This window comes from Populus nigra, chromosome 3 (genome assembly GCF_951802175.1).
Source record: "Populus nigra chromosome 3, ddPopNigr1.1, whole genome shotgun sequence".
Lineage (NCBI taxonomy): Eukaryota > Viridiplantae > Streptophyta > Magnoliopsida > Malpighiales > Salicaceae > Populus > Populus nigra.
Window position 1 is genome coordinate 3,184,128 of NC_084854.1, and position 72,089 is coordinate 3,256,216.

The 72,089-nt window shown below is 31.9% G+C and overlaps 4 protein-coding genes and 2 pseudogenes across 8 annotated transcripts; 4 read left to right on the forward strand and 2 right to left on the reverse strand.

Annotated features, from left to right (window-relative positions):
• Positions 1-3,060: 3,060 nt before the first annotated feature.
• On the reverse strand, positions 3,061-10,413 carry LOC133688342 (carotenoid 9,10(9',10')-cleavage dioxygenase 1-like). Its single transcript, XM_062107801.1, has 13 exons — positions 10,321-10,413; positions 9,973-10,110; positions 9,598-9,700; positions 7,722-7,984; positions 4,999-5,178; positions 4,802-4,880; positions 4,619-4,700; positions 4,445-4,507; positions 4,203-4,341; positions 3,778-4,102; positions 3,624-3,679; positions 3,377-3,529; positions 3,061-3,268 (listed from the first exon to the last, which is right to left on the reverse strand). Exons 1-13 carry the CDS (start codon positions 10,411-10,413, stop codon positions 3,065-3,067), a joined length of 1,878 nt encoding a protein of 625 aa, XP_061963785.1. The 3' UTR covers positions 3,061-3,064.
• A 4,803-nt stretch (positions 10,414-15,216) lies between these two features.
• LOC133688788 (exosome complex exonuclease RRP46 homolog) lies at positions 15,217-19,152 on the reverse strand (annotated as a pseudogene).
• A 1,804-nt stretch (positions 19,153-20,956) lies between these two features.
• On the forward strand, positions 20,957-25,067 carry LOC133687872 (probable glycosyltransferase At5g03795). Of its 2 annotated transcripts, none has more exons than XM_062107209.1 (5): positions 20,957-21,120; positions 21,894-22,954; positions 23,050-23,180; positions 23,374-23,722; positions 24,095-25,067. In XM_062107209.1, exons 2-5 carry the CDS (start codon positions 21,971-21,973, stop codon positions 24,764-24,766), a joined length of 2,136 nt encoding a protein of 711 aa, XP_061963193.1. In that variant the 5' UTR covers positions 20,957-21,120; positions 21,894-21,970; the 3' UTR covers positions 24,767-25,067. The 2 variants fall into 2 exon arrangements, with proteins under 2 accessions (XP_061963193.1, XP_061963192.1); XM_062107208.1 differs by having other exon boundaries at positions 20,958-21,120; positions 21,913-22,954.
• Positions 25,068-25,547: 480 nt separating this feature from the next.
• Positions 25,548-29,787, forward strand: LOC133689915 (probable glycosyltransferase At5g03795). Of its 4 annotated transcripts, none has more exons than XM_062110017.1 (5): positions 25,549-25,853; positions 26,722-27,719; positions 27,811-27,941; positions 28,398-28,746; positions 29,082-29,787. In XM_062110017.1, the coding sequence occupies exons 2-5, from the start codon at positions 26,844-26,846 to the stop codon at positions 29,745-29,747; spliced, it is 2,022 nt and encodes a 673-aa protein (XP_061966001.1). In that variant the 5' UTR covers positions 25,549-25,853; positions 26,722-26,843; the 3' UTR covers positions 29,748-29,787. The 4 variants fall into 4 exon arrangements, with proteins under 4 accessions (XP_061966000.1, XP_061966001.1, XP_061966003.1 ...); XM_062110019.1 differs by having other exon boundaries at positions 26,828-27,719; XM_062110020.1 differs by having other exon boundaries at positions 26,831-27,719.
• A 3,146-nt stretch (positions 29,788-32,933) lies between these two features.
• LOC133688688 (uncharacterized) lies at positions 32,934-35,649 on the forward strand. The gene is made up of 4 exons (XM_062108263.1): positions 32,934-33,313; positions 33,715-33,831; positions 33,934-34,004; positions 35,230-35,649. Exons 1-4 carry the CDS (start codon positions 33,131-33,133, stop codon positions 35,474-35,476), a joined length of 618 nt encoding a protein of 205 aa, XP_061964247.1. The 5' UTR covers positions 32,934-33,130; the 3' UTR covers positions 35,477-35,649.
• Positions 35,650-45,374: 9,725 nt separating this feature from the next.
• On the forward strand, positions 45,375-46,955 carry LOC133689084 (dehydration-responsive element-binding protein 3-like; annotated as a pseudogene).
• Positions 46,956-72,089: the final 25,134 nt, after the last annotated feature.

Consider the following 72,089-nt stretch of genomic DNA (forward strand, 5'->3'; position numbering starts at 1 on the left):
TTATAGTGCAGCGTATATACATACACGCACACTATGTATCCATGACTACAAATATCCATAAAATTCACATGATATGGTTTTTCCTTGTATGCTTTAGTTTCCACATTAGAGTGCAGTACGATACTACGTATCTATAATCACACACATCCATAATTATGTATAAGAATTGAATACTTGTCCTACAGACATAGGATAGTTATTAGTTTCATTATGTACAAGGATTGTATGAAAGACATTTTCTACGCATGTGCATAACTACATGTAAAATTATAATTTTTATGTTGAAATATTTGATTCAATAAAAAAAATCTATAAATTTTAAGAACTATCACATATATTAAAAAAATATATATATTAAATATATTATCTTATTTAAAAAATTAAAATGTCAAAATAAAAAAGATTTGGTATATATGTTCAACTTGTTAAAAGTATAGATTATAGGTGTGCTTTTATGCTATGGTTTTGACTTTAGAATGCAGGATATCACTACTTGTATTCTTTGGTTTTGACTTTAGAGTGCAAGAATCTTAAAATATTATATGATTTAGTTTTTTTATTTAAATCTAGAACTTGAGATTTCTAGTCAACTAGTATTATTATTTTATTTTTGAAGGTTTTAATTCAATTTTTCTCGATGAACTATACAAAATCTCTCTCAATAAATATCTGGTTAGCAGATCCACTATATTTTTTTTTGACTTTACATATATAGTTAATAAAAATAATTTCATTTTAGAGCAAGTGTATAATGATATTATGTTTACAATGTATATTTCTTAACTTACAATAAACTCTAAAGGACTCCATTTAATCATCATTAAATAGATAAATCTCATATTCACTTTCGGGTTGGTTGGTGAGCCTAGTGATAAGAGACTATCTAGCTTGGTTTGGAGAGCACTTGTTGGATCAAAGATGTTTTTGTCGCTAAGTGTTACCATTTTCATTCATCTCATTAGACCATCTATATCACTCATAGCTCCAGCTCGAACTTGATTATTTCCTAATAATTGTTGCACTGAAGTGACATTAATTTATTGATCGATAATATCTCGAGTCTTAGTCAGATATCATTTGAAAATGAGTAGTTTAGATAAAATTGAACTATTGGATTTCATTTGAAGCAGTCTGGGCTAATATAACATAAGGATCATATTAAAATTGGGACCCAAAAATAACTTGGGCATTTATTACTTGAACCATATTTGTGATTTATTTCCATAATCGAACAAATAAGAATTTGAAAGGTTTAAATCTATCATGAATTTTGCAATACATGTTTGTTTAGAGGATTTTCATGACACGGTTACTCTACCGAGTGGGAAGACATATCCATTAATGGATTTTGAATCTTTAGTATTGGATATCTAATTAACATCATTATACCCTTTCAAGTAGTGCCGAGTAACCCATATAATGTAGCTCATAACCCAAGGCGTGCGTTGAATATTTGAGTACTCTCTTTATTACTTTTCAATTATTCATACTCGTATTATAGGCAAATCTACCCAGTTTGTTAATCGAGTGTGAAATGCCAAGCCTTGTGTAGATCATAACACACATTAAACTCTTAATTATTCAAGAATATTTTAATTGTTATATTCTCTTGCCTTTATTTTTGGACAAATAAACACTTATGTTCATTGGTGTTTCACCATACTATTATCGCATTTAGAGAATTTATCAATAAGTTTCTCACTTTAATGATATTGGGACAATATAAATTCATTAGATGTCCTAAAAAAACTTTATTCAGGCTAACACCCAAATAATAGAAATCAGGTGTAGGGTCTATCTAATACTACGGTCAAGTTCTTGTGGAAAGCCCGCAGTGTTTCAATCGTTAGATGCTCGCAATCGGTTCTAAACATTCAAACTCTAGAGTTCGAGGCAATTTTAGACCAACGAGTTAAAGATCGGACGACTCATCTTGCTGCTAATTATGAACGACTTAATGGTGAGACGGTTGAACTCCGCCGATTGGTGTTGGAGATAAGATCACAAATGGGTGGTACGTGTGCTCTCCCTTCTATTCGCCACATGGTCCAGGCACAGACCCGCCTCCTTCTCCTCCTTCAACACTTTTATTTTAGATTAAGTGTATTTGAACTTGTAAGTGTTTAGATTTATAATAAATATTTGAATTTTATATTAATTTAGTTTTCTTAATTATTTTGCTGTTTCTGTTTAATAGATTTTATATATATATATATATATTAAAATTATTACTGATAGGGTTACTGACGGACTATATCCGTTGGTATATTCTAAAGAGTTAGAAAAGAATTAATGCAAATATCATTGTCATTGTTTATTCACTGACAGAATAACATAAGGTCTATTTGACGGTTATATGTTGAATTCACCAACACATATACCGATAGACAAAAAATTCACCAATGGAATGACATACGGTTTTTATATCGGTGATATATTATATTCAGCGATGGAAGTACCGACGGAATGAAGTAGGTAAAGTTTTTTTTTTGCATGCTTTATTCATCAGTAAATTCATTTGTAAAATTATCACCGATAGACCACAAATTACCAACGAGAGTTTTTCTGATGGATTATTTTCATCCATGATCACGTTAGCAAGTTTCTTGCCGACGAATTGTGAGTATAAATACCAATAGAAAATTTCTTCGGTAAATCTAAAAATTCTAGTATTGGATCCTTAGTTTGTTTATAAGAATTAACATTAAAAAAGATATCTTGAAGAATTTATGGATGGAGTGGGGTATGAAATAATTGATGGGAATATATTTCCATTTATAATTATCTCTGTTTTGTTATTTTAAATATAGAAATTACAGGTCATCATAAAAATATTAATAAATGGATATTCTGAAGAAATAGTTGATGTCTTTATTAAAAAAAAAGGAATTATTTAAACTTCAAAGTATATCTATATCTTCCACTAGACATATGAAGCCTTTGCCATTTAGCTTTCATTTTATTCTACAGTAGTCTAAAATAATTAATTAACCCTAACTAATTAATTAATAGTATTGACTCACTTCCGTAGTTTTCAGCTTGCTCGATTGCTTTCTGAACTACTCTAAAATCCTTTAAACTTAATTGCATCCAAGGTTCTGGTCAAGTCGGTTAATTTCTCCACAAAGTTAATGTGGCTTGTGTTGTACAGTTCATTGTGCGATGGAATTGGCATAAATGCTCCATGAAATCCATATGGGACTCTGTATGGCAATGTAATTTTGGCAACAGGCTCACTTGTGAAGTTCTTTGTGTCAATTATGTAAACCTGAATTAGGAGGAAGAAAAAAAAAGAATTTTTAATGATTAGGGACCAAGCTTTAGAATTGCAAAAACAGTTCTACGCTATTGCTTTCCAGCTATAAAATTAGCTTACTTTGGATGTATTCGTGTCTTCATCATGAACAAAAGTGATGATCCAGCCATCATCTTCTTCTAGACCACCTTCTTTAGGGACAAAGGCAGATCCAGTGCAGAAGGTGTTTCCCTCGAATTCATGGTATTCCACCTTTATATGCCCTTCCGATTGCTCCCCTTCCTAGATTAACATAAATTTATGAGTGAAAGTAAAGCAACAACAATGAGATAATAAAATCGGATCAGCTATCCAGCAATTTAATTACCTTACTCGAAGTTTCATCGAAGTACAACTTGGCTAGACCTCCAAATTTTGGCATGCCTGAAACAACCGATTGAAATCTTACTTGCTATGAAATGGTCAGGGTTTAATAAGACTTCAAGAGATGAGATTAATGAATTTCGGAATTTATAACTGACCTGATGAACTACTTGCCGGTTCATGGACTATCTGGGTGTAGCCAAATTTATTTTTTAAGCCATTGAGACTTGGATTGATCATAGGAAACTCCATACAAAGGTCAGTTCCAGTGAGGTTTCTCTCCTTAACCTCTCCGGTTTCCATGTTTAATCTCCATTCATAAGATCGACTGAACAATAATTCATCGTTCGACGAAGGTGTAGTATTCTGCTCAGCATGTTCTTTACTCCTTAGTCTTCCTGAAACCCACTCAGATTCTTCCAAATCCATACCGTAAGATTTTGATATAATTGATTCAAGGGACCTGCATCCCCTCACTACAACCTCCTTCAAGTCGAACAAAAAAAGATGAGCTAGTTTCATCAGAACGCGTTAAGATTATAACTTTAGTTAATAAACTATGTTCATATAATTAGTACTTTACCTCAACTCCTTCCTCAAAACAATTAAGAATGTGAAATGTGCAATTTGGTTCCACCTCAAACCAACGAACCGAGTCCACATCACCATACCGGGGCATAATCCCAATTCTTGCATAATCTTCGTTATCAAACTTTATTAATCTATGAATTAGAACCTTAAACCAGATTAGTAAGAGCTTCTCACTATATTTCAGAGCTAATTAATTGACACTTAAAAGCTCTCAATATATATATCTATACTCACGGGCCGCCTTTGATGAGTCTGTGTAAGTCTATTGTTAGTGGAAAATCCATGATTACATTATACCTACAAAAATAAATAAATAAATAAATATTAAGGGTTAAATTTTATTATATTCAATGGTTTTTTTTTCCAGTAAAGACAATTCGTTGATGGTGATGTATATCGATCACTGACCTCTCCGTAACCCCCATGTCATGACTAAGGGGGCACCTGTTCAGCTTGAGATCAACCTTGTGAACTAGTCTCTTTCCATCAGCTGAAAATCGGGTTTGCAAGCTCAATTGTCAAAGAAATAATGAAAAATTATTGGAAATACTTTTGTTGAAGGCGTCAAAAGCAGGGAAAATGAATAGATACCAGAAACGACTCCCACTTCCATGTAAGGTTTTATTGCATCCACCCCAAATACAACCAACTCTCCAGTACCTGGTGCTGTCTGGAACAAACAAGAGATTTTATAAAACGAAATCAAGTTAAGCTGTATTTTCTATTCCTGTTGAACATGCGTGCATAAATTGGACTTCTGTACAGGGTATTAAAAAAAAAAAAAAAACCTTTGGGTGGGAGTTGAAAGGTCGATGCCAGGCTCCATTGATATCCCAATCGCCTAGAGTCTGAAGGGAAAAGATGTCAATCTCTTGCGGAAGGTGATTTTCAGCAATTGAGTAGAACTTCCCCGAATGCTCAAAAACATTGGTGTTGCTAAGGTCTTTGTTGACCTTTCCAAATCGCAGCTGAAATTAATTAATTCTCAGATAACAAGTATATATGTATGAGTTAACCTTATTTAAAAATACCTAAAGATTTCATCACCAAGTTAGGGGAAAGGAAAATAATAATAACCATCATAATTAAATGTTCTCCACTCCACTGTTAATGATCACCACTTCCCCTTTTTTTATTATTTTAATAATTCTTTACTTCCTTTTTTATTGTTCTTCACCTCTCTTTTTTCCGAGCCTAAACACAAGGAATCATCTTGATCCAAAATATAACAAGCTATGATTTTATATAACCAAAACAACTATTTTAAAACCAACCCCATTTGGTGAGTTGATTTGTGTCACAGATAATCTAAGATTTAAATCAGATTAAGTTTTAATAAAAATAAAATTAAAATTAAAATTAATTTATTGTGACTTGTTTAAAAACCTGAATTGATTCATGACTTGGTCAACTAGAAAAAAAACCCAATTAATTTATTTTTTAGTAAAATTAAAAAAATAAATTAACTTCAATTAACCTACTTGACTTAACATCCTAAACTTACCTAAATACATCTTATATTATGTATGAGCAAAATAACCTATTATATATATATATATATATATATATATATATATATATATAAAAACTCAATATTTTTTAATTAGACTTACATTTTATACTCAGCTTAATTATTATCCTTGAAGAGTTCAAAAGGGCTGTTTACAGCAATCATTAAGGTAGTTTCCTTCATTTTGTTTTTCTATCTTTTATTTGCCTCTTTGTTTCTGTAAATTTCTTCTCTCAGTTTTTTTTTTAAATTATATTTTTTTTCTGAATAAATAATTCAGTCTTATTTAATATATGTTGCTCTTAGAGAATAATATAAATCATATTTTGAGACCTCACCTAACAGTTTAAGTTATTGGGTTGAAATAGTTTTTTGACATGGTATCAGAGCTTTGATGACTAAGCAGTCACGAGTTCGAATCTCACCATCCTCATATATTTTATAGAAATCAAGTACAAGGTAATATTAGTTTATGTAAGTTTCAAATCCAAAAGATTTTCACTTGAGATGGTGTGTTAAAGAATAATATAAATCATATTTTGAGACCTCACCTAACAGTTTAAGTTATTGGGTTGAGATAGTTCTTTAACGGTTGCTAACAGGTGCGTGCACAACCAGATTTTTAGGGAATTGAGATCACATCCAAAACTTAGATATAATTATTTTGTGTTTGATTGATCAAGAAATTGTATCAAAGGTCTTAATCTATATGCAAACAATATTGGTTTTAAACGTTGGTTTTTATATTTTCATGTAGCAAAGGATTTTGACCTCTGTCCTATATATGTATATCAAACTGTAAAGTAAACTATGTGCGTTTAATTATTAAGATTATCACAAACAAGTAATTGAATTTGTAGGATCCACAGGAATTATGTAAGGATAGGACCACCCTAAATGAATAAACTAATATAAAAATATTGAATATTTTACCTAAAGAATTATGACTTATTTTGCCAAACTTGTTAAGCAATTCCGTCAAATTCCATCGGATTAGAGTTACGAAACTTGAAGCAGCCAATTATCAGAGTGTATAAATCTTGTTGAAATTAACCAAATAAACTTGAGAAATTTTGTCCTAATAGAGCAATTGCTACTTATATTGGCCTTATTTATGCATGTGGTAGATATTTTAAGAGAAATTAACAAGTGATCAATCATAATATATATATATATATATATATAGACACATGCACACACTTTTTAAAAGAATTCAAAAATACCTAAAAATATATCAATTTAATATTTTTCAGGTAAAAAAAAAATTTTAAAAAACATTAAAATAGATTGTTATGTAAAAATAAATACTCATTTAAGTTTTTATTTTTATATTGAATGTGTTTAATTTTTGAATTGGTTAGTAGGATTTGAACTCTATCCTATGTATACCAAACTGTAAAGCAAACTATGTGCGTTTAATTATTAAGATTATCTCGTAATTGAATTTGTAGGATCCACAGGAATTATGTAAGGATTGGACCACCCTAAATGAATAAACTAATATAAAAATATTGAATGTTTTACCTGAATAATTATGACTTATTTTGCCAAACTTGTTAAGCAATTCCATCGGATTAGAGTTACGAAACTTGAAGCAAGCAACCAATTGTCAATTATGAGAGTGTACATGAGATAAAACTTGTTGAAATTAACCAAATAAACTTGCGAAATTTTGTCCAAATAGAGCAATTGCTACTATATTGGCCTTATCTATGCATGTGGTAGATGTTTTAAGAGAAATTGCCAAGAGAATGATAATAAGTGTGTTTAGTATTTTGGTAAAGATGATATTCAATTAAAAATACGTCAAATATATATATATATATATATATATATATATATATATATATATTTCAAAATAATTCAAAAACACCTAAAATAAATTAATTTAATGTTTTTTAAGTAAAAAATAATTTGAAAAACATTAAAACAGATTTATGTAATGAAAAAACAAACACTCATTTAATTTCATGAAAGATAAGCTTAGGTTAGTATGCCCACCATATTTAACAAGCAAGCTATCAAAATGGCTGGAGAACTGCCTTCTATGGCTGGAAGAAAAGATGGCTTGTTTCTTTTTTTCTCCACTTTGAAGGTTTCGGTTTCAACATGTCTGCTGTTATAAAGGACCGTCCAGCTTCCAATGCCACTTTCTTTATCAAAGTATAAAGCATGAAGCATTCCTTCTCCTTCTATCCATATGTGACCTGTCTTCCCAAACATGGAGGTCGTAGATTTTAGACCACCAAATAGTGGATTTGCTCCTGAAATTATATTTGATTTGACCAAGTTAGCGGTCATCAATGGCAGTTGATCGTGCTTATAAGTAAAGAAAAGTTTCGAATAATCACTACTGACTTGACTCCCACCGCTCCAATTTAAAGAAGAGACAAAATAAATTTGACATAGTTTAATCAAGGTGTGATTTTCAACATTATTATTATTAACAAAAATTACAATATGTAGGGAATTTCCTGTAGCTATTTTTACTGTTTATTTTCTCAATGGATTAATTATAGTAGTTTATTTTAAAAAACATATTTTGATCCTCAAACTTTTTCTTTCCACAATTGAATCCTTTTGAGTCCAAATCAATATACAATTGCATGTTTTTTTTTTGTATGAAGTGTTGATTTGAAAGAAAGAGGATTGAAGTGAAAAACACAAGTAACATAGTTGGTGGCTTTGAAATTTATTTCAAAAGTTCATTTTCATCTCTCATTTTTTTTAGCTATTAAGTGATTGGTCCCTATAGTTTTTTAAAAAATATGTTTTGATATCAAATTTTATTTTCATTTTTTTAGTCTTTTTTGGAGTGGAGAAGAGAGAGGGGGTCGCCAGATTCCGATTTAAAGAGAAAAAGTGATCCTTGAAAAAGATTTTGGCCACTAAAACGGTCTATTTCTATGTTAAAATATTAGAAAAAGTCTAGGTAAATAACTCATGTTACGATATTAAATATCTTAATCTATATTGGTCTTTTATTTTTTTCAATTATGTTTTCATTTATTTATACAATGATTCGTGCTTTATTTAATTGAATGAGTGCACAATTAAGTTTTCTGATTTACATTTATGATTTTTTTATAAAAAATCACATTGAAAACTTTTACATGTTTAAGTTTTTTTTAATCATGTATTGGTATTTTTAATTTGATCTTTATTCTTATGATTAATTTCTTACTTTTTTCATTAACTCTTTTATTAAAAAATTTATTGTTTTAAGTTTTAAATTTTAATTTTCAATTTTCAATCCAAGTTGATAAGTATATTATTTATTTATTGATTTTAGTCTATATATATATGTGTGTGTGTGTGTTCTCGTTTGCTATTGTTGTTTCTGTTTTTTCCTATATAATTTAAATAAAACCAATTTATTTAGTTAGTTAAAACTATAATTCAAATTATTGAATTTCTCTCTTTTTTTAATCATGTATTGGTATTTTTAATTTGATCTTTATTTTTATGATTAATTTCTTACTTTTTTTCATTAACTCTTTTATTAAAAAATTTATTGTTTTAAATTTTAATTTTTAATTTTTAATTTTCAATCCAAGTTGATAAGTATATTATTTATTTATTGATTTTAGTCTATATATATATATGTGTGTGTGTGTGTGTGTGTGTTCTCGTTTGCTATTGTTGTTTCTGTTTTTTCCTATATAATTTAAATAAAACCAATTTATTTAGTTAGTTGAAACTATAATTCAAATTATTGAATTTCTCTCTTTTTTTTTTAACACAGTAAATATTTTACTGAAAAAATAATATTTTACACAGTAATTTATCACGTGGATTTGAAGCTCAAACAAAAGCCTTTTTACGCATCTACAGGTTTAAGAGGACAAAAAGTAAAGTATTGAGTTCAAGAAGAGACCATTTCTTATGTAGACACCTTCTGGAAAATCATCTGGGATTTTGCCTTCGATGCTGGTTATAACAAAAGGTTCATTCAATTCATCAACTGGTGCAAAGTTACTCTGCAAAAACTTACAAACAACCGATTAGCAAATAATTCATCGAACCCTAATACAATGTTATAACACCTGACCCGTCTAACACCTTGCTCACGATCGAGTTGGATGAATCAATCTAGGTCAACAAATCTTGTTAAAAAAATTAAATTTAAAATGTGTTTTTTTTCTGACCGACGTAGGCTAAATCTAAGTGGGTCACTGAGTTGACCGGGCCTGACCACGGTGCTTAATACAACTGGAGTGAGTAGTTAGTCAAGGTTTCATGGTTTGATTACCTGAGAAGGAAGAGTGGGCTGGTCAGCAAACTGGAACACCGAATCGACGAAGGCATCCAAAAGTTTGACTGAAGCATTTTTCATAATTTGGGAAACTTCAAGTTGCAAGGAAAGTTGCTTCAACTCTTTCAATAATGGCTGCATGCTCAAAAACATCCACAATATCAGTTATCTTAAATCAAGTTCTAACAAACAGGACATGCTTGATATATAGAGTAAATATGATCATAGAACCAATTAGTATGTTCTTAAACTGGTGAGATTAAATAAGAGTTAAGGAAATTAGCATTTGATCCACATGCCTTAATTTAGAGTGACGAAGAGAAACTAGAATTAATATTTACTTACCTTGTAAGATGAAGACAAACTAGTCTTAAAACGATCAATGTTTTGGAAGAGAGAAGGCCTCCTCTGTACAGAGCATTTCACATGAAAAGCCATTGTTGATGTATTCGTCATCCTTAACTAGTCTTCCCTCAATGATAGCTTAGCTACATATGCGCACAGCTGATCTTGTACCTATATAAGGATTTAGAAGCGTTCAGAGTCTTAATTGTAGATATTATTAACAGCAACTTGTGCACATCAAGGTTTATCTGGAGCCCACGTGCTGTCACTACCGTGTGTATTTTTGTATTCAACGTGTCAAAAATATTAAGAGGGAGATGTAGTGCCAAGGAAGGTTCTCAATTATACTGTAGTTTTATTTTGTGTGTATATATAATTAAAGATAAATTATTACTGATCATAGTTGAAAATTCAAAATTAAAAAAAAAATGCATAAAAATTACTATATAATATAATTAATATAGAAATTGATAAGCCTAAATTTATTTAATGGGTCTAAAAAACCCTAAGAACCATCTTTCCTTGAGCTCAGTCAAAGAAAATAAATATCCCCCCTCGAACATGTAAAAAAAAATAAAGTTTTTTCTATTGAGTACATCCAAAAAGATGATCCTCTTTTAATGGTCTTATCCGTACTCAGCCTCCTTTTGACTCATCAAAAAAAGGACCCATCTCCCTTGAATCTAGTTTAGGAAAAGAGCTCAGCTTCTATAGACTCAATTATATTTGATATCTTATACCTTAATTTCTCTACACACTTTTAGTTGTATAAAAGTCTTTCAAGATTTCATTATATTTCCATCAAATATTAATATAGATATAAGAAATATTTATTTCTCATTAAATACTATCAGGGTAAAATTACATTCTAGACCTTTCTCTTTACAAAAAGACAAGACTCGCTAGCTATAAATATATCATGAGATTTTCATAACAAAGATTTAAAAAATATTCATTTTTTACTACATATATATTTTCAGAGCATCCCTCTCTATAATATTATTATATATTTTTTTAGAAAAAAATATTTATTTAAGTATCGGAGAGTCTTCACCTCCTCCAAATAAAACTTTTTGCATGTATCAGTCACAAGTCATCTTAATTTACCAAACACCAAGTATAAGCTATCAATCATTTTGATTAGAGAGAATAGATGAGATTTTTAGGACCAAATAATTAATTGATTATCCAACATGAAAGTTTTATTTCTATGATACGAGATATACTGGTCATTCTAGTTAGAACAGAAAAAAAAGTAACAATTTTGATGTCAAGAGCATAGTTGTTACATTAAGACCCACCTGATAAATTGATCTAGGAAATTCAAGATGTGAATTTTCACTCGACCGGATTTATAGTTAAACTCGATAAAATATTATCTCGCAAAACCTACTTTCACTGTTTTTCTCACTATTTACGTGCACTCAGGAACATTGAGCACTACTACAACGCGCCTGAATCATCCCTCTTTTTTTTTTCCTTGGTCAGTTATTTGTTTTAGACCCCAAAACCTTTTTTTTTATTTCATCATTATACATTATCTTCAAGTGATTTAAATCCTAGTAATTCCTTTTAATTTGTATGATTCATCATATTTTTAGAATCGAAAAATTTTCCAACTTTAAATTGATGTTTAATTTTTGCAGTATAGAATTTAGATTTCTAAATTAAAAAACATGAAATATATAAAAGGGATTTAGTTTAACACGGAAGAAAATATCTAGCCTTTTTTTTTCCTTTTTTTATTGTTTATGATGTGCATAAGATTCCACTTTGGTACTTGACTTTTTTTTTTTTTTTGATCCCTATGTTTTGAGTGTTAAATTTTTCAATCCAAAAATTTACTTGTTTTATATTTCAATTCCTGAAATTTGAAATTTAAAGGGAGAGAAAAAGTCATAAGCAAAATGGGAGAGAATAGAGAAAGTAGTCAATTTACCATATTTTAATGGCTAAAAAAGTAGTCAGTTTACCATATTTTATTTTAGGGCAACCAATCAATCTTTTAAGTTCTTAGTTTTGTTCTCTTTTACAAAATTAGGGATTGTAATGGTAATTCTATCATTTAAAAGTAATTCAAGAAGTAATTAAGGAATTGAGCTTTTTTAGAAAAAAAAAATTAAAGATTTACTTATCGATCAACAAATATTATATATATATATATATATATATATATATTAAATGTCTCATTAGTCTTTAATTTGCTTAAAATGGAGGAACTCACCATGCATTTTCCCCTATTTGAATACACCCGGAGCTTGAGGCTGATGATAAAGAGGGATTAAAGTTTTAATTTTTCTCAAAGCGTTTCTCATGCCATGGTTGATTTTCCGAAGGGACCTTTGCCCATAAACGATGATTTTCAATGTCCATTACCAAGTAAGTGGGTTTAGTCAATTGGAGTTAATGTAAGATGTTCCTCTTAATTGACCAAATCAATTATTTTGAGTATGAAAATAATTGGACCAAAAGTTGGCCAATCAAAGACATTATTGCCAAGAAATTCACAGGTTAGGAATTCTTGATGTGGACGAAAAAATAGAAGTCCAGATGGCCGCAACAAACAATCAATGCATGAGGAGGACCGGAATTTATAGTGCATATTTTATCTTATTTTATTGATAATAGGAATTTACAGTGCCTCTTATATTGGGAATAACAACAGCGATCCATTCCTTAGATTTAATAACAAATTAATAATTTTTTTTATTAAATAATTTTACTTTTTATATCAGTACATCAAAACAATTCAAAATACTAAAATATTTAATTTAAAATATAAAAAAATCAATTTTTAATAAAAAAAAATCAAGTTTTTCCCATGAGTCCTTCAAAATCCTAAAGTTGATTGTTAATTAAACATCTTTCCTATAAATAGAATTTTATTGAAATTTATATTTATATTAAAAAATCAATTAAATAAATAAAACTATTTTTTTGTAACTCTAATTTAATAAATAAAATCCTCAAGCATAATTTGAGTATTAAGATCAGAGGAAATATTGATGAAGTAGTTTGAGTGTTTAAAAAATCCGACCACTCGATTAAACAAAAAAAATTGAAAAATAAGTGAAAAAACTAAACCAAGAAAAAAAATACAAAGAAACCAATTTAAAAACTAGAAAAATTAATCAATCCGGTTTGGTTTTAATTTTAAAAAGTTAAAATTAATTTAACAAGAGAAAACTAGGTTGAAACTTATGCAATAGAGAAAAGAAAAGTATAAAATACAAACTTATGTGAACACTAAATCATTTTTCCCTTCATTTGCAAAGGCATAAGGTGAACAGGATATTGATTTGAAGAGAGTGGCCTCATATTCAAAGCAAAAGATGGATTAAGGGATAAACGTGACAAGCATGGATGCAAATTTTATGCCACCAACTCCCCCAAGCCTTCCTATTGGCAATGTCATTGCAAATCCAATTGGGAATCCAACTCATGATATAATGAAATGGAACATTAATTGTGCAGACAATGGGTTCCTGATTTTCAAAAACCACCCGAAACCAGTTTAGTTTGAATTAATTTTTAATTTGATTGGAGTTAAACTTTTTAAAAAATTAAAATTCTGGTTTCGGATAGATTTTTTGCCACACTGAACGGAACTGGAATGAACACCCCTACTGCCTACAATATTTAACACCTAACAAGTCGTTCAATTCACTTTCTTGGTTGCATGGTATAAGGATTCAAATTTCTCATACGTATCTGAGGTCCTAAATTCAACTCCAAGCAAACATGATGAAGCAGGAAAAAAAAAGGAAAAAAAAAGTATCTTAAGCTATGGAAAACATATTTTTCATTCGATTTGGGCGCATCAGTTTTATATATATATATTGTAATTAATGATATAATGAAATTGATTGTTTATTTCATGAAGAAAAAAATTGAATCCAGGAAGAATTTTTATTAAATTTTGATAAAAAGCACACAAAAAATAATTTAAAAATGAAATATGAAATAATAGTTAGTAACTTTTCTAATGAAAAGATAAATATGACTCTAATTCCATTGAATTTGTTTTTTCATCGGGATCAGTCACATAAAAAGTTAAAAACTACAATTTTTTGTACCTTTCTATCTACAATTATAGTAATTTAAAAAAGAATTGAAGGGAGTCAATTGACAACCCTCAATTTTACATGGTATCACCAATGTATATGGGGTTAAGTTTTCTATTAACTTGGATTAAAATTTTTTTTGCTATGTTTGGGTAGTTACTCACTCTCTCTTGAATTACAGTGTAGCCATTGATTTTCCTCCTCTCTTGAGGACGAGGAGGCGTTCAATGGCCTCCTCTCTTTTGCTGTGAAGCTGAAAGAGCACAGCACAGCACAATAATAGTGAACAGGTCCGCACCGAGGCTTCTAGTCCAGCTGCAGAGATAAGGTTTTCTTGTCTTTATCACCTGATTTCAAGTCTCAGTATGTACATCTGTCACCTCCGCAATGTCTTACTTGCTTATTGGGCTTGTAGGGTATTCAGTGAATCCAGGGATTAGTTGTGGTACACATAAACTGACCCGGACACCTCAGGTTATAAAAAAAAAAAAGTGAACAGGTCCTCTATACAAAGCTTATGGATTCTTTTGTACAGAGGACTTCCTGATATATTCTTAACCCTAAAAAAAACATGAGTTCAAAAATATAAAATTCTCTCTAGATAATAAAATTATAATTTTGGTCGTCTTCACTCGAAAAAATTGTTCGATCATTTTAAACAAAACTTATTTATTTTTCATCCTTAAGAAGACACACAATCTACGAATATTATACCTTTGGTATAGTATTAAAACATATTGTATTTATTAATAATAATATGGTTGTATTAAGATTGTTATAAGATAAATGCCAAGACTACAAATAACTAACTTAACATCATTATACTAAAAAGTGAAAAAAACGAAATCTCCGAGGAATAAATATATGCTTTCCCAGGGGGGGAAAAAACTCAGTATCTTTAATGTATTAATCTCACGAATAAACAAGTTAAATTATAAGGGAAAACAAGTTGCCTATAAACAAAAGACACTGAACCGTTTGTTTAGATAGAAGCAAGTATTCCTAAAAAACTTGGTTAGAATTCAAGAAGACTGAAGAACACTGAGGTGCACAACACAAACATTACAGTGTATTTCGTGTCAGGTGTATACTTGTTGAGTTCAGCTGCCACTATTCCTCGCATGGAGTTGAAACAAGGATAGCTAATCTTTGAAAGAACTTGGGACAGTATGGAGTATTTCCAGCATATTTGAAATCATGCAGCTTTAGATGAGTCGCTTGAGAGTTGTGATTGCAAGCTCTTTCTAAGAAAATCAGACAATTTTGCACTGGCTGCACGCCCTCGTTCTACACATTTGAGATATTCTTCCACTCAGGTACACATTCAAATGGAATAGCATTAGAACAGATCAGATGTCAAAAGCATAAGAACGACTTAGAGGTTATAAATACACCATGAATTCTTCAAACTAAAGGTTCGCAATCTCTTAATTCTCAACACTTTGAACATACATATTTTCAGAGTCTATCTCTTTAAAATATCATTGCACTTATTCTCTTTATAAAATTACTGACTTAAGCATCAGAAAGTCTACATCCATAAAAAAGAACCTTATTCATGTATCAGCTACCAGCTATCTTGGCTTACCAAGCACCACCTACTACTAGCTACCAACCACATGGGCTTTCCATATCAAGCCACTAGACACTTTAGATAAGGAGAATGAATCAGATTAATTGAACTAAAAAATTAACTGATTATCCAACATATCAATCTTATTTCTAATTATCTTGAATTTTAGAACTCATCAAAAGCATATAGACAGGAAGAGGAAACTGGGCACTAAATTATCACAAGTCTCTTTATGAGTTCATATTTAATATAGATAAGTACAAGGATTTGTCATCTCTTAGATGAGGTAAAAGCAGTATGTGAGGGTAGTGATAACAAGGTGATCTTCAGCTGGCTAACTCCCCCAGGTAAAACATATTCAACATATTGTATATGCTAGAATCACATGATTAAGTTAGTGTACCTGGCATTACACCATGGGTGACAGAGGTGATGCTTCCATGTTCCGTGGATTCACCTTCCACAAGTGATGATCTTTCTGGTAGAACTGAGAGAACAGAGTTTGGGAAGACTAAATATGCAAATCCCTTCATTTTCTGCAAAAATATATATATATAATAAGTGTAAGCAAGAGGAGTTTGGGAAAAAAACCCAAGCACAGAATAATTGTATCTCCATCATGTGCAAAGCTTTCACTCCAAATAGGCAGTCCGTGCTAAGTCTGTTGCTTATAACTTTGAAACCTAAACTGAAATACAAATTAAATGCTTGTACAGAAACTAATGCAGAACTACAGTTTTTTCTTTGCTTTTCCCCTTTATTCCAAAACATTTCCATCATAGATGGATGAACTTCAAATAACACAACTTAGTATTAAAACATATCAGGATAGCTACATTTACTATGGAAAATTAAGATCATGAATGAATTTATTAAACTAACCTGCTCTTCCAACTTGGTAGGATCCAATATAACATATCCAACATCAGCCAAACAACAACAAATTGCAACTGCAGAAGGCACTATGGCATCAGTCACCCAAATGTTAAATTAGTATACACTAAAAAAAGATGATTATCAATCAAGTTTTAATTACCCGCAAGATGCATCATAGGAATTCTAGCATCTACAAGGGCAGCACATGCTGCATTTATGGCACAGACTAGAAGCTACATGGATTTCAGTCAAGAAAATAGCAATCATATCAAATTATTCAAACCAAGGATAGGGAGAGCACCTGCTTAGATCCAACAAATGCATATTGCATAGTTGTTAAAAGAGTCTACAAATTGTTTTCCTATATCCCAAAAAGGAATGATTTCATAGTTGTTAAAAGAATCTTCAAAAAAATTTTCCTATATCCCAAAAAGGAATGATTTCATCATCTGAAAGTGTCTTCATGGAGAAAAAAATACCCTAGTTGCAAATATATTGGATTTATGAGCCATGAGAACTGATCAACAGAATGCACATTGTAAAATAAACTCACTTCACATGCAAAGGACAAGATGTAATAGTAGAAGGATTCTAGCCAATAAAGAACCTTTTTCTTTTCATATGATCATTTAATGAAAGAAACACAATCAACCTCGTTTTATCTTATTGAAATTTTCTATATGGGATGAGCAATCTCCCCCTTTATTTGAGTGAGACCATGATCCCCTGTTCTAGCCTACATCGTATAGAAAGCACAAGTAAATAGGATACAGCACCATCATCATTCACAACCTGCACAAGAAAGATAAGTACTCCATTATTGTGATGCATGAAACTGATTTGTATAACATCAGAAGACACGTACACATGCAGGCACGCACACATTCACTCAAAATTATTATCTAGGCATAAAATCTAGATAAATGCCAGATGAAATATATTTGCATATAATCTTCATTTATTAAACGTTTTCATTGTTAAGATCACATAACTATGCAGCATTAACAGCATAAAAATAACTAAAACACAATCACTAAGCTCCTGCCATATATAAAATGTTTAACCCATGCACCAACCCACCGACCCGAACTATAATTGATGTTGTGGTGTTTGGGTTGAGAGTCAAAATGCAGATACTTTGCAAAGTCCTCTTCAATATCAATCTCATATTCCCTTTCCAGTTTTCCTATATAATTGGTAATTTTAGGCAGCAGTTTAGCCCAAATAATACAATTGAAACAATAATGATTAAATCCAAACGACATAGCAAAGCAAGCCGCAATTGAAATGCTTTGCCAATAAAAAAAATAAAGCAATAATGTTTCAGAATTCAATTGAATTCACTCTGTTTCATAAGGTATAAGATACTAAAATCAAAATTTCCTTCCAAAATTATTCCTATTTTACTATTCAAGAATAAATCCCATGTACATGTCAGTACACAACATTCAATATCCCATGACAAATGTTAAACCACCCCCCCCCCCAGGGAAAAAAAAAAAAAAGAAAGAAAAGAAAAAAAAAGGCAAAAAAACTAACCAATTTGTCCTGTTTTAGGCTTCCAAATAACTCCAACACAAGCCTTCTCAGGGTTCTCATTCTTCTTTGTTCCAGCGTTAGGTCCATAAACAGCAGCTAAAACCTTTGTATCTCCTAAATAAAATCAAACAAAAAAAAGACAGTAAATATACTCAATACCCACTTCACAATTCTCGACTCCAAAAGCAAAATTTAAGAGAAAACCCAACAACCCATTTGTCCAAATTGGACATTAAATACAACACCCAAAAAAAATCTCGTAAAATGAACAAACAAGAATAGAAAATAAAACAAAACCCAAAAAAATATTTAAAGAAAGGAGGTACCTTGAGACCAACTAGCAGAGCCATGGGCACGGTGAAGTACATTGCGAGAGCAAGAGAGAGGTCTTAATTGGCTTGGTGAACGACCATCATCTCTGTCAGTCTCCATAATTTAATTCACTCTCACAAAAAAACCAATCACAAAGTTCCCTTTTTTTATTACAGAATATCGAAAAAATAAAATAAAAATAAATAAAAAGATTGAAACTTTTTAACTGTAAGCGAGTGTATAAATGAGAAAACAGGATTTTAATTTGAAGATTGCAAACAATGATGCAGAATTGGGGAATTAGTGTTTAACAATTTGGGTTTTGGTTCAAGTTTTCGGCTAGATTGGTATGATGGTGGATCTTAATTGGGGTTTGAAGACAGGTCCAGTGGACAGGTAGACGGCCCGAGTTTCTTTTTGAAGATTTTGATTATTTTTTCCTTTTCTTTTTAAGAAACAGGATTATTATTTTTTCTGTATTAAAGGTTTGATATTGAATTGTCAACAGTGACCGTTCACACAACGTTATTGACTGATATTAGAGAGGAAGGGGTTACTTTATAGGGATTTTAAGTTTATATTCATACTAGATAAAATCTAGTTATTAATTTTATAGTTTGTAGGATTAATTAAGATCCATGTAAATTAATATAGATATTCATGTTAATATAAAAAGAATATAAAATAATTTTTTTAATCATAAATGATATATATAGAAAAGATTTTGATCTATGTATAGTAAATTTAATTTGAAAATATCTTAATTATTATAAAAAAATAATAAATTAATTTGATTACCTATCAACTCAGAGTTTGGTCTTTCACTTTGTTTGCAAGATTAAATTGTTGGATGGCTACCAATTAAAATTTTTAAAACCCTTAATAAATAAAAGTTTTTGGAATAAAAAAATTTAAGAAATAAAAAGAATTAACAATGTTTTTAAATTTACGAGCACAATCGACCAAAAGTACTGAATCAAAATTCTACAGCCCATTCAATTATTTTCTTTTCTTTTCAAGGCGATAATGGAGAGAAACGAACCTACCAAATAAACAACGAGTGCATGAATGAGCAACTTCCCTTGTTGTTCTATACGAAAAGGGCTGACCTTGCGAAGTTTTATAGTTTAGTAAGAAAAATATAAAAAATAAATAACTTTTCTAAAAATATTTTAAAATACAAAAACAAACTCAATCCTATATATATATATATATATATATATATATATATATATATATAAAAGAGAGTGAAAGGGCATGATTAGAAAGCGGTCCCCATGCTCCCCAAGTCCCAGAAAAAAGAGCAGCATTACTGAATGATTAGGTGAGGCTCCTGCCGCTAAAGGCCATCGCAAATTAGGAGGCACATCTGGCACGTGTTTAGCATGGCTGGCCAAAAAAACACTGCTTCTGCTGGTTATGGAAAACACTGTATGTGTCTTTGGATTCACTCTCTGGAAAGAGACGTGGGAGCAACTCTCTCACTAGGGCTCGGGCAAGCCAGCTCAGCATCAATCTTATGCCAAATGTCTTTCGACCAACAAGTTAACTTCGTCAGTCCACCAACATTTTTCTTCTAGATAATATTTTTATTTCAAAATAAAAATCATCAGATCGATGATATTTTCTTTAAAATAATATTTTAGTAAAACTCATTAGTCTGATAGCAATTTTATTGCAAGAAAATCAACATCCCAATGACATATTTCCTATCAAGAAAGCATTTTCAAGGAAACCTATCAAAAAAGTCTTGCCCTCTCAACGAAAACAAGAGACTCGAAGTTTAACCTTGCGTTAAAGATGAATGTTTCATTTTGAAATCATTAGGGTTTAAAATAAATCTTATTCATATCACAATAAAAAATTCTAAAATGAACATGATACGAAACAAGGTCATCAATCATCATCGACAAACTAAAATTCTAACATGTGACCACTAATTAAATTCTCAGTTAGCCTCGCTCGAAATCCTATCCGCTGAAACGCGCGTGGACTCATGCAAAAACCTGCAAGAACAAACAAAGTCAGCCCTGTGGTAGCAGCCCAGAGAAAGAGAAGAAAAACCAGGTAAAAATACTTTCACTACTCTGCTATTCATCGCCACACCAATCTTATTTTATTACTTATCCAGTTCCAATCATCAAACCATAATTATTGTTTAAATAATAGTAAGAAACAGTACTGGTTGTTGGCTGGGAAAACAAAATAATACTTAAGAAAGGAATATAAGAAAGGACAAGAAAGAAACTTGGAATCTGAATTATTGTTTTAACAACTGGCTTTATTTACCCTCCAACAAAAATAACTTGTTAGACTGATTGGGACAGAAAACAAAGAAAAGACTTCCCCTTTCTTCCGCTGCTTTCTTTTCCCTTTGTAAGCAGAGAGCTAGCATGTATTGCTGAAGAAGCAACCAAGTCTCTGCCTATGTTTCTGGTAAATTTTAGGAGTTATAGTGATTTTGAATGCTGGTTTTGATTTGTTTTGGCTGTCATGGTAGACTTTTGATATGGGGTTTGTGTGAATGTTGTGTTGACTTCTTCTTGTTAGGAAAGAAAGAAAGGGATACGTGTAGCCATTGGTGATTAAATTGATTTTCCTTTTTAGTGTATATATTGCATGTTGGTTTTGTTTTGCTTTGGCGATTATGATGTGTCCTAGGGAAATTTTCTTTCTTTCTGGGATTTGTGTGAAGTCAAAGAGTGTTGGATCATGCTTGTTTGGAAGGGAAGAGAAGTATTAATCATTAGTGTGTGCTTTATTGGGGGATTTTGTTTTTTCTTTCTCTTTTTTCCAGGAATTGGGATTTACTTCTTTTTGAGTATTTTATTACTTGGTATTTTGTTCTTGTCTCTACAGGCTTTGTCTTTTGTAAAATGCGTTTAGCCTTTTTAATTCTGTTGTTTCTTGTGGAAATTGGTTACATTAAAAATAGATTGTCCAGCTTATTAATTTTTAGTTAATGTTTTAATTTAATTTTTGAGTCTGTGCTCATTGTTGATAAACCTGTGTGATTTGCTTGCTGCTTCAGTTTATTTCTTTGTGCATTATCGTAGTAGAACTATCTTCAATTTATGTTAACAATCCAGCTGCATTTCAATCACATTTATCACAATAGATTTGAGTACTAGCTGTATTTGAGGAGTTAGTGTTTAGGATTCAAGTTTATCTATGTTTGTAAAATGCACTTCATCTTTATTGAAGTGAAGGATTGGAAATGATATGCAGGGTGCAGGGATAATATTTGTATTGAAAGGCAGCTGAATTTCAATAGAGTAGTTTTCCAATGGGCAATGAATTTCGATATCCCTTTACAATCGAAATCTGGAAATTGCTATGGTTTATAGGACTGGCAGTAGCTGTGGTTTTAACATTCCAACATTTTGAATTGCCTTATGGCAATATTATATCATCTTTGTCTTCTGCTCGGAAAGATCTAGGAGCAGGAAATAGTACCTTGTTAACTCATGCTGCCTCATCAACACCAGAGATGGTTAGTAACACAACTCAATCAAATGGTTTGAATACCACTGCTATCTCCCCTGACAGAGCTCAAGAGATTGACAGTAGTCATGGAACAGAAACCCCTGCAAATGTAAATAATGACGTTGCACCAGAAAGAAGCAGAGGCTTGAATGAGTCTTCTCTAATTGATAGCCGTGGAAAGGAGTCTTCACCGGAGCAGTTGGTGGATACCAATACGAACTCCACCTCATATGTACATAATGGTGTTGTATCAGAAGGAATCAGTGGCTTGAACAAGTCCTCTGGAATAGACAACCGTGGAAAGGAGTCTAAACCTGAACAGTTGGTAGATCGAAACGAAAAATCCACGCTGGAACCTGTCAACAGTTTGGGTAATGGATCTGCTCCACAAGAGACTGAAAGAAGCCTTTCTCGAGAAGACGTCACCTCCATATCAGAAAATATAGGAGCCTCGGATGCTAGAATTGCACCCATTGCGCCAGAATTGCTGCCAGTGGATTCGCCACCTAATATAACACTCCAAATGAATGCAGAGCCTAGCACTATAGCTCATATCGTTCCTGTTGAGTCTAATACATCTAAGGTGGATAAAGATGCACCCAGTTTAGAGAATGATGGGAAAACAGGGGACCAGAAGAAAGATCTTACTCTATTGCACAATAACCCTTCTGTGACTTCTTTTCCAGAGGTGAAGAAAGAACCTCAGACACCATCCCTGGAAGTGGTTTCAATTTCTGAGATGAAAAATTTGCAGCTTCAAAGGTGGTCTTCTCCCAATTCAAGAGTATGTATAAACTTCTGCTCTGAATTGTGTCACGGATTAACTTTTATGAGGCAGTTGCATAAACTCTTCTGTTCTTTGTACCAATTTGTTTGTAGAGACCACGATGGCCTTCAGTAGTTGACCAGGAACTGCTAAATGCAAAATCACAGATTCAGAATGCACCTATTGTAGAGAATGATTCGGTGCTCTATGCTCCTCTATATTGGAATATCTCCATGTTCAAAAAGTAAGCTTATTAAAATTTGAAACTTTCCCTTCTGCTTTAAACACACGTTCACATGCAATTTGTTCAATTGCTTAAAGATACATGCAAGAGTAGGCTAGCTGATTATGCATGATAATAGAATTAAGTGTAGCTGAAGCAAAAGCATTCAAGAGAAGAGAATTATATAGTAAAAGTTTGCAATATCTGACTGCAGGAGCTATGAATTAATGGAGGACATCCTGAAAGTGTATATTTACAAGGAAGGAGAAATGCCTATATTCCATCAGCCCCTGCTCAATGGGATATATGCTTCTGAGGGATGGTTCATGAAATTGCTAGAGGGTAACAAAAAATTTGTTACAAAAGACTCCAAAAAGGCCCACCTGTTTTACTTACCTTTCAGTTCTCGATACTTGGAGATAAGATTGTACGTTCCTAATTCACACAGTCATAAGAACCTCATAGAATATCTGAAGAAATACTTGGATATGCTCTCGGAAAAATATCCTTTTTGGAACCGAACTCAAGGTGCAGATCATTTTCTTGCTGCTTGCCATGACTGGGTATGCTCTTCTCGATTCCTTTAGATTTACAATTTTACATTTGAATGAATTTTGGGACTTTTGGAGTCTTCCAACATTTGGAGCAATTCATCTCCTTCTGTGTTATGTCTGGTAATTTGTTTTGTTTATGATATTTTCTTATGTGAAAGTTTAGTTATTGCATGTCATGTTTCTCTTCCGCATTATCGAGTGATGACCAGTGAAATTTCCTTGGATTTTTTTTTTCTCATTATTCTGGTGTTTGTGATGTTATAGCGTATTTATATCTTAAATACTGGATATGCTTGTTGAAAATCTGTGTGTAGAAAACTGAAATGATTTTTAGTTTTTAGCAAATCCTAATTACATCAACATTGTTGACTTTTTTCTCAGGCACCGTCTGAAACAAGACAACATATGGCCAATTGCATCAGGGCCCTTTGCAATTCTGATGCTAAAGAAGATTTCGTTTTTGGAAAAGACGCTTCTCTTCCTGAGACATACGTGCTCACCCAAGCGAATCCTCTAAGAGATCTTGGAGGCAACCGTGCTTCCAAGAGATCAATCTTGGCTTTCTTTGCAGGTAGCATGCATGGCTATCTACGGCCAATTCTGTTACAGCACTGGGAAAATAAAGATCCTGACATGAAAATATTTGGTAGATTGCCTAAGGTAAAGGGCAAAGGCAAAATGAACTACGCTCGGTACATGAAGAGCAGCAAGTACTGTATCTGTGCAAAAGGTTACGAAGTCAATAGTCCACGAGTTGTAGAGGCTATTTTCTATGAGTGTGTTCCAGTGATTATATCTGACAATTTTGTGCCTCCATTTTTGGAGGTTTTGAACTGGGAATCCTTTGCTGTTTTTGTCTTGGAGAAGGACATTCCGAACTTGAAGAAAATACTCCTTTCAATCCCGGCGAAGAAGTATCGAAGAATGCAGATGAGGGTCAAAAGGGTACAACAGCATTTTCTTTGGCATGCTAGACCTGTGAAGTATGATGTGTTTCATATGATACTCCACTCAATCTGGTACAACAGAGTTTTCCAGATGCAGCCAAGATAACACATAAAAAAAGAAGGCACATATAGATGTTCTTCTCATTGGAAGTAGTCTGAAAAAAAACCCTTGTGGAGAAAGTGAAAACTGGTTTGCCTGGACAGGTGGAAATAGATGCATTTTGATCTTTCATTGTTATTAAATTTGTTTTTTTCTATAGATATATTTTGGCAAAATAAAGTTGCTTTTCAGTATTTACCTCACCTTTCCTTTGTTGTAAAGGGTTCTTCAAATTCACTCACTTGAATATGTATCTGATCTTCCATTGACATCTGATAATTCCACAGTCCGAATTCCTTTTGCTCAATGTGCTTTCTACTTTTGAAAGAAAACAGGCAAATGATGGTGAGAAGAGAGTGGTGTTGATGGTGATAAAGATGTGTTAGTGTTATGCAATGCAAAGACCGTAAAATTATTTAGTCAAATAGTAATGGGTGGAATCACACGTCTATGATAACTTCTACCTATCTCCATAATTTTTTATGTTTTGGATTTTATCAAACCAATTGTTGGATTTAATATCGTGATCACACCAGTCATCTTTGATAACTTTCAAGCAAATTCGTTCTAAAAAATAGCTTGTTTATATTATCTTCCATGAGTAAATTTGGAATTTAAAACGTTAAATATTGAATTAATCAATATAAAATGTTATATGCATGTTCTATATAGTTAATTTATTAAATCCAAGGTTGATTAATATATGATTAATCCATACCAGAATTCTAACAAAACTCCAAAAGCCTTTCCTTTAACCTTCTCAAGTATTATTCTTAGCTCATAAATATTAAAAAATAAAAAATAAAAGATCATCTCCATCCTTAAAACATTGGTCTTGGTATTCCAATAACCTCGTTCCTCTTCTGTTAAGATGTATTTCTTGATTTTCTATGCGTTTCTTGAGAAACAGAATCTAAGCGAAAACGCTGATGGCCCCACCTAGCAAAGTATAGCATACCATAACAGCAAATGCCTATGTCATTCTTTCCCACTAACTCAAAAGCCACAACTTGTGCCTTAAAAGACTCAAAATCACCAACACCATTGACTGACCGAGTCAGCTTCCAGTGATCTCGTCCTTCTTCTTGTTCATGTATGTCTGATATTTTCAAATCTGCATATTCCCTTTTGTGTATGGATTTAATATGTCGGCTAATTTCTTTAACATGATCTGTTGGAATTAGACAATGCCTTTTCATTTCACCTTTTGGATGTTGTCGGTGGCACCTCAATTTTTTTTTTCTTCTCTCTTTGTTGGAATTCTTGTTCTTCTGATGTATTTATTTTCTATTACTTTTCCTCTGCTGATGATGTCCTGTTTTGGTTTGGTTGCTAGTTACATGATTTAGATTTGTGTTTCTCATTTACTTTAGTTTGTTTCACTGCTGTAAACTACATGTAGTTGACAGTATTGATGGAAGATATGCAAGTATTTTTATCTCAAGTGCAATGCTAGATTCAGTTTGCTTGCCATGTCTTGGTGATGACTGATGGCGTGATTCCACCAGATATAATTAATAAAGTTCTGGGAATATTGCATATATTTCTGAAGATCTAGTTATAGTGTTCTGTCTTTGTTTTTTTTTGAATTATTTCATTTTGAGCTTTTGAAAGGGAAAAATTATCTAGGGATCCGTAATTTGCATCTTGTTAGAATAATGTATTCAAACTTTGGCGTGCTAGGTTTTCTGGGAGGCTATGGCGATTTATTTGAATATTAAATTCAAATAAATGTAGTAGAAAGAAAAACTAAAAAAAAAAAAAGACGAAGTAGTGTTTAGGATGAATGGCGATTCTGTGGTGTTATGCAGATAAGAGGACTTGGAGTCTTATCTGTGGAAAATCTTTTAGCTTAATTTCAAATTATAAATTTAGGTTCTAGCTCATCATATCATATTTTTCAATATCAATGCCAAGACGTTTTTGCTTTGGCTCTAAGATTGGCATTTATTTTCTGACAGAATTGGCATTTGGTATAGTGTTTACAATTTTCGTACTAAAGCTAGATTTTTGGAGCTTCTGCGGTGCTGATAGAACTTATTTTGGTGACCCTTTTGTTTGGATCAGAAGTCCTTTAAGGTTCATGGATCAAGGATATCAGCTTTTGTGGCTTGCGAAAGCAAGGAGATTGCTTTTTCTAGTGGGAGCAACAGTTGCTATAGTTATAGTGGTTCAATATCTTGAATTTCCATCTAGTAGAGTTTTAGTCTCTTTTTTCTCTGCCGTCAACACTAGAAGCTTCATGTCCAGAAATTCATCGACAGGTTCGGAAGCGCTAGGTAACATGACACTTTCAAATGGTTTAAACACAACTAACACAGGTATACTTCATGAGACAACAGATAGTGATCAAGCCTCAGATGGCAAGAAAGAAACAGCCGAAGTTAGCAAATCAGAAGAAAAGGAAGGAAGTCCAAACAATAGTAATGAATCGGAAAGGAAAAGAAACTCAAGTGACAGTTTTGGGTTAGTTTCAAATGAAACTACATCAGATGATCTTGCAAACCAAGACAAAAATTCCACATTAAATACAATTAATGGCTCTGAAGAAAAGAAGGCTATGTCACCTGATGCTTCCTATATAAATGTTGATAAAGACATTGCTCCAATATCAGGAAGAAACAGAAGCTCGGATGCTGACCCTGGATACCCTTCATCTGCACCACCAATGGTGAATACATTCTCTAATAAAACATTTTCAGCTGATGAAAATTCGAGTCCAATGATTTTTGAGAGTTCAAACACCTCTTCAATGAGAAAAGATACAGCAGGAGCACTTAAAAGAGATGAGAATTCTGGATTATTGCCAAATAATTATTCCATGTCTACAAGTGGTTCTTTCTCATCCAAAGTAACAGCAGCGAAGAGGAAAACATCCAAGAAACCACCATCCAGAGTAATCTCAATACATCAGATGAATGAATTGCTTCGACAGAGTCATGCTTCATCCTCTTCAGCGGTATGTAATAATGTGCAATCCAAATTTTGATCAAGAGACTAAGCTTTGTACCAGATTTTTTATTAATACCCCTTCACCATTTTGTTTTCAGAGACCACTGTGGCCTTCCGGAGTTGACCAGGAAATGCTATTTGCAAAATCACAGATTGAGAATGCACCCTTAATAAAGAATGAAACTAGACTTTATGCACCTATATATCGCAATGTTTCCATGTTTAGGAGGTATAATTTTCGTAGATATATTATATGCTGACAGAATTTTCATCCCTCCATTTCTGTGATTGTTTTTACCAGAAATGAACATCATACATTTTGAATTCCATTCCATGCTAGTGTAGAAAAGCATAAACTGGGGCACTGGGGGAGATGGATAATCATGAACATAGTATATAATGATTAGGAGATCCTCTCAAGGTAGTAGCAGTTTTATGACTTGAGAGCTATGGTGGCATCTTTACCAATAGATGGTAGAAAAGCTGTCGTGTCCTTGTAATCCCATGGAAATCATTCAGCATTGTCTAGAAATGTGTTTCTTTATTAGAAGTTTGCTTATATGAAGAAACTATTTCAACTACTTTCTGGGACTACATGTTTGCAGTGGCGTTTTTATGTTCAAACCACATTAGTTAGTGTTTCTCATTGTATTTGAGGAATTCTGATGTCAGTTTTCACTGGCAGGAGTTATGAACTAATGGAGAAGATGCTCAAAGTTTATGTCTACCAGGATGGTGAAAAACCCATCTTCCATCAGCCAATACTTGATGGAATATATGCGTCAGAAGGATGGTTTATGAAGCATATGGAAGCTAATGAAAATTTTGTTACTAAAGACCCTGGAAAAGCTCATTTATTTTACCTTCCTTTCAGCTCACGACTTCTTGAGTTAACACTTTACGTACGACACTCACACAGCCGTACAAATCTTATCGAATACATGAGAAATTATGCAGGTATGATAGTAGCAAAATATCATTTCTGGAACAGAACTGGTGGAGCAGATCATTTTGTTGCCGCGTGCCATGATTGGGTATACTTTTCTGCCTAATTTTATGTCATCTTCTTTTTGGGTTCTCCCTAAGTTTTTTATGTTACATATGTAATGCAGAGTTCATTAAATTTCTTGGCAATATTTCCTTGCTCCAAAGAGAATTGTCTGAATTCTTGATTTTATGGTTCATTTTGGCAAACCAGCTCTTTTCTGTCGAGAAACATTAACAATAACCTAAAGTGATGATACCAAGAATGAAATGAAATGGTTTCACCCCATGATAAGTGGTGCATGAAACACCCAATTATATCTTTTTTTAGCGCTCTGCCTGTGTTATTGAAAGCGGAAAGTGTAATAAAATGCCATTTTTTCAGGCACCTGCTGAAACTAGGGGGCCTTTGCTCAATTGCATCAGAGCCCTCTGTAATGCTGATATTGAAGTAGGCTTCAGCATTGGGAAAGATGTATCCCTTCCAGAAACATATGTACGCTCAGCTCAGAATCCTCTCAAAAATTTGGAAGGCAACCCCCCCTCCCAAAGACCTATCCTTGCTTTCTTTGCAGGTAACATGCATGGCTATGTGAGGCCAGTTCTTTTGGATTACTGGGGCAACAAAGATCCTAATATGAAAATATTTGGTCCTATGCCTCATGTCAAGGGTAATACAAACTACATTCAACACATGAAGAGCAGCAAGTTCTGCATTTGTCCGAGAGGTCACGAAGTGAACAGCCCACGAATCGTGGAGGCTATATTCTACGAGTGTGTTCCAGTAATAATATCTGACAACTTCGTGCCTCCATTTTTCGAGGTTCTAGATTGGGAATCCTTTGCTGTGATAGTCTTGGAGAAAGATATCCCAAATTTGAAGAATATACTCGTTTCAATATCAGAAGAGAAGTATATAGAGATGCATAAGAGAGTGAAGAAGGTACAGCAGCATTTTCTTTGGCATTCTAAGCCTGAGAAGTATGATTTATTTCATATGATTCTCCACTCAGTTTGGTACAATAGAATTTTTCGAATAAGACCTGCTTAAGTCTTGCATGGTAATTAAATAACCTGGAATGGTTTCTCTATTTAGTCTTGCTTGAGGTGATTCAAGCATCTGGTTGTCGGAGCCTAAAAGCTATCGCCTTATGCAGCCATACCCCGCTGCTTCTGTGCTTTATACCTCCTCTGATTATACAAGTGTTGTCATCTCTTTCCACATGCACAAAACTGCAGTTTTCTCAGCATCAGCTCGTACAGTTACAGCCAGTTTTCACTCAGTATTAGAATTTAAGCTTCGAGAACTAAAAAGCTCTGTGATATCATGCTAACCTAACCTAGATGCATAGTTATTCGACTCGGTGAACCGACTCAGAGCCTAGTAGTCTATGTATTGAAATATAAACTTCAAAACCCCTCTTTTATTAATTCAAGATATGATGGAAATCTCAGTTGTTTAAAAGAAACCCTAAAATATCATCAGCGAACCAAGTTGGACCTGGACTGCTGCACGCCGCGCCCTTACCATTGTCTCTTCTTCGAAACTTCCTGGTTGTGAGCCGAACGTGTTCTTTCTTTCTTTCTTTTTTTCAATTTTATTACACAACTAATTATTTATTATTTATTTCAAGCTGGTGCTACAAATCCAAAAGGTTTATTTTTTTAACGTCGATAATATTCTCAAATTTCACAAAACTAAATGTTTTCTGATCCATCTTATTTTAGATAAATCATCTAATTAATTTAACATTCTGAAAAAGTGATTATTAACTCTCAAACAATGAAAACAAACAGTAAGTAATATATTTAATTACTTTAATATTAATTAACTTTATTCTTAGTGATTGGTTTACAAGCAACTTAAATTTTTTTCTCATGTTATTATAAGGAATTTGAATTTGAAAGTCATTGAAAATTCCCATTTAGTTTAATGACATACTTATTAAACCTGATGGATGTGAGCTGGGTTTATATTATAACATACTCTAAATGGTGTGAGTGAATCACTATTCTCTCACACACATTTTACCGTGGATTATAACAGTAATCCACAGTGATTCTTCCCCACCTTTTTTTTTTTACCTTTCCCCTTTTTTTCATTTTTTTTTCAAATTTTTTTTTCAAAATTACTTTTGTTTTTTCAACTTTCCTAATTTTTCTTTTTTTTCATTTATTTTTTCTTTTGTTTTTTCCAAAATTATTTTTGTTGATTTTATTTTTTAAATATTGACCTGGTTAAAATTTTTGCTTTGTAATTTTTTTCTTGAAAATATTGTGGATTGTTGCGATATTTTTCCACATAGTTTTTCTATTTTATTTCTTTATTTTTTAAAATTATATTTTTTGATTTTTTTAATATGAAGCTGATTGAGAATTTAGTTTTGTAATTTTTTTCTTTAAAACATTGTTTATTGCTACAATGTTTCTCCGCATGGTTTTTTTACGGTTTTCTCTGAAATTATCTTTTTTTTATTTTATTTTTTAATAATGAGCTGGTTAAAAATTACAGTTATAATATGTGAGGAAAACACTTTAACTTTCCTAAAAAATTATTGTTGGTTGCTACAGTGTTTTTTCCCACATGGTTTTTTTCTGTTTTCGTTATGTTTTTTCCTAAAATTATTTTTGTCAATTTTATGTTTTAAATATTAAGCTGGTTAAGAATTGTAATTACAAGTAAATACAAGTTTTTCCTCAAAAAACACTATGAATTGATACAATTTTTCTTCACATAGTTTTTTTCCAGTTTCTTTTGTGTTTTTTTTTGTAATATTTTTTTCCAAAATTATTTTCGTCGATTTTATTTTTTAAAATATTGAGTTGATTAAAATTTAACTTTGTAATAAAGCTTAATCATGTGAGGAAAGTATTATAGCTTTGCTCATAAAACATTGTGGATTGCTACAGTGTCTCTCCGCATAGTTTTTTTTGTTATAATTTTTTTAAAATTATCTTTTTCAGTTTTATTTTTTTAATATTGAGTTGTTTTTGAATTACAATTACAAATCATTATAAATAAGGCTAAATCATGTGGGGAAGCACTGTAGCTTTCATCACAAAACACTGTGAATTGCTACAGTGTTTCCAACATGATTTTTTCCCCTTTTTTTGGTGTTTGTTTTTTTTCTGAAATTATCTATGTTGATTTTTTTTTTAATATTGAGCCGATTAAGAATTTAGCTTTGTTATTTTTTTCTTTAAAACACTGTGAATTGTTGCAGTGTTTTCCCATGTGATTTTTTTATGATTTTTTCCAAAATTATCTTTGTCGATTTTTTTTTAATATTGAGTTGGTTAAGAATTATAATTATAATAAAGCTAAATTATATGAGGAAAGCGTCGTAGTTTTTCTCACAAAACACTATAGATTGCTACAATATTTCTCTAAATAGTTTTTTAGTTTATTTTATTGGGAAAAACGCTATAGTTTTCCTCACAAAACATTGTCAATTACTGCAACATTTTTTCTCATGGGTTTTTTTCCTTCCAAAATTATCTTTGTTGTTTTTTTTTAATATTAAGTTGGTAGAGAATTTAGCTTTGTATTTTTTTTTTTGCTTTTTATTAACTGAAAAGCTAAATCATGTGGCGAAAGCACTGTATCTTTTCTCACAAAATACTGTAGATTGCTACAAATTATTTTGTTCAGTCTCTAAGTTTTTGATCACCAACACAACTTTTTTTTCTGTCATGAAATATTTACTCCATCATATCTTTAATTTCTATTATGTATCTAGCACTAGTTCATAATTATAATACAATCAAATATATTTATTTTATAAACCCGCAGCAGCGTGCGGGCAAGTCATCTGGTGTATATATATATATAAAAGCTAGAATTTGTAATTCCGTTTTTTCACAAGAGAATCAACGGTTAAAAGTAAGTCATGTGTTCTTTACTGAACTGACGTGAAAATTAGTATAACTAGATTCTTACAAAAAATTCAACAGAAATGTAAGGTAAGCACTTACACAATAAATCCGTGAGCTCTCCATCTAATAACCGTAGATCACATCTTCCTTGATACTTTAACACCGTTTTGATAAAATCCTCCAGCAATCGTTCACTTTTACAGTGACATCACCCGTACCTTAACTTTACTGATAAACGGTAGCTTTTTTGAACGACCATTTTAGCCTTCATAACTATCACTTAATCTTGTCCACGTCATCATCAATAGGGATAAATGCATAAATTCGTCGTAACGTACTTTGTCTTACAGAACAACCTCAAGAAAAACAACGAACGGTTTCATGAAACGGCAATAGACGGCAAACTTCGACACTTTCTCCTTTATCTGCCTAATTTAGCCTCCTTTGATTTTATATAATTCTTAGTTTCAAGGTTTCTTGATTGATAAGATCAAAATCAAAGATAAAAAAGGTGTAAAGAAGAAGAAGAAGTGGTGATTGATAGATAGATAGATAGATATGGCAACTGAAAGCAAACAAAGTGCGGTGAAAATGAAGCCAAGAAGTAGTAATTTTGATGGTTCCAAGGGAAAGATTGAATCTTCAATGAAAGTTAAGAGAATTGAGATCTCAAGCAAACAGAAACAACCTGTTGTTGATTCAATGAACAAATCTGTCTCAGCTGTAACTACTAAAACTGAGGTAAGGTACTCCATGTCTCAAATTATGCATGTCTTTTTTCATTTTTTCCCAGTGTTTTGATCCTTAAGTGGCTATTTTTGTTATTGAGGTGATCTTTTGCGTCTTGGTTTTGATTGGTTTATTTAGTGGAATAGGTGATTTGGTTGTTTTGAGGTTCTTAAGACTGTTTTCAGTCAATTCAATGATATGGATTTAATGCTTGATTTGGTTAGTTGATTTTGTATAGTTTGAAATGAATTGGTTTATGTGCATATGGTGTTTTCTGTATTAATTTTGTTAATCTGCAGGGAATTGATTAGTTTTTGGGGTAGTACTTTTTCTGGGTTCTAGATGGGTTTGGTTTTGGTATTTTATATTGGGGTTTCATGAGGTTTAATGTATGTTTTCTTTTCCATCTGAAGGTAAAATCAAAATCACCATCGAGTTCGTCAAGAACCACAACGACAACCACAACTACTAGAGTGAGGCAGAAGAAAGTATTCTCCTTGCCTGGTCAGAGATGTGATCCTCCTGAAGAGGTCTGGCTTTGAAGTCTTCATTTTCTGCTGTTGTTTTGGATAATGAGTTTTGTGTTGAAAGCATCATTCATTCTTATGTTTGCTTCGCTTTTCTTTTGACAGAGAGAACCACTTAGGATATTCTACGAGTCATTGTCTAAACAGATTCCAACCAGTGAAATGGCAGAATTTTGGTGAGCTTTCCCTCATCAACTACTTGATCGTAAATGATTTTCTGAAAAAGATGTTGCAGCCCCTACCTTTGTGATTTCCTGAACGGGAGTGAGACCTGGGGTTGGTCCTCGTGCTCATTGTGGTTTATTGTTGCATTGCTTACTCTGTTTCATTGGGATTTCCATGCTCGGTTCTAGGGATTAAGCGTGGCTCTGTGTTCAATTTCTGTTACCATTGTCCACTTTAGATGCTCTGAACTCCTTGCTATCCATAGCCATACGCGTCAGAAGACTCAGAACATGTGTTAAACTTAGAGTTGAGCTAGATATCATATCCATATCTGACTCATTTTCTCAGCAGACTTTGAATCCTTTAGCAAACCTGATTGCAATGGAGCCTGATCGAGTGCACACTTGTGCAATAATGCATGTTCTTTGCATCCCCAACTTGAATCCAGCAAATTAGAGCCTAGTGATGCTTTTCTGACTAAGCATCTCTATGTCAACAGTTAATAAACTTAGCATCCTACTATATAGACCAGTGATCTTGAGCATGTACAATTGAGTGTTTAGATACCTTATATACCTCCATTGCTATACTGAATTGCAATACCTTGGTGTAAGTTTTGCACCCATCAGCTTGTTAGTCTCAATTTCAGGTGAAAAATAAACAGCGAAGTGTAGGAAAAAATTGATGACCTGAATGGTAAAAGGTGACTCGTCTATGTCTGCTTCTTTTATTACTTGAACTACTGTGCATGGTCTGTAAAACATTTGAATTTTCTTTCCTTCATTTATTAAGTAGCTTAGTAACTAAACTTCCTTCGCCTTTTTTCACCGAGGATATTGTTTCAATTACTATAAAAGGGATAACTTGTTTCTCAAACTGTGATGAACGGCTGAATGTTAACCTATCTCATTTAGACCTTGACCTGTCTTACTTCCACGGGTATTTTTACTTTCCTTTTTGATGGTTTCTTGGGCTTCATTCATTCGAGGAAAAATATGATCAAGAAAAGATGTTAATGCCTTTTAAAGACGTTTTGGACATGTTACATGGTAACAAAGCATCTTACACATACATGCACAGAATACAGTTGTGCTAAAAAGATCTTCCTCTCCAACTTGGCTGGATATCTTGTGTTAGATATCTCATGTCGACCGTGTGAAATTCATTTCCGTTTTCCCTAACAATTAGTAAATTCAGCAGCAATTTATTTGAGAGGCATGACAATTCAATTTGCAGGATGATGGAACATGGCTTACTATCCCCAGAGAGGGCCAAAAAGGTACATGAGAGGAAACAAAGAAAGCAAAAAATGCAACGTCTGGGAACTCCCATTAAATCTACCAATCCATCCACTAGTAGACCTAAGAGTTCTCAAATGCAGCAACAGATATCAAAGAATGGTGACCTTAAAGCCAAGAGGAAAATCAGCATTGACAGTGATGATGACGACTTCATTTTAAGTCACAAAAGAAGTAAAGGGTAAGAAATAAATGTTCCGTTGGTATGTGTAACATGTTTCTAGAAACATTTCATTTAAATCTGTTTTCTTTGAACTGCATAGCGGCAAGTGTTCTAGACAACTTGACAACCGATAAATTGAGACATTCTTGTATTTTCTAACTTATGGAAACAATAAATGTAGATATATTTCCCTTATCTCTCCACTTTAACATGGCGATGCTAATAACTTCCTTTGACAATACGCGTTCAGGAATTTGGAAGAGGGAAGATCTAATCTTGCTTAAAATTTGGCGTGACTTTCATTTAATTGTACGCCATCTATTATTTTCTAGGAAGGAAATATCGATCGCTTCAGAAGATAGATTACTAGTCAAACCCTACGGAGCTTTCCCTAGTCATAGCTGATAACCTGACTTTGCTTGTCCTTTGAAGTTTGTCTTGATCTAACATTGAGGGAGTAATATGTAGACAAGGAGTTCTACATCACTACTCTTTCCTTTCGGATTGAGCTGCTAAATATACGTCCACACACCATGCATGGAAAGTTGGAAACTAATGGTAGAGCATGAATATTTTTTCCTCAGCATGCACAGTACAGAACTCTCTCTTTTTATAACAATGTGGTAGTCATGACAGATGCAAATCCAATTCAGTGCTTGAAAATTAACATGGTTTCTACCAACAGAACTCCTTTAAACTGGAATCCAAAATATTTAGAGGCTAGGTTAAATGATTAATCTCCATCCATTCCACTTTGCTTAAAACTGTATATGTTCTCCATGGGACTATGAAAAAAAACCAAATCTTTCTTTACTACTTATTCAATCTATATCATCTTTATTGACAGTTTAGTATATGGCTAAGATTTTTTAATGGCCTACCCTCACCTTTTCCTCAACCATGTAACCTCTACTTTCTGACAAACATATACATGTATAACCCCCACACATCATAATTATTTTTAAGATGCCTGTATGCTTTACCGACATTCTGAAAAGGAAACGAAAGATAAAAAATAAATCATGAACTTCTCATGGAATTGCTCAAGATTAAGAAAGAATAAATCTCTTGCAAATATCATGCAACAAGGTGTTCATGTTTCTTCAGCTTATCTTATCGCTGCCCATATTTTTGCTAATAAATTTAGGCTTAAATAAAAGCATTCAGACACTTTTCTTTTCTTGTTAAGTACGCATTAAAGCCGGATGATCATTTTTTTCCTACTAAATATATGCGTATCTTAAGATCAATTCCTCCTGATTAAGGATACGCTGTGATGAGATGGTGAAAGTTCCCTCCTGAAGGCATCTGACAATGAGTGATTGATTACATGCCTTTAGCTTACACGGACATTAATGGCAAGTTGATAGAAAGACTAGAAGAAACTTGTCATCTATTCTGAAAAATGTTATGGACACCCGACCCTTAGCTAGAAACCATGAATTTATGAATGCAATACTGTCACGCATAGCAGAGCAGTCATATGCTTCATATCAGAACTTTTACAGTGAGATTTGTCTGCATACAAGGCTTACAAGCACGTAATTGTATAGGGACATGCATGAACATATTAATGTCTATTGGCACAGTAGTGTCCACTCTCTGGTATTTGTGTATAATTAAATATTGAAACTTCAATACCTACAGGAGTATTGTTTGCACACAATCAGCTGCATGTGCATGAAACACAAGATAACTACCAGCTGTATGATGTATGCAAATCATTGATCGAGTAGAAATATATGATTTTGAACTTATTAGGTCCCACTCTGCATGAAATTTAATGTGTTGAACTAAGTTGTAATGTCCATGTATGGGCAATACGTGTGACAAACAAGCGGTGAATCCGCATGATTCAGACTGTCCAGCCATACGAGGCCACAATAAATTTTGGATCAAATTAATGCATTGTGTCACCGGTCAATAAAGACAGTGAAAACAGGCGGGTTTGACTGTTTGATCATCTGATACCTGCTATGGAAATATCTTGTGGGGCTTCGGTGAAAGAAGGGTCCGTTTTCCGCACTGTGCTCCAATTTTCCACTGCATTGCTTCGGGTAAAAAGAAGGTTTTAAGTGCATGAGAGAGTGTGAGCCATGTTGCATTTGTCATTGATGTGCAGGCGTAAGCTTCTGATTGCAGTAACCAATCATACCTGACTGTATCCTTACTTTCACAAGATGAGAATTTCATGTCAACTCATTAGCAGCTTTCAAGATGAAAAGCAAAGTTACATACCTTCATGAGGTCTTCCCAAATTGCGAAGAGGGGTAGGAGAAAACTTCAAAATACAAACCAGAAGAGAATTTCTCTTTCCTTTTCTTCTTTCATTGCTAACTACTTAATTTCCTGATACACAAGTACTAATGCCTTGATAAAAGTCTTTTTGCAGTCTCCTTCTTTAACTTGTTCAGAAACATCAGTACTTACCCTTGGGCCCAGCGAACGAACAAACAAACAAACGGGCTTTTGCTATTCTTGGCAAACTTTCTGTATGTGCTCCACCTGCCTCGTCAGCCAGCACCTTACACTTGATATTTCCAATGAACATAGATTCCCACGATCAATGACCTCTTATATAATCCATCGCGTGTTGTTTAAGTGGTTTAAACTGTTTCTCATTAAAAAAAAAAACATTAAATCAATGCTGTTCAGCTGTCTTTGTTTTATGGTTTTAATATTTTTAAAATAACATCACTCGTTAAACCCTCTTGCATGAAAGAAGAGGTAAGGTACTTCGAAGATCTCGATGTTTTTCATTAAAAAAACATCACTCGTTAAACCCTCTGGTAATTTTGTCAAGCTGTCGATCTGTTATCTTCTTGGAGGTACCAGCCAAGTTTGTTAATAGTTCCATAACACGCTTTTCTGAGTGAGTGAGTGCTTAAACAGTGCTGGTAGTACTCATCAATGTCATTCGCAGCACAGTAAATGCCTGTGATGTAAGGTGTTTTTAAAAATTATTTTTTAAAAAAAATTTAATATCAACACATTAAAATAATTAAAAACTTATTTTCTATGCCGCAATCTTAAACAATAACTTAATATTATTAAGTGTGTAATCATGTTTGAGATTGTGATGTACATACGTTTCATCTTAAAATATATTAAAATAATATTTTTTATATTTTTAATATTAATAAAATAGAACAATAAAAATAATATTAAAAATAATAATAATTTAAAGTTCTTTTTAAGAAGAATAAAAAAAAATTGTCATAGCTAGCTAGCATGACAAGGAAAAAGTAAAACTTATGACCCCATGCAACTTTTCAGGGTTGTGGATAAACCCCGGTGGCCTTGCTGTCATATTTTGCCAGGTTTTTTTCACCTTGGAGCACCAGCTTCCACGTGCCATGAAATGGGTGGTCCAAATGGCTCACCACAGTTTCTCTCCTGTGGACCAGTGTCTCTTCCTATCAATTAATTTAACAGGAAGTCTTTGTAACCTGTGCTCGATAACACAAAAACACTAGTGTAATCAATTTACAAGAATGACAACGGTAATATCGCTTAATTAGATAAATTTTAAAAATTATTAGTTTGAATTATTAAAAATTTATATAATTATTAATTTTAAAGTTTATAAAATTAATTAAAATATGTATAAATTGACTTGAATATCTACATTGATTAAAAAAAATTATAAGAATGACACTTCAGTAAAGAAAATGTCTTTTCTCTGGCAATTTCTTTCTGTTAAAAAAATTGAGAAACTAATTTTAAGGGACAGGTCACGTCTGAAGTAAAATAGAATGTAATTAGTTTTTTAGGAGTTGATTCGATAGGTAAGAGATATGCTTCCCCTTTGGTTACTAGAAGAGGCAAGGCCAAGGTAATTTTTATGTTTTTTATTTAAAAATATATTAAAATAATATTTTTTATTATTTATTAAATTTTATTTTTTATATCAGCACATCATAATAATAAAAAATTAAATAAAAAAATATTTAATTTTTTATCAAACAGTGTTTGGATAACGTTCCTAAATCTTGTGTATCTATTTACTTTTTGCACGGCTCAAACATGATTAGTTAGGCATGATCAAAATGGCAATAGTTCATTAGGCTCCATAAATTTTAGTCACACGTGTGAAAGTTTGACTAAACTACACTTGTTGATAAATGAGTACGTATGAAAGTTGCTCAAAAATACAATTATCAATAATAATAAAAGATCTTCATAGTTTTCTCGGAATAATTATTATTTTTTTAGTAATATTATCAATCATTTTTTAATTATTATATATAAATCTAAGTTTTTTTAAAAAACAATTGTGATAATGAGTATTCAATGAAAATAAAATTTATATTTTGTTATTTTTTATTATAAGATTTTTGCATAGTCTTTTGTATCATGATATTTTTTTTATTTATAAAATGATGCTTATAATAATAAAAAAAAAGTTTTTGTTAGAATAAGAAAATATAGTCTAGATCAAAGAGTTGTTTATTTTTCTAATTATTTTAAATTATTAAAATTTTCACAAAAAAATTATTTTAATTGTCTTTACTTTTAATTCAAAAACCATGTTACCAATAAAAAATAATTGACTAAAAAAATACATGTACAAGAAAAGAATAATTTCTGTAATGAAATATTTTTTTTCTTAACGATTTAAATCGCAAGCTTCTGTATAAAGATTTATTTTTATTATAGAAAACTAAAGAGAAAATAAATTTTAAAAATTACCCCACTGGGCAAATAAACAATTAGTTCAGTGCTACGGGAGGTACATTCCTATGTTCTACTGTGCAATACATGGTAAGAAAAAACAAAAAAAAAATACATAAGGATAGATGATTAGAACATGTTTATTTTTATATTTTAAAAGTTTTTTTAAAAAAATAAATTTTTTATTTTTTTTTTGTTTCAAAATAATATATTTTTTTAGATTATTTTAATGCATTAATATCAAAAATAATTTTTAAAAAATAAAAAATACATATTATTTTAATATATTTATAAGTAAAAACACTTTAAAAAATAACTGTAACAACACTCTCAAACTTAATTTATCTTATCCGTAGATGACGCGTCCTTGCAACTATCCCTGCCTTGCAGCCATATATATATATTAAAAAGAATTATAAATTCTGCTAATATAAATATGTATTTCTGCTTAGGTTAAGAGGGGTTATATTACATTATTTACCGAATAAGGTCCGGGAAAAAAAAGCCCATCAATCCACACGAATATTTATTTAACGGCGGGTAGAATACGAACATGACGGTCCAAAGAATCTGTGAGAAAAATCAAAATGGTATGGTGAATTAAATGTCCAATGAAAAACCAACGACCCAAGAAATATACCAAAGGGTCGAAGAAGCTAGGCATCGAGGCCAAGTGCAGTAGGCAGTCGAGGGAGGGTGTAATTAGAGGCATGTTAAGGATGCCAGCGAGGGCGATAATATGATGATGGGGTCAAAACGATGTTGTCGGGCTTTAATCTGAGATTTTTCAAGATTTGAGACAAATAATGTCTTAAGAATAAGGGCAAAAGGATACTGGCCAAGTAAAAATGTGTGGCTGTGGACTTAAAGTTGGGAACTCAGTCATCATGCACTTAAAATATCAACAGCTTCGAGAGTCTATTGGTTAGCCTGCGGTAGCCATCAGAAGTGACTGTTTGTTCATTTATAGAAAACTTAGCGAAAGTTGTTTTGGTAACAGATCAGGCAAAAAAACAATATTAATTCATTATATAAGAATGAGATGCTGCTGTCTGTTCTCGGTCAACCTGTACTCATCTTTCGTATCCATTACTTGTGTCTCGAGATAATCAATTATTATTACTAAACTAAATAAAATACTGAGGGGTGAGGTTTTTTTAAAAAAAAAAAACCACTCAAAAAGGAGTTCAAAAGAAAAAAATATTAATCAAAATAATAAAAATTAAATATAAAAATATATTAGGATTCCTTCTATTTTCTGCACAGCAACATGGATCTAGGAGATCCGAGAAATACAAAATAAAGAAAAATGGGTTGTTAAGCGCTTCAGACTGCGTTCGTTATTGTCGTTGTTTTTTAAAGTTTTACTTGGGAATGTATTAAAATAATATTCTTTATTTTTAAAAAAATTACTTTTAATATCAACACATCAAAATAATATAAAAATATTAATTTAAAGCAAATAAAACAATTTTAAATTCTTTTAAAATCGATCTTGAAACGCAAAAACAAACATGGTCTTTTAATATGCTACACCCGCCATCTCATTGGGAAGCTCGCACCGCTACGAATTCAACTCAACAGTAGTGTTCGCCCACATAAATCAAACTCATGCGTTGCTTGTTCGTGGCAAACGGACCCCACATGCGCCAACCAAGTTACCATGCACGATTACCCTAATCCATCATATTTATTTCAGTTTTAAGTTTGGTCTCTTAACTTTTAATTATTTAACATAATCTTATTTTATTTTACTAAATTAAACAAATTAAACATCAAAGGTTTTCTTTGACATTGAGAGGATCTTATATCTACACATTTAAAATAAACTACAAAATCAAATCTCAAATAAAGTAAATATAAAATAATCAAATAAAAAAAAGTTGAGTGATCGGTTTTCCAATGTTGTAATTTTTATAAATCAATAAAATTAAATTTTATTTTATGAAATCAGACGGTAGTAGCAAGGCATTGACACCCTTTAATTTTTCGAGAGAGAAGAACCATCTTGAGTGCCAAATAAAGATTACTATTTCACGAACAACCACATGACAAGTTTTTATTAATTTTATAAAGTCTCAGATAAATCTTGTAATAAGAAATATTACAAGCACATGAAGTTGCTGCTACTATATACTGTACTTGTATTTATAATTTAATACGTTTTGATCCACCCAATCCTGTTCTTTATAGAACACTAGATAGAATCTCTCCTTGTTTCATTCTAGCCAAGTGATAAACTTCAAACCGCGAGCACCAATTGCGTCTGTTTCTCGAGAGTGAATACGGGCGTGTAATTCCCGAGTATATGTCAAGAAGGATGCCAGCACGATAGTATGATGAGGTCAAAACAATGTTGTCGGGCTTTCGTGTAAGACTTTTCAAGACTTGAGACAAATAATGTCTTAAGAATAAGGGCAAAAAGATATTGGCCAAGTAAAATTGTGTGGCTGTGGACTTAAAGTTCCAAATCAGTCACTGTTCACTGAAAATATCAACAGCTTCGAGAGTGTACTGCTTTTTAGCCTCTTCTGCCAGTGCGGTGGAGACATCAGAAGTGACAATTTGTTCATTTATAGAAAATATAGCAAACGTTGTTTGCAAACAGATGAGGGGAGAAAAAAAGGTATTATTAATTATTTTTAAAAAAGGAGGAGCATGATGTCTCATTCCCTGTTGATAGTTGAGCCGAGGTTTTCTTTTTCTTTTTCTTTTTTCTTTTTTCTTTTTCATTTCTCGTGCGTGCTGCTATATGGGGGCACAGGCGCACAGCAATGTAGCGTCGATGAGAATGATGTGTGCATTGATTGCCTTGCGAATAGAGCTACTAGGGTTTCGTTTGGCAGATCGGGCTTCCCTCGCGTTAGGGCTCCATGGCGCAGTCTTCTCGTCAGTTTAATCGTGGTCGTTTATGTTGAACGAAGGGCTAAGAATTTATTAGGGTATTCTCTTTTAGTTGACTAGTCATTTTTTTCCATGCATCTAACGTGTCCTATGAAATCTTATCCCTCTCACCCTCTTTCGTGGTGCATGTGAACATCTTGGCCTTTTTAGGATAAAATCAACGAAATTAGGATCCATTTACAGAGGGAAAAGGAAAAAAGTCAAGTAAAACTAGATGAGATTTAATTTATTATAAACTGTAAAACTTTCGTTGTTCTAACCTGTTATTTAATAAGATTAAGACAGGCATTTTTTTATATTAAAAAGCATTCAAAACCCGTTTATGAACCATTTAAGTTGTCCTTTCTCTGTTGATAAATCTTTACGATGGCCACTTATGATTTTTTTCATTAAAAAAACAAGCTGTAACTTTTTTTTCATTTTTTCTGTCAGTTCAATTTTATATTTTTATTATTTATCAGTCAGGTCAAACAGATTGTATAAATGAAAGTCATATAAGAATAACTTTTATATTATTTAATTTTAAATTTAGATTAATAAAGAATATAAATCAAGAATTCAAATAATTTTAATATTTTGTTATTAGGTTCAAAAACATTGTTGATCTAATCCACATTATAATACGGGTAAATATAATTAATTTATTTTTTGATTTTAGAAACTATATATACAACCCTTCTCATGGTTAATACCTAAAAGATACAAGATATATAGAGTATGTGATTTATTTAATGGGGAAAGGTAATTGGCTAGAGATTTAAAGTTAAGGAGTCATCATGTGCAATTTATTTATGTAACCGGCACATGATAATAAAATGATTTATTGACGTGTGTAGGAAGAAGATAATAAAAACAACTCCCAAAATAAAAAAGACAAAATTAAGCTATTTTTTCCTAAAATTTCCATGCGGTAATTTACAATCAAGATAAGACTCTTACATGGCGCAATCATGATGAAGCGACCATGAAGTATCATGCTGATCACACAAATTGAGACTTGAATACATAGCCATATCGAGGGAATGACCCTTAATTAGATTTTGGGCGAGGAGGAGTCATTTTTTAACATGCGGGGTAAAGTTCATTTATTAATATTAAGCTGCCTTCTCAACATAAACACACCACGTGGCGAGTTGCCATTGTGTGCCCATGGACACACCAAAATGGTAATAGAGCTGGGACCCAGGTGAGTTGGGGACTCGTATCTTGTTTGGTGGGCTGAGTGTTGGAGATCAATGCAACTCCTATCCGAAATCACTCATACTGGACCCCGGCAATTCAAGGAAGCTCTCCTCCTTTTCTTCTTCTTTTTTCTTTCTTTCTTATTATTAATTTTTTTTTTGGGAGGGGGGATTTTTGAAGTTTTTTATAGCTTTATTAAAATTAAAAAAAATTGATAAAAAAACCTTCTTAAATTGATTATTTACTTAACTCAAGTTTAAAATTAAACTACGTGAGAGTCGTCTCGATATGATTTAGTTAACTTGGCCGATTTCAATGCAACCTGGATGACTTTAAAATCTTTTAAGAATTAATGGAGAGAAAAGAAGATAAAATCAAAATAAAAAAACAGGGAATGGAAAAAAACAAGGAAGGGAAATTGTAAAAGAAAAAAAAAGCTACAGAAAAGCTTCACTGTTCATCCGTATCAGTTCTCAAATGTTTTATTTAGTAGAGAAGAAGTAACGATTCAATGCTCGGGCTTGATTTTTTTTTTTTTTCAAGTGAAACCAAATTACTCTTCGATAAAAAAAAGAAAAAAAAAAAAGAAAGAAGAAGAAGAGAGGTGGTGCTAGATGGTAGCTAGGCTTAGGCCTTAGCTTATTTGGGTACAAAGAGGTGAGATCATGTTGGGACCGGGTAAGTATGGGCTTCAAGATTTAAGCCGGGTGGACAGTGAAACCCCTTCGTTTGGTGCCTCAAAATATCAAACAAAACCACGTCGACTACAAAAGATCTCCATAATATTATATTATATTATATTATTTATTATGCAATGGATTAAGACACAAAGTGGGACTGTATAACCCCAGATTGCTGCCTCGTAATATAAGATTATTATATCCCTACCAACCAATCGAGAGGGAAACCTCTAATCCCACAGAAAAGGGCAAAACGGTGACGCATATTCTCATGGGGTTCGGTAATGGGAGGTAGCGAGAAGATAAGGGACAAATGAATAGGGGAAACTGGTTAAAAAAAAGGATGAAAAATTGATCAGATGGGTGGCGTGGTACTGTAGAGAGGGACCCCATTGTACCGTAGGGTGTCCCTTTTCTCTTATTGGTCCACCCCTTCACCTCGCCCCCTCCCCTCTTTCAATGCTTATAAGTGTTAGTATGAGTCATTGGGAAATGATGTGATAAAAGGCAATGCCCTTGTTCAAGTGTATACATAGCCAGCTTCCCCTGGTTTAATGTCCAACACCCCCATAGCTCCCTCCTCTCTCTTCTCACATTTCTCCTCTCGTTTAAAGCCCAATTTTCAATCTCTTTTTGTTCACTGAAACAGCCAGGCACCAGCTCTCGTCTATAACTCCACCCCCATATTGCCCCATCCTTCCATTATCCCACTCTGCCTATAGCAGCAACACTGCCTCTGTCGTGCTCTGTTTTGTCTCAAAACACCAACCCTCGTTCGTTTCTCCTCCACTCACCTCTCTGTTTTGCTCAATTAATACTTAAAGCTCAAGTACATCCATCATTCACTCATCTTGGCACGCAATTACCCTCGAAAAAGGACCAATCACCCCACTTTTTTTTTTTAAAAAAAAAAATGAGTGATCATCAGCAACAAAATCTGAAGACAGAAAGCAGCTCAACAAAAGCATTCTCACCACCCTCTCCATCTTCACCATCCTCTAACTCTAGCCCATCAAAGAAACACCAACAAGACCAAGATTTCTCTCCTTGTAAGAAAATAACGAGAATAAGAGACTCTAGCAAGCATCCAGTCTATCGTGGAGTTCGGATGAGAAACTGGGGCAAATGGGTGTCTGAAATCCGAGAGCCTCGGAAAAAATCTCGCATTTGGTTAGGTACTTTTCCCACCCCAGAAAAGGCGGCGCGTGCGCACGATGCCGCTGCTTTAAGCATAAAAGGAAACTCGGCTATTCTTAATTTCCCTGAACTCGCTAACTCTTTACCTCGTCCAGCTTCACTTGCTCCTCGTGACGTTCAAGCAGCGGCTGCTAAAGCTGCCCAAATGGACAACTTTGACCAAAAATCTGAAACAACCACCACCACAACAGCGTCCTCGTCGTCCTCTTGTACATCTTCTTTGACATCTCTTGTCTCTTTGATGGACTTGTCGTCTCAGGATGAAGAGTTGAGCGAGATTGTTGAGTTGCCAAGTCTTGAGACGAGTTATGATGAGTTGAACAATGATTTTGTTTACTCTGACTCTGTTTATGGGTGGATGTATCCTCCACCATGGATGCAAAGCGTGGAGAATATCTGTCTCAGCGGTGGTGGTGGGTATGCTTGTGATGATTTTACACTACCCAATGAGAGTACTGTTTTATGGAATTATTAGTGTTTTTTTTTTTCTTTTCTTTCTTTCTTCCATATGAATGTCTGTGTATGTATCTGTGTGCGCGAGTCCGTCCCCCCTCCGTCCCTTCCTTTCTCTTTGTTTTATTATATTCTTGTTTTTTTATCCGATCAAGATTTTTTGGCCCTTGTTTTTCTTTGAGGGTTGGAATTTCTCTTCTTCTTGTGTTTTCTCTTCTTTTTGTTCCTCTTCATGTGGGTATGTATATATGACTTTGAATCTAACTGTACAGTTTTTGGAAAGAGGGAAAATCTGTGCATAAATATCCCCTTCGCTTTTAGTTGGTGAAAATACAACGACGACTGCTGGTTTCATCTCAATTCTCAAGCCAAGCAGAAGCTTTCAAGAATTGGTAAATGAAAAACCTTGTCCTTTATGCTGTCCCTCGGATGATAAATCCATGGAAATTCTGATAAAAGTTGAACCTGTGATTTGACTTTGTTGGCATTAAAATATGGTAAAAAAATGGTGCCAAGAGTGTCAACAACAAATATTTCAAAAAGGGTGGGCCCTCCCACTCCGGAGGATATTTTCCCTAATTCTTCTTGTTTTGAATGCTAGGAGATTGGTTTTTGGCAGATGCTAAATGGTGAAAATATGGCAAGAAAATAGAGAGTGGCAATTTGCCAATTAGGGTAAACAGTATCTATCTGGTATCTAGCCCCCACACACACAGCTTCCACCCTATTCATATTTATATAATTTCCCAGTTATATCCTCGTAGAAGAACTGTTGCCAAATTCTGTTTGTATTTACGCTCTCTTTTAGCAAAGAGAGAATTTAGAATGGTGGCTATCAATTCTGTGGCTTTCTATAGTGCTTGATATTTTTCTTCCTTATCTTTTGGTGGGCATGAGACAAATTAATCTACTCTGAAACTTCTCCCGGTCAAGAAAAGGCACCTTTAATTGTGAAAGCAAGAGAGACCCATCAAGAAAACATTCAATACTTGAAAACTCAGGATCGAAGATATTTAAATTACTGAGAGTTGATGCAAGACGGCATCAGGGATTCTTAATTTTCCTGTGTACGGCACTGCCTGCAGGCTGAATGTGTCGAGGCCGAAAACGTTCCTTTCCTTGAGCTGTTCTCGTGTTGTTATTTTGCATAAATGGAAAGCATGCAGAGGCTTATTAAAGTCCTTGTGGCCTAAAAGAACACAGGAGGAGGAGTTCATAGGCATGTCAAACAAAACCCCCGAGGCTCCGAGCCTAAGAAAGATAATATCCCTGCGGGGTCCGTGTCTCGATTTCATGGTTGACCTCCCGCAAACGTGCTTAATATCTTATATGGTTGGATGGCATGATCATGACCCCCACATAGGGCACTTGGCCAGTTCAGTCCCACTCCCATTCCCATAAGAGGCCATCACTTTGCATGGTGTTTATTGAGATAGATGCCAATAAACTTTTGAGTTTTGATGGTAATGGAAGCCACACTTGTTTGAAGCACATTCTCATGCATCGTATTCTTGCTTTTCTCGCTTGTGTCACGAAGGTGCAGCAGCTCTCTTCACCTTGTCTGATTTTGCTAAAATTAATGAAACACCTAGCAGATTCATGCATGTTATATGAATTGAAGCATAACGCAACGAAGCATATGCCAGGGATATCAAAGTAGTGTAGAGTGGAGGTGTTTGGCACGATTAAACACAATCTTAAACTTATTTTTTTTCTTTGTTGTGAGAATTTTGAGGTCCATTATGCCAAATTCTCTGGTAATTTTAATAAACATGACCCAACAAGGGCATACCTGGTGACTTTGCTACAGAATGATGGGGGATATATATGAGAATCACATCCGATGATCAGGTGTGATGAATAAAGTAACTGTTTGATGAATATCTAGCACTAATAGCACCGGATTGTTTTTGTATTTTTTAAAAAATAATTTTTTATTTTTAAATCGTTTTAATACAATGGTATAAAAGTAAATATTAAAAAATAAAAAAATATTATTTATATATTTTAAAAAACTCAGAAGCCATTTTTTAAAAAAATTATTTATATATTTTAAAAAATAATATTTTAATATATAAATAATATTTTTTACTCAAAAAATCGTTTTGAGTTCCACGCAAGGGAACTCAGAAGCCGCATTGATTTTTGTTGCATTGACTTAATGGTCTGATTGAGATGTGATGACACGTTAATTCGACCTAACAAATTAAGGCCCATCTAGGGAAAAAAAATTGAATTCCCACTAACCTGATTATTTAATTTAGTGTTTTTTAAATTAAAAATATTTTAAATTAATATTTTTAATATCAGCACAGTAAATTAATTTTAAAATATTAATTTAATTTTTATAAAAAAAATTCAATTTTTTTTAAAAAATATGGTATAATTGCACTTACAAACAATACTAAAAACCCAGTTATTCTTGTGTTTTAAAAATACTATTATTTAATTGATAATTTATTTTTTATTGGAAAATATAATTCTATTGTAATATCTAAAAGAGCATAAATATACAACAATTTTTACAAGACACCTATGAATATAAAAAGTTGAGCCTATTTGAGTGAAGAAAAAAAAAACTAATAGGGTGGGACCAACAAGAAAATAAACGAATTAAGTGAAGAAAATAAAGCATTTTCTTCTCTCTCTCCATTACAATTATCTCTTCAAATAGCTTTTTATTTATGTACAAATAAAAATAAAATAAATTTATATTTATACTATTCAAAATACAATATTAATATTTTGACACTTCAAAAATAGTATCGAGTACAACAGATGCCTTGGACCATCCACGTGTCTTTTTGGTGTTCTTTTATCAAGTGTATAAAAACATGCGGTGGACCAACAAGCAAAGACTACTTGCTTATTTTGTATTTCTGTACTTTAAACTATAACTATTTTTAATTGGTTTTATATAAAGTCAGTGTTTGGTTAATATGCGATTTGTTTTTATATCATTTTGCTTTTGAAAATATACCTATGCTCTACAAAAAACAAAATGAAGCTGTCTATTGTGATTTTTTTAATTAAAATAACAATTTTTTATATTAAATATTCTAGTGTTTTATAATTTCATTTCAAAATTATTTTTTATATTATTATTTTTCTTAATTAAAAAGGATCTGTATATATATAATATCATGCCATTCAATTTTTTTGAACTAGGAATTAATTTCACACAAAAAGTGTTCCCATGTTATGTGAGTTCAAGAAGCCATAAGTTATTTAACATAAAAAATATATATCTGCTTAGATATTTTAGTACAGTGTTTATTGATATTTTTAATTCAAAAACATAATAATAATAGAATTTAACTAGACATTTATTAAATATCTTAAATATTTACATAGTAATTAGTCAATGAAACATTATTTTCATCCCACAATATATTTTTTAAAGTATTTTTCGTTGGAAAATATATAAAAATTTGTTTTTAATATATACACATCAAAAAAATTAAAAATATATTTTTTAAAAAAATTAAAAATAATTTTTAAACACAAAAATAAACCACATATATGTTTTTTTTTTTAGTTTAAAGTGGGTGTCCCGGCCAGCTTGCATACATCTCGACCAATCCCACGGGCCCTGAAGTTAACGACCATGTAAGCCTCCAGTGGTCATCATATGAGTAATCACAGGACTCGACCCTGAGACTATAGAGAGAGCAGACCTTCTAGTCTCAAGCTTTTACCACTAAGCGACTACCTAGATGGTTATATATGTTGTTTATTTAGACATGTGAGTGCATGTATATACGATTTCTTTTTGTCCGAATACACACATACGAGTATCTAGAAGTCTATATTTTGTCGTTTATAGGTGTTGAAAGAGACAAATGATGGAGAAGAATTTATGAAATTAAATATTCATCATTCTCAGCCAGCTTTTACGTGGATTTGTTTGGTAGGGCAGAAAATATATATATCACAGAGGTCAGAAAATGCACTCTAGTGGAAACAGAAGGGATATGTAATAGTACGAGTAATATATCGTGGAATACTCAGCAATGATATTATTTTTTAAGTATAGCCAGAGCAGTTTCTAGAACATTCCTGATCCACTACAAGCAAGATATAATTAAAAAAGAAGTGACAAAATTGAGTAAAATAATTAACAATGATTAATTTTTCCTAATAAATGATTGTTCCTTTGAATAATAAGTTTAGCTCAACCCTTAGAGTATTCCTAATCCACCACACCAAGATAATAATTGAAAAGAACTAACCAAATTGAGTGAAAGACAAAAAATAAATATTGAATTTTTAAATTCAGAAAGAGTATAGATAATAAAATATATACCTAAGGAGCATTATAATTATAAGGATGCTATAACGGTCCACACATATAGCAGTTGATGATTGCTGCCCTTTTCTTGCGCATGACATTCTTCGGGAGCTAAAGATTCTCCGATCGTGACTGAAATCTTTTTCAATTTCTATTTATTATAATGTATGTATTTGTAGAAATTCTGATTTTTATATCCTCTCTTTTTCTTTAAAAATAAATAAAAAGGGCCTTCTCTAGTTCTCTTTATGACCAAATTAGAGAATGCATGTGTTTGTGCTATTCAATGCACATGGTTAAATACTTCATCATTTTATATATATATATATATATATATATATATATATATATATATATATTTGTTTTTAAGTGTTTTTAGATAATTTTAACATGTCTATATTAAAAATTAACACATTTCTTTATATATTAATTTTTTTAACATGTTTATGTATTTAAAACAAATTAAAAACTTTATACATACATATAATTAAATAAATAAAGAACTATATGTGTTAATAAGTGATAAAAAAACAATAACAAGTGATAAATCTATAGTAAAATCTAAAATAAAAAATAAAAAATAAAGGGATGAACAGTGTGGTTGCAGTGTATTTACCACAAATATTGTAAGAAATTTACTCGTCAAAAGATATGCTTAAACTTTACGAACAAAAAGCACTTTTATCAACTTACCAAAGCCCCAAACGAGGGCTTGAGAAAGAAATGTGCAAACTATATTTTTTTTTTTTATCACATCTCATCATGGCAACTTGAGAAAGCCCACCATCGCCTGTTGGGGTCCTGTTCATCCAATGCCTTCGCTTTCTGCTCTCCAAGTAATTGATCAGAAAGATAGACTCTCTCAGGTGACGAGTCTTTCTCAGGTGATGAGTCTTTCTCGGCATCCCAGATACGGCTGGCTCCTAGCACTCTCAGTGATCCCACACCGTATCAGACACCAAGATCTCCATGCCCACTTCCCACCTCTTTATTGAAACGCGTTTTCTCTATGCCCACGGAAGAGATCTATTTGTACGAGAAATCAAATCTGCAGGACCCCATCGTAGATGGGGAGGGGAGCCTTAAACTTGAGGGCTCTTTCTAAAGCAATCGAAGGCCCCATCTAAAACTCTCCTTTCGCATTTTTTTTTGTCATGTTTTGATTCATAATTTACGAACCATAGAAACCTATTAAATTTATATATATATTTTTTAATTAGGTTACTCAAACTGAGCACACATGCCAACAACATCCACGCACACACACCATAGAAATGTTGGAGTCCAATTTTTCACCCTTATTTTTGTACATGTTTTAAAAATTAGAAAAAAATCTAAAAAACATGTCAATTTAATAAATTTAGTTAATTTTAATTATTTTTTCATTTTTATTTAAATTTTATGTGTCAAAAAAATGAATCATAAAAATCATTTAAAAATAATAATAAAAAAACAAATACAGCCAATATAGTTGGGGTTGAAATCATGCCAACAATTTAGCATAGTTAAATTAGTTAAAATTGCAGAGTTAGATTGGTTAAAATTGAATAATTTTATAAACTAAGAATGAATTAACAAACAATAAGTGGTTAAATATAGAGGTCTAAATTGATGCAATTGAAAAGGAAAATGGGATTTAGTACAAATACGGATGAAATTGTAAGAATTTGAAAAACAAGGACTAAAATGAAAAGAAGCTAAATTGAAAAGAATAATTTAAGGGATTAAATTGAAAGATAATTCAAAATTTAAAGCCCTAATTGAATTAAATTGGAAAAAAATAAAAGTCAAGGAAGGGAGAAATATTCCAATGACCAATTGACTATTTATATAACTTCATTTTAGTCCTAGTTTTTTTTTTTCTTTCCAATCAATCAGTCCAATTAATTCCATTCCAATTATTTTCAATTAACTCAATTCAGCCCCATCCAGTACATTGATTTCATCCAAATTAATTCAATTTAGTCTAGAATCCATTCAAATCAAGCAATCCAGCAATTAATTTCAGATCTTTCAATCAAGCAGTCTCGACAATAAAACCAAAGCATGTTTTCAGCTCCTCAATCCCATATTTTTAGCTCCCAGATTCCAGCAATCGAAATCAAAATCCCAAATTTCCAGCATCCAAACTCCAAAACTTCCGCTGCCTCTGATTCCAAAGGGGCGATTAAAAAAGAAAAAGGAGACTAGCACAGGGCATACAGAACCAGAGAAAGAACACTGGAAAAATCCAGTTCCCCGACCATCTTTATAGCCACTTCCAGTAAACCAACCATCCTTCAACCCCATCACCAATAACCTAATCCAGTCTCCTTTATTAACCCGAATCTGCCACCATCTCCCAATTACAGTGTCTCCACCTCTCACAGCAGCTTTGAGCCACCATCTTCAACAACCACCCTTATTGCCTCCTCCAACAACCCAGATTAGTGAGACACTGTAAGAAAAATCAACCATCACCCATCTCCTCCAACCGATGACCCGGTAGTCTTATACAGTGAGCCGAACCAGCAGCCCTCACATCTTCCCCGATCTATCCTCCCGATTCAACATCAACAAAACCCAAAAAACAGACCCAACACAACATCCCTCAACCGTCGTGGGTTTCGTTTCTGGACAAGCCCCCGCTCATACCCAAATCATTGGCTGGAAAGTCTTAGCGAAGGAGGAGTCAAGGGGTTAGATCAGTTTATTTTTTTCTTCAATCACGTTTTCTATTGTTTTGCAGGTGTTAATATTGTCGCATGAGAAACACGCGCTCCACAATTACCCCGCGCGTGATAGACATTCTCGACACGTGGTTCAGTCAATTTTCCAGCCACTTTTTCTAATTTTTACCCCAAGTCAATTTCAAACCACAAAAACGAATGATGAATATTTTTGTTATTTATGTGTTTAATGATGTTTATGTCAATAATCTTTGTTGACTTATATTTGTGGTGTTAGTAATAATTGTATCTTCATAAAATAATAATAATAAAAACTAAATATATAAAAACTATTTAATTTATTGATGTAAAGTTTTTTTACTTAATATTAATTTGACGAGCATGATTCCCTCAAAGTCCATTCAATAATAGTAGCAATCTTCAAGATTGTTTTCAAAACCAATCAAAATAAGTGGGTTAAGACCTACTGTAAATCTATACCATTCTTGTGGGTTGATGCTAATTTTAGAAATGATTTAATTAACACATCTCTTGTTTATAGAAGTTCAATTTTAAAATATAAAAAAGGACAAGTTTTGTTTATTAGGAGACTAATGATAAATTTTCTTCAAAATAATAAGTATCTTTCTAAAAGAAATCAATGTCAAGATTTGACTTTTACGAATAACTAAACCGTTGAGCCTTCTATTTTAGAGGTGATGTCATTCTTTCTTTATGCATAATTAATCTCTAAAACCAGTGTTAACTTTAAAAAACTCTATTTTTCTTTAATCACTAGGTGACAACTCTCAATTTTCCAAGATGCATCCCCCCCTCTCGATTTCAGAGGAGTCCTCACCATAAAGTCTACCGAGATACGACAAAATGATGATTTCACTATGAAATTTAGGGTTCAGCCTGATTTCTACGATACCTCTCTCTTTAATAATTAAATGTTGCAATCATGTATCAGGTTTATCAAATATGAGAGTATGTTAGTGGTTGTTTGAATTTACTATGTTTTGGTCCTGAAAGAAAGGTTAAGTCCTATAATGAGTATTTTGTCAATGGATATATCTTTCATACTAAAGAGTATGATTAGAATAGAATGACCTATAATAATGATGTTTGCATTAAGGGATCAATTTCTAATGAGTTTGTATTTGATTATTATGTGAAGTTAGAAGAGGTGATTGAATTTCAATATCATAACAAGCATAATAGAGTTTTTTTATTTAAATGCTAATGGTATAATATCACCGATAGAGAAATCAGAGCAGATCTCTACCATAGTTTGATCATAATTAATACAAAGGTTAGACTTCACAATATTGATGATATCTTTGTTTCTTTCAATAATTGCCAATAAGTTTATTACACATACACATTTTTCTTTAGAAATGATAGTTGTAGGGTTGATTGGTATCCATAATGAAAACCAAACTGAGCACTTATTATTAGATAAGTTTATTGGATAATTTTTTTAATTGTTGTATCATATGAAAATATTTAACTAACAATAGCTTTCTTTTACAGGCTATGGTGCTTGAAAGCGATCCAAGATTGATGGAGCTTTTTGTTGAAACCCACATATGAAATGTGAACCATTAGAAAAAAGGTGTAACAACTTGTGAATAGTCGAGCTCAGAAGTTCGTGATAAGTTGAATTTTAACAATTGTTTTTCTCAAGTTTTTGTTTTTTTTTAATTTATGACTTTTTTTTCATGATACTAACACTCGATTGCAAGAGATATATAGGAATGATCCTTCAACTCGTCCAGAACTCAATCTGAATTTTTTGGTTGGAGGCTAAATCATCCAAGGACCCGATAAAAATTGGGTTTACGATATCTCTAATGGTACACCTAAGGATAAGCAGACGAGACATAATGTATTGACCATTGGTTCCTCACAATCAGGATCTAGCTATCAATCTCCAGCTGTCTAGGTGATGTTACGAGAATATGTTAAAACTCAGACAACTCAAGTTAGTGATGTGACGGCCTAACATAGGTTTGAGACGGTCAACATGAGAGATAAAGTGAATGTCCTCGAGAAGCTGTTGGCAACACTAACTAGTACATGTAATCAACCTTGTCGCCTTTTTGGTTTTAAGAATTATAGATGGAATTACCGACTGACTATGTCCATCAAAAAGTTTTAGAGAGTCAGAAAAAACTACAGGACTTATCATTGTTAGATGTAATTCTCAAACGATTTAATTTAGTTAGTAAGATGCATATGAGCACTGATAAAATTACCAACAACTTATTCTATATGTAATATGGCGCCATAATCACGGATGAGTTTACTAAATAGAAGCCGATATTTTTTTTTGTTTGGCGTTCTATTTTTATTTTTAAATTTAACGTGATTATATTACTCATAAAATAATTAACAAGATATAAATCATAAATGATATGTTTTTCGACAATAATGTTTTATCCGTGATTTCAACAATAATTTTATTTTTGATTAAATTAATGTTTAAATACCAATAAGATATTCCTTCAATGTGATGCAATATTCTAACAGGGCAAATGATTGTCAAAAACTTTGTAAAGTCAAACAAAAATATGTTTCTTACTCAAAATCTTCATAAGAAAAGCAAAAAAATAAAAATAAAACTGCAATTTATAGCAATCAACCCCGGGCATGTTGTGAAAATTTTGAACAGGTTTCCACAATGCAGACAACAAGGTTAGTTTGTTTCAGTAATTCTTCAGGAGCCACGTACGGAATACGTATCAAGCTAAACTTGTAATTGTCATTAACTTTATTATATGTGTCAAATCAATCACCTAATCATTCTTCTCTATGAGAAATATCTTCTATTTTATCAGCAATCGCATCATATAATTAGTGACCCATAATATTGGCCCACCAAGACTAAACCATTAATTAAGCAAGTAAGCACTCCAATTTTTTTATTTCTTTTAATCTCGAGCCTCAATCCATAATTTTAATTATCGGTGTGGGAGCTAGCAAGATTCTAGCTGCCGAGCATATGATTCTACTATATAATCTTATCATTATACAAGTTGGATAAAGAAGCTTTTGAAAGAGATCAATAGTTTTATTTTTTTGGAGAATGTTAAAGGAGATAATTAATCTTTAATAAAGTAAGTAATTATGAATTTCAAGAAGGTTAGTAATTCTATTTCAATCTTTATGTCACATTTTTTTCCATATGCGTCTAATGAGGCCATGCTAGCATGTCTTGCTCACCAACTTGATAATTTTCTTTCATATCATATCAAATAAAGAATGCCCACTATAAAGTATCACCTTGCGGGTTTTGTTTATATTTACAACATGGTTTTAATATATTTTAAGCCTGTTTGGGAGTATAATTATAGTTACTTTTTAAAGTATTTTTCAGTTATAAATATATTAAAATAAGATTTTTTTTAATTTTTAAAAATTATTTTTGAATTCAGCACATCAAAATAATCTTAAAACAAAAAAAAATATTAATTTGAAGTAAATAAAAAAATTAATTTTTTTAAAATATTTTTGAAACACAAAAACAAAAAACACTCATATAATAATTAACAGATAGATTAAATTCATAAAAAAATAGCAAGTATAGTTCCCTTTACTAGGATTAAAATTTATGTTATTGGAACTTCTTATCTACACTAGAAGACTCTCATACCAATTTATTTGTGAAACCAGCATGATGAATATTACAAACAAAAGAAAACAAGAAAGAATACAATATTTAGCGTAGTTCACATGAATAATTAAATAGTATTGGCATTCGACTATAAGCACAAACTACAATAAAATTGATATTTTTAGACAGGTAGGTTGACTTAAATGATTAATTGTTGGATTTAGCTGCAATATATACAGTAAAAAAGATATGCTCAAGGATTTTTTTCTTCTTTTTATTTTTTATGAATGAGATTGATGTTTTATTACACATAAGATAAAACAAATAAAAAAAAATACCAACAAATTCACAACCACGGTTAAAAACCACGGTTAAACAAGACAAAATCAACAAAAACAAACCTAAAGGTTAAGCAGCTACATGATCATGTTTCAGCACTCAAAGTTAAAACAGCAAAAAATAAATGATTTTTTTTCTCAATTAACATGAATATTATCACTATTTTGATAAAATCTACTCACCTATTTTTAGGTATCAATCGATTAAAAAATTATATTTGCACCTAAATATAAACATAACCTGCGGAGAAAAATAAGCACCCACACTATAAAAAAAGCATAACCTCTTCAAATTTGGTCACAGGATACTAGGGTGGTGGTTGGGATATGATTTGATGGTACAAGGTGAACCCCCAAAGGCTGAGCACCGTTAATTTATTTATAAAAAGAAGCGTCGCATATTTATGATCCTGTAAGAATCACACCATTCTCCAATCCCTTCAGAGCATGGCTTTCAATGCCTAGCTGTGCGGCTTGTATGATCCATGGACCAATTTGCTATGCGACAGGCAAGAAGTTGACAGTGATAGATCACAATCTTAGGGTTTCATTATAGAAGATCGGACATGGACATGGACATGATCATACAAGGCATGAGGGCCACATATGCTCCCACTCCCCCCTCCCCCCCCCCCCCCCCCTCTCTCTCTCTCTCTCTCTCTCTCTCTCTCCACTCAAATGAAGAAAGACTTTTTTATACATGTGGACTAAAACTTGGTTAAGTGGTACCGATATTAAAGAGATATGGCACCTCCCATACAAGGTGACCCAACAAAAGAATGGCATCCTTTCTCTTTCTCTCGTCAATGATCATCTTACCATCACCTGCTATATATATATATATATTCCACAAATCTCATCAAGTCCTTTGTGGAGTCATAATTCATTCGATGCGCTGGGGAAACTTCCATTCATATCTATGTTGGCATCGTCCACGTGGGGTGCAACATATACGTGTAAATGTTCGAAACTTCCATTTAATAACCTAACCATGCACAGTCAGTTATCAGTCCCCACGACGGCTTATCGATGCAGGGATATTCTAATATCATGGTCCCTGTGAATGAAATGCCTTTGTACTCTAGGAAGAAAACTGATGGCTAGTTCTTCGTGAAATGTTTTATTTTTATATGTAGCGATCGATAGGATATTTTGATATCTAGCTAGCTAGGTGCGGATGTTTGGTGGAAAAAATAAATTAGCGCAATTGATTTTTCATGGAATAGCAATTAGTTAGACATGAGTTTTTTTATATATTATTATTAGAGATATAGAAAGGATATTTAATTATATATCTATGTATGGCTCTCATTAATTTCACGAGATGCATAATGGCAACCCACCACAAAATGAATGCTGAGATTGTATGAGACAGAGATCATGGACGATTTCTTTATTTCTTGGTCCAGTAATCCATGGTATTGCGACGTGAAGACTTGAAATTGTTACTCTCACACCTTGAAATTTAATGCCTCTTATTTCTTAAAAGAATCCACCTCCAGGACATATATAATGCCTGGAATTAATGCTGTGAATCCATTTCTGTTGATCACCATATTCTCATTGCGGTCAAACTCTATTGAAAAATATGGTAAATACTGGTTTTGGGGGTTATGCTAATTCAAGCATGCTTCGATATAATTTGGCATTTTGTTCGTTTTCCATTCCCTTTTCCTTTCCGTAGCTTTTAGCAATCCGGCCTTTTAATATTAATATTTCCTCTCAAAATTGAAGCCTGGAGGTTTGCAATGTCAAATTACTTTGTTGCGAATGAAACTGATCTTGACCAATAGCTTTAATCAGGACTAATTATGGACCGGCGCTGCATCGCGTGGCTAAATTTCTATTTTTATTTTTTCATAAAATATATGCTTAGATGCAGCTATCAATTTATTTTAAAAAATCGAATTAAAAATTATCACTAAAAAATTAGAAAACACCAACAAAATATTCCTAGCAACGAGTGAGATAGTGCTTAAAATCCACTAGTGATTTTAGATGATTGACTTGTCATCGCTAAATCCATCAGAGAGTCTAAAACTTCTTAAGTATTCTGTAACTTTTAATGAGATAGTGCCTCTTTTGCTGATGAAATCACCAATGAATTTTTTTATCCGTCGATGATTCAATTAGAAAATTAGTGCTATTTGTTTTTTATATCTTTTTTTAGTTATGTAGTTGTTCATTCAAATGACAATAAAAAAATCATAATAAAACCAAACACTATCAATTTATTGAACATCAAAATTTCATTAATTCAATATTCTTTATAATATTAATTTTACAACAATAAATATATTACTACATAGATGAAGATAGAGGCGGAGAAGGGGGAAATCTTGAGGCAAATGGACCAGAATGAGGAGGATAATGTGAAGAAATATATTCCATCATTTTCTTCCAAAAAATAAAACTAAACACTATCAATTTATTGAACATCAAGATTTTATTAATTCAATATTGATTACAAAATTAATTTTACAACAATAAATACATTGCTATACAGATGAAGGTGGAGGGGGGAAATCCTGAGCAAAAAAGGACTAGAAGGAGGAGGATACCGTGAAGACATATATTCCATCATTTTCACCCAATTTTACCTACCTGCCTACCTTCTTCTTCTTCTTCTTCATTTAATCTAGCTATTATTTCTTTCTCTAATTGGCTACTCGTTTCTTGACGTGTTCTAAGACCCTTGACTCAAATTTTAGTGTCGAATGGCTTGAGCCGAACAATTGTGTTCCTAGAGTTGAAGTTGTATGACACAACCTCATTTCTCTGGCTGATGTGTTTCTTTGTTTGGTTTTGCGACCCGAATCATGATTGCCTTCTGAATTCTTTCAATGCCACAAACTCTTGAAACTTCTCTCAGTTATCATTTTTTACATGACTTGATCTATACTTATTTTATAACTCGATATCATTAGAGTCAGCTTGATTTATCTTTTTTTTTATATCATACCACAAATCACACAAACTGGTACAAAAATATTTGTTAAATATACATGAGATTTTGAAAATTTTAGATTACAATTTCTTGTTTGATATTTATCTAATTGCGTTGTGATTTTTCCACACTCTCCTAGCTATACTCCTGCTTTTCCTTTCCTAGTAAAATTTTCCTTGCATTTTCAATTCATACATTATTATTAGGACATTTCACATCGTGCATCATAATACACATAATTGTTTTCATACATAAGTTAACAAACATGAATGATTTATATAATTTTAACTAAATTTTTGTGGAGTTTTTTCTATACAAGCCCTACCTAAAATTTTATCCCACTAAATTCTTACATGTAATCAACACCACACAACATAACCATCCATCACAACACGTGTAGCCTCAGGTGTACCACCATTCAATTTAATTTTTATCTACTTAATGATTATATAACACAATCTTTAAACATTTCATAATTAATTTGATACATGAAATAAAATGTTACAAATGCTAGAAAAAAACCATACATAATTAAGCTTCTAATTGATCCCAAAACTTTAATTTTTTTTTCAATTTAGCCCTTAATTTCAATCAATTAACTTGGTAAAAATTAAATTTGATCTCTTAGAATTTCAATCTTCTCAATTAAGCTCAAATTAGGTTCCCAAACTTAATTTTTCACTAATTAAGCCCCAAATAAAATTAATTTGACCCATTTAAAGTATAAGTAAGTCCTTGTAATACTTAATTAAATCCTTCAATTGGACCTAAATTAATTCTTAAACATAATTAAAATTCAATTTGGCCCATGATTAAATCAAATTGGCCTATTAAAAATTTAATCATGTCCTTGAACTTAATTTTTATGCAAATTCGTCCAATAATCATTTAATTTGATATTGAATTTGCATTTGCATTTTCTCTCTATTTTAGGGCATAATGGGGTACCATTAGACTTTAATTTTCTTTAAAAATTGCAGCTTTATTTCCCGGCCTGCTTTATCCAGTTAACAACTTTTATTTTATTTTAAAAAATAAATAAATTTTAAAAAATAACTCAGAATTGAATTATGAAAGTATTGAACCATGGTGAGCCCTGATATTATGACGAATTAACTATGCTAGATGTGGCTACACGTGCTAAGTGGTTCTAGCCGAATGAAGACTTAATGCACCTAAGTTACCCTGTCTCCTATCATGGCTTCCAATTTAGAGGGTGCCCTGCAAACTTGTAACATTCCTCCTTTTGTGTGACTAATATATACATATATATTTAAAAAGAATATCTTGCATGTAAAACTTTTTTCAGATGTAAAATATTTTACACAGAACAATCTCCTCTCATGTAAGAAAAGATGAAAAGATCTGCTCATTATATCCAATATTTTATAACATGTTGCTTAGATTCGAACTTCCTTTTCAACTTGTTTGATTATTTGGTTTCATTTCGTTGTCAGTGCCAGCTTGCTATTCATAGCAGTCTATATTTTCATGCTTGAAATGAAATTGTCATGTTTTGAATAGAAAAGATATTGCAAAATGAAAATTATAATGCTCCAAATTAAGACGCGATTGGATTCTGCAGAAGGAGGAGGGCCCGGTCATGAGTTAAGGTCTCAAGAGATGAAGACCTTACTAGTATTATAGCTTATGTATGACGCTATGTCTAGAAAGTCTAGGATTGAAAGCGAAACATACAAGAGAACATACATGAGAAAACAAAAGGCTTCGCTATTTTTGGATTTTGGAGATGAAACCTCCAGTCCTGAATAATTGAGCTCCTGCTTGTACATTACAGAACTTGGGCCACAAGTAAATATATAATCTGTATCAGTTAGTATAATGAGATACAATCATTAACGAACTTAACTTAACTTGTTAGTCCGATCTGAATTTGCTTTTTAGAAGTTATCAATTTAAGTATTACAAATTTTAAGGTCATTAAAGACTTACATGGTCGTTAATTTTAAAATCTTGAAGAATTAATTAAGATGTGTGTAAGCTGGCCGTGAGCTTGTACACGCACGGCTAAAAAATAAAAAAAGTATAATGAGATGATAAAGAAAAAAAACACACGACCTTCATGTTAGAAAATAATATAAATCATATCCTAGGACCTCACATAACAGCTTAAGCTTTTGGGTTGAGATGGTTTTTTGACATGGTATTAGAGCCTTAATGACCAAATGGTCTCGAGTTCGAATCTCACCATTCCCATTTATTTGATAAAAATTAAACACAAAGGTAATGTGAGCATGTGTAAGTTTCAAGCCCAAAGAGCTTTCACTTAAAGGGGTGTGTTAGAAAATAATATAAATCATATCATAGGACCTCACCTAACAGCTTAAACTTTTAAATAAACAGCTTAAATTTTTAGATGGAGATGGTTATTTCTCACTTCATAAGCTGTTACCTTGTAGGAGGAATGAGGAGAGGGGGTTGAGATCAGGTGACTGGGTCACCAAGTGACTTGAGAGAAAATGTGTTCTTTCGTCAACAAATGCGTGCTTATTCAATGAGCTGTCTCAAAATTATCTTGTAGTAATTGGTGATCAATTTCAAAGACAAGACCTGACAATTTTTGAGCCTTTGTTTTTTACCTCGACTCTGCTATCATTTGGGCTAGGCATTATTTCAAAATCCGCACTGCATGCGGTACACCTTTCATTTTCTTATCTCTTCACGATAAAGTCGTCATTCCATTAATAAATTGACTTTAAGAAGAGGGGGCTCTCGTACTGGTTACCAAATAAAAAAAAACAGTTAAAATGAAAAATACTAAGAACAGTTAATTTCTTATCAGCAAGGAGAGGTTCTTCCAATTGTTCGTACAAAAGAATGTTTTCTCACAAATCCCCTGCTCGCATTCTATAATCTTAATTAGGGATAACTACTTCATATTGGCCTTGATACAAATAGATATATGCTTCCCATCGTCTAGACATGGATGGCTTGTTTAGCATCTAATCTAGAAATTAATAGAATTAATTAATCTTATTATGTGAAAACTATTCAAAAAATACCGTGCACGTACAGCTACGTACACAGAAGTTGATAAGCAACTAATCTATTTGTTGTTATGATTGCATGTGAATGGTTTAGTTGATATGATGTTGTTATTTCAAGTATTTACAAATAATAGAAGAATCTTTGTGATTTAAAAAAAAAAAAAAAGATAAACAAAACCTTTTATCTAGTAGAGGAAATAATTTTGTTAAGGGAAGGTAGAGATGAGATTTGGGTTGATGTTTATCTCCAGAGAAATTATTAAAAAAATTCATAAAAAGAAAAAAAATAAAACAAATTTTTTATCTAGTAAATTATTAACGATGCAGAAATAATTTACAGAGAAGAGATTTGAAACCTATATAATTTTAAAAAAAAAATTATAGATTGTTTTGTTATTATCAAAAATCATCTCAACTCAATAGTTTTTTAGGCTTGAAACCTGCACATATTCACATTACCTTATGCTTAATTTTTATCAAATAAATAGGAATGGTAAGATTCGAACTCGTGACTGTTTGGTCATCAAGATTCTGATATCATGACAAAGAATAATCTCGATCTAATAGTTTAAACTGTTAGGTAAGATCCCAAAATATGATTTATATTATTTTTTAATAGTTATTTATAGCCAAATTCTTTTTAAAAGTTATTTTTTATATTAATATATTAAAATAAACATTTTAAAAATAAAAAAATATTTTTTTTCAGAAAAAAACTTTTAAAATTAAAAAACAAACGGTGTCATATCGCAAGTTCTGTTTCTGAGAGAGGAACCTATAGCTAATTCGTTTGTTTTCTAGTGTTAGTACTCTGTTTGATTTGATGGTGTTTTCGACCTGTTCTAACGTTGAGGTTTGGTCCACCTAAAGTTGAACAAAACAACAAAACACCTGATGCCAAACACCAAATTTGTTAGAATCTTTAAACACTAGCAAATAGAACACAACCTCCTTTTCTTATCAGATATTTTCATTATTAATTTTGTGTATTTAACTTTGCTCATGGTATGATTCGTGACTATCATTTGTAGATTGGAAATCATTAAATGTCAGCTTCAAATTTCTTTGTTAATATTTTTCATATTCTTTTTTTTTAACCAACCCAATAAAAATAAATATTTCTCAAGCTACCACAACTCAAGAAGAAATATTTCATAAACTAGTATATTTTTTAATTAGTATACGGGTGTTCCATCTGTTATTTTTTAGCAATTTTTTAACTAAAGTTAATATTTATTTTTCAATGTGGTTGCTAGAAATAAAATTTTTTATTTTCTATCCATTTAAATAAAAATAAGTTTAATTAATGAAATGATCATAATAATAGACCTAAAATTAATATTAAATAAAAATTGAGGGACCAAATAAGAGTTTGAGCAGAGAAAATAGAAAAAAAAAAAGAGGAAATTAATATTAAATCAAGAAAAGCCAACTTTAAAGGTGGAGGTAAGTCACATGCACCATCTAAAAAATACCACGTGTAACACATGTCTGGTACTCTATTTTAACTTGGTGGGCTGACACAAAAAAATTGATTGTGATATTTGTGTGTCTCAAGCTGCGTAAGATAGATTTGCACAGCCAATTTAGCTGTGATAGCTTAGAAAAAAAATTTCTAGCTAGTTTTTTTGTAAAAAAAAAACTTTTATATTTTTTATATAGTTTTTTCCAGTTCTGTCATTTAATTTAATACAAAATTTTTATTTAATTTTATCATTTAAATATCAATTTGTACAAATATCCTAACATTTTGTTTGTACTTGGTTCGTTTTAGATTTTACAAACTTTTATTTTTGTTATCATATAATTAAATAATTTTTTTTAAAAAATAAAATTCTTAAACTCAATAGAACCATCACTCTAATTTTAAATTTGACAAATTAAACCGCAAAGCCAAGATTAATACAATATATTACCGTTTCAATATTAAAAAAAATCATCTTATTTTTTTAAGTCAAATCATATTTTTTACTAATCGTTCAAGTTGCTTTTAAATCCATTAAATTGAATGAATACGTCAGAGCAACTCTCATTTGGTTTAATTTTAAGCTCTGACTACATAATGAATTTTAAGCTCTACCTAATTAATGAATTATTTTAAAAGACTTTAAAATTGACTCGTTGAATCAAATTTGATAATAATATCAAATAACTTTATATAACCTAAATATATTTTTATGTTGTTTAAAAAAATTGATTCAACGAAGCGTGCCCTGTAAATTAGTTATATCTTAAAAAAAATCTAGTTAACGTGTTGCGAATGACAATATGACGTCGTATGATTAAGTAGAGGAGGACAAGATTAACTTGAAGGAAAAAAAACATTGACAATATATCTAGCTTTTCGATCCGAGGAAAAAAACAATATATGTAGTTAGCTAGCCATCAATTTTCTTGACATTAACATTATATATTATATATGCTTTGGTTCATTGAAGTTAAATTACTTGGTTCACTTTTTTGTGATATTATATTATATTTGTAACCTTTAATTGAATTTAATTTAAATATTTTAATGAAATCTCATATTTTAAATTTTTTTTAGTGTTAAGAATTAAATTTTAAATGAAATTTAATCTTTAAAAATACTATAAAAATAAATCAGAAGTCAACGCCTATTATTTACAATTCTAAATAGAAAAAATTTAATGTTAAAATTAATTTCTCTAAAATACTTATTTTTTAAAAAACCTTTTAAAAAATAAAATGAAGGCAATAAGAGTAATATAAAAAAATAAATTAAATTAAATTTTATCTCATTCAAATATGTGAATTTAATTTATTTATTAATTGAATTCAAATTAAATATTATAATTTAATTTAACTATAAGTGAAAGATTAGTTGCAAATAACCTGTAAATTACCTCATACCTGACATGAGATTAATTAATAATTAGTCATTTGGAAGTTGGAACGATTAATTAATAATTTAAAATAGGATTGTCTAGCTAGTTGTTATTATTATAACTAACATTACAGTTATTAGTATTATTATTATTAGTAATATTACCAAGATTATTATTATTGTTGTTATTGAAAAAATAAAAATCATGAACTTAATTTGAATGGTAAAATAAAAAAACTATAAATTTGTTTTTATAAAAGTGCCAAGAAACACAATAAGAAATAAAAAAAATGAACCAATTTGAAATCATTATTATCATTGAAAAAGAAAAAATTATAAATTTGATTTGAGTGATAAAATTAAAAGTTATAAAAATTTTGATTAAAAAACAAAAAAAATTAAAAAACTAAAAATAGACGCATCGAATCAAAATATCTTATATATACAAATTAAATATCAAAAATTAAATTAAAAACAAACAAAATTTCAACAATAAAAAATAATTTAAAAAAGTAATGAAAACTAAAATTTCTGAATCTGCAATAACTATAATGTTTTTAAAAATGTTTGTTAACATGCTTTGGTCCAAGGTTAAAGTAAATTCTTTTATGTGCGTGTTAATATTTTCAATGTTTAACCAGATGATGTCCCACAATCGTAACAGAGATTTTTTGAGAAACTAGACGGGATATAAAACAATAATGTCTTAAAATCATAAATATTAAATTCGGACGGGCTAACAAGATTGATTTAGGAAATTGGGGGCTTGAAATAAAATATTTACATTAAAAATAATCATCTTGACTTATTTAAAGACTTTTACGGTTTACATTAAAGAGATTTTTTGATAAAGATGTTGACATGATTGCTTATAAATTCACCGAAATAATTACAAGTTGACATGATGACCAAGACCCCTTTTAAAATCAATTTACAAGTTGGATATGACAACCATGCGCGCGAAGACCATTCACAACTTGCTAGTTGCTCCTCCGAAGGGGGAAGGGAAATAGGTAGTCCCCCTCGGGCCAGCACGCACCCCTCCCTCGACCAGTGGATCCTAAGCCCTTACCACAACAGGCAATAGGGTTTTAATTAACTTGGCATGTGCCCAACGATTAGATTAATGGCAAGAAAATGACCATATTTAATTCAATCATCAAACTTGACCTTCACATTTTCTTTTCTTGCTCGGATTATTTGTTAAGTTTCGTTGACTCCACTTTGTCAGAATCCAATCTTAAACAAATCGTTGACTCCCCTTTGCCAAAAATGTATGCATACAACAATAGTTTGTCAAGAAATAGAAAAAGAAAACGACAAGGAAAACATAGTAAAAAGAAAAGGAAGGCACCAGCAGACACAGGGAGGGCACCATGGCGTTTGTCACGACCTCAAAGGGAAAGGATCCAAAACCCTACGCTCTGATGGCGATTGTCGGCATTAGCTTTCCATGCCACGTTTCCTCATCACCCGCCCTTGCTTTTTGCCTGTCTCTCTCTTACCCAGAGCTAGGAGGAATCCGAATGCAGGCGCACACACACACACACATGAAAATTAAGGATCCACGCCCGTACATGAACGTCCAGGCACGAATTTAGGGCGTAGGGTGGCCCTTGCCCTAATTTCAAGATTCTTGACATGCACCATCCCCATCCTCGCCACCCCCCCACCAAAACCAAAAACCTTTTTTCAATATATTTTCCTTGATTTTGTTTGTAATTCAAAGTAATTTTACACGAAAAATGCCTTTCTTGGGCCAAACTTTGTCCAGTCTGGATTCGTACAGACATTGTGGCTATGGGTGCAGGGTCTGGGTTTTATTATTCTAGGGGAATCGAGCCTTCATTTGAATTCCAACCATTAACATTTTATTCTTATAAATTAGCGGCCCTGTGTTGGATTTCATGTCAAATCTGTTCACGGTCCTTGTCTTCGTCGATTAGGGTTTTCAGAGGCCCCTACAAGTTTTATAATATTATGTGTCCCATTTGGCACTCGATTTTAATTTTGAATAACTTTCAATTGACAGATTTTTTTTCATCTCTAACCACACTCAGACACAGATTGGGTTTCTGTTGTCGATCTTTAGTTTTTTAATGGGACTTCAGAGGTCTAGAAATGAACACGTTGCATGAATGGGACTCCCCTGATTTAAAACAAAACCAACTGTTTAATTATTGAGCGTCTACTCTGTCATCGACATTCTTCAAGTGCATGATATTAAGCCATGACCCCCATTTAAAACCATTAAATGATTATATTACATTAAAGAATGATTTTATTTTAAAAATTTAAGGGGTGAAGTGAGCTTTCAATAATATTTTTATATTATTCTATAATAACTTTTCTCAAGTCAAAGTTAATTGGATTTGAAATTTCTACATGCTAGTACTACATTGTGTTTAATTTTTATTAATTAAAATGAGAATGGTCAGATTTGAACTCGTAACAACTTGATCAACAAGGTTCTAATACCATGTCAAAGAACAATCTCAACCTAAAAATTTAAGCGGTTAAGTGAGATATCAAGAACAATCTTACTATTCTCAAACAGTGTAAAGCACCATTAAGGTTTTGGAATTACACTTTTGAAAGCTCAGTTTATCTTATGAATTGCATGCTTACTTTTGTTATCGATAATAGGTCTTCTTTTGATTGTCTTTTTCAACACTCTCCTGATTATGATTTTTTACGTATGTTTTGGTGTTTTTATTTTTTGTTTCTGCATCTATATCATAATCATAAATTAGGTTTTTGTTCCTCTCCATGTGTGTTTTTAAGTTGTAAGTCCTCTCATCTTGATTATAGTTGTATTGACCTTACATCTCAATGAATTTATATTTCATGTCATGTCTGTTTTCATGAATAGGTGTTTTTTTTTTTTTTGGACAAATCTAAACAAATTGCACAGCCACCCCTACTCCCTCTCCTAGAAATTCAACTGATCTGTCCAATTTCCTCACCTCACCAATTTTTCAAATTTCTACGCTTGCATCCTTTCTGCCTCCCATTTCTGCCAACTCACAACAGCCCATCAGTTCTACCCTTACATCACCCTATGCATGTTTCTCTAATAATCATATTGCAGGTACAGGTTCGACCCCATCTAAATTGCAACATCACAGGTCTAATACTGCTGGTTCTCTAATGTCTAACAGTGATATCTCTGTTGCAAGCTCTGCCTCTCGATCTGCCTCTGCTTCTGGATTAAATTTAGTTGATGACCTCTCCTCTTATATGTTGTATCATCATCAGAGTTTAGTTCTCTCTGCCTCTTCGTCAATGCTTTGTCTATTATTTAATATTCAACCAAAAATAAAATGCCAATATATATGTATATGTATGCATTTTTGAAGTATGCATATATATGTATTAAATCACAAATATTATACATATGTATGTGTACTTAATTAGTATTGAGAGAGAGAGAAAGAGTTCGGTTTGAGTATAATTTCTAGTCAGATTTAATAATATTTATATCTCATTTATTATTTATCAGGTAAATTAACTAATTAATGAGTCCATCTATTTAAATATTTAAATTGAATCGGGTCAATTAAAATTATAATCTTTTTCTTGATTGACTCAAGCTATTAAAAAAACTTATCATAACTTTTATTAAGAAACTCTCAACTTGCTAATTATGTATATGGAAGAGTATATATGCACTATCCGTTGAGATTAATTATATATAAATGATGCTTTATCCCCGACGAAACACCATGCCTTTGGCTCATGTGACGGTCCATGGTGGTGGTAGGGACACAAGATTAAGATGCATGAAACGATCATGCAGTGCCATGTTCGGTACCAAAATTTGCTAGCTATTTCAGCGTGTAACTTCCATTGAAGAAACAACAATGATATAATGCTGACGTTAGTGATGGCGTCTGCTTGGAGGGCAAGGGCCCCTTAATTTTGTCGCGCTATTATAAGAAAGATGATGTTGATGCCTTTCCATAATTGGGCGAAGGGAACCATTTGTGGGGCCAGAGGGCTAGCGTATAATTATGGTAGTTATCATGATTGACTTAGTAACTTCATGATGATTAAGTTCTGATTATACTTAATTTGTTGTTTTCTTTAAATTGGTAATATTATTTCTTAAATATAGTTCTTTTTATTTAAGTACATTTCGACGGTAAAAAAAATTATTTAAAAGGAAAAAGTATATTTTAATATATTTGATATATAATTATTTTAACAACCATGTATTATAGTTATCAAGCTTGATTTGGGGTTGATCCCGTCAAGAAGTTGGATCCCGGATTACACGGGTTGACCTTGATCAACCCAGAAAAATTAAAAAAAATATATTTGAAGTTTTAATATTTCATATGAAAAAATTAAAGAACAATCCATGTAAATATAAGTTATATATGTTTTAAATAATGAAGTTTAAAAGATTATTTCAAAAGATTTTTTATTTCACATTAAAAAGATACTATGTTATCATTTTAATTTGAAGTATTTAAACCAAAAAGATTTTTTTATCCCATATTAAAAAAACATAATTTTTTCATTGTGAACATAGAGTATATATACTAAAGGGCTTCAAATCTTACATTAAAAAAATAAAACATTCTTCTAATATTTATATAGTGAACTTTGCAAAGAGTTATAACCAATTAAAAAATATAAAAAAAGAAGGGTCTCTGGCTAAGAGAAAAAACACATTGAAAAAAAAAATCTCTACATGGTTTTGCCGGGTCGTGCGGGTCACGGATCGACTTGGCAGGTCAATCATGTTTGATTGTTTTTTTGCTCTTGTCAGTCTTTCACCTTACTATGACCGATTCAGCCACCGAATCGACTGGGTCCCGGGTTGGCCTGTCAGGCTGGTCCGGGTTTAATAATTATATCTGATATGACCCGATTGACTTGAAGGGTCTAAAGATAACTTAGAAAATTTTGAATCAACCCAATACTAAAATATAAATAGAAGAAAATTCAATTAAACAAAGATAAAAAAAAACAATCCGAGTCAATTCATAAAAACAACTTATAATACATGTTATGAGATTAGAATAATCTTATAAAAAACAAATAAAACAATTGATATAAAAAATACAAAAAAATAGTTAAAAAAATATTATTGCTATGAATAATGTTTTTGTAAGGTTTTGACATTTATGCAGAATATATGATGGATAACATTTTTGTAAGAAAAATGATATTTTTGCATTTTGTTTAGCATTTACTTGCAGGTTGTAAGACAATTATTGAAAAATTAAATTAATATTATTTTTTTTTTAATTTTTGACTTTCCATTTAGCACATCGAAGCGCTTAGGATCGACTAGGAGTTGCATTAAACAATTTTGTTTGGAGTGCAGAGAAGATCAAAATCAACTAGTTGCTAAACAAATATGGGACATCAAGTCGACTAAGATCTTGTAAGGGATTTTATTAGTTAATTAATGAGCAATAAGATGTCGAAAACGCACATTTAGTCAGCAATGCTATATTTTCTAATTGTGTGTAGAATAGCACTTCCCAAATTAATAATGAAATAAAGTTAAATATCTTGTATGTAACTTAATGATAAAAATTTGAAAACAAAGGGTTTACTTTCTCTGTAGTCTCAAATTAATTCGAGATCTGTGGTTGCTAATATGATGGCCACTAGAGACTTACATGGTTATTAACTTCAGGATCCATGAAATTAGTTGAGATACATGTAAACTAGTCCGGACACTCACGTTAATAAAAAAATAAAAAAATATTTTTTTTAAGATTTATTGGGTGTTGTGCAACTTGTCATAGACATTATTTTGGAGTCCCATTAACAATAATAGTTTGAATAACCATAGTAGTTGGATTAAACCTATCCAATAAGCTCCAATA

Coding starts and splice junctions, on each gene's coding strand:
- LOC133688342 (XM_062107801.1), bottom strand. CDS start 10,413: ATGGCTTTTCATGTGAAATGCTCTGTACAGAGGAGGCCTTCTCTCTTC. Junction 10,111..10,320: donor GTTTGTCTTCATCTTACAAG/GTAAGTAAATAT, acceptor TTGAGCATGCAG/CCATTATTGAAAGAGTTGAA. Junction 4,701..4,801: donor GGAAGTGGGAGTCGTTTCTG/GTATCTATTCAT, acceptor CCCGATTTTCAG/CTGATGGAAAGAGACTAGTT.
- LOC133689915 (XM_062110016.1), top strand. CDS start 26,670: ATGCCAAGACGTTTTTGCTTTGGCTCTAAGATTGGCATTTATTTTCTG. Junction 27,720..27,810: donor ATGCTTCATCCTCTTCAGCG/GTATGTAATAAT, acceptor TTTTGTTTTCAG/AGACCACTGTGGCCTTCCGG. Junction 27,942..28,397: donor AATGTTTCCATGTTTAGGAG/GTATAATTTTCG, acceptor TTTCACTGGCAG/GAGTTATGAACTAATGGAGA.
- LOC133688688 (XM_062108263.1), top strand. CDS start 33,131: ATGGCAACTGAAAGCAAACAAAGTGCGGTGAAAATGAAGCCAAGAAGT. Junction 33,314..33,714: donor CTGTAACTACTAAAACTGAG/GTAAGGTACTCC, acceptor TTCCATCTGAAG/GTAAAATCAAAATCACCATC. Junction 33,832..33,933: donor GATGTGATCCTCCTGAAGAG/GTCTGGCTTTGA, acceptor TTCTTTTGACAG/AGAGAACCACTTAGGATATT.
- LOC133687872 (XM_062107209.1), top strand. CDS start 21,971: ATGGGCAATGAATTTCGATATCCCTTTACAATCGAAATCTGGAAATTG. Junction 22,955..23,049: donor GGTCTTCTCCCAATTCAAGA/GTATGTATAAAC, acceptor ATTTGTTTGTAG/AGACCACGATGGCCTTCAGT. Junction 23,181..23,373: donor AATATCTCCATGTTCAAAAA/GTAAGCTTATTA, acceptor ATCTGACTGCAG/GAGCTATGAATTAATGGAGG.